Consider the following 70,000-nt stretch of genomic DNA (forward strand, 5'->3'; position numbering starts at 1 on the left):
CAAATGTGACCTCAGAGAGATGAGTCTGTACCTGATGTCTGGGGGGCTTTGATACCAGTGGAGGGATACGTAGCCCACCCTGACAGTCACTCTTTGATGCTTCCTTCATGGGCTTCCCTCTTGTCGAGTCTGACATACACAAGCGAAGGCTGCAGTGGAGGAACTGCATAGAGACGTTATAAACTGGCCGCAGGATGAAACTGAATCTCAAGGGCTGTATAGTGTCCAAATTTGTGGTATTCTTCTCCATCTTTGCTGGTGCTTCCCTCCCTTGTCTCCCACTTTCACCTTTGTCCTTAAGCTCCTCGTTCTCCATCCCCTCTTCCTCATCCTCATCCTCTTCAACTTCAGCCTCCTCTGCAGTTTTTGTTTGTGCAAGAATCAGTGAGGGATCTATGGGACAGCCGTCATTTATGACATGCCAGAAAGGAGAATTTTTGGGGTCAGATAGAGGGGAGACCACACATGACTTCACCTCTGCCACTTCTATGAAGGACCCTTTGGCAGAAATCTGCAGAAGAGGAGAGGATGAAAGAAATTATCTTCTGATATGAGCTGGACCACAGGAATGTAAAAAGGTATGTGGGACATAAAAACCTCAACATAGACTCGTTGGTCCGCAGTGATGACGCAGGGGCCGATCCGCTTCTGCTCGTAGTTGTCAGTGACGAACAGCTTCAAAACAAGAGCAGGCCCGGGTCTGCGTCTGGGTGTCGGGAGGTGGCCCAGTCCTGGATCTAGCACTGGACCCTTGGGAGGCCAGAGGACTGGCTCTCCCTGAGGAGGGTTTGTATCATCATCATCATCATCATCATCATCATCATCATCAGAAGAAGTGTGAGAGGTGCTGGGGACTGCAGCCAAGCAGCTGAACTGTGAGGAGACAGAAGACATTCAATTAAACAGTTAATTACACTTGAATATGCACGGACACATGAGAGCACAGATGACTCACATGTATGCCAAGGGGACTCTTTGTTTTTTTCTCAGTTCCATGGAGTTTCAGCACGGTGCGAGGCTCGTCTCTCCATAATAACACCTGGCCGGACAGCAGGAACACACCATCATTCATTCCAGCAATAAAATTTAAACTGTTCTCTTTTAAATATTTCAAACAGGCAGATATCTGGCATCAAAGATTGTTCCAGTCACATACACACTTTCATGTGTCATTCTTCAGTCACTGGATCTAACATATGGATATCCTGCCTGTGTGTTTTATCTTTTTCTTGAAGTCGTTCACCATCATCCATCTTCCCAATTTTCAGCCTCTCAACCAGTTTTTTTTTTCCAGCCCTCATTTGTCACTTTTCAGTTTAGTGAACCATTATGGTCACGGTGACCCAGGTCACAACTTTTACCGGGGCAGCTTCCACCTACCAAAACTGAAATAGTCCATTAAGCATGAATCGTTTATACCAGTACCTGACAGATTTAATTGGATGTTTTCCTCCTTCCTTATGTCAATGCTTCATTCACTTGGTTCTTTTCTGCTTCAAAACAAGTTGTTTTGTGTGGACTGCGCTAACAGTTATGGCGCCTTCCAGACAAGCTAGTAAAATCTCTAAGAACTGAATCAAATTTTTAAAAAAGATAAAAAGTACATTTAACATTCCGAAATTTAGTGAATGAATTACACTGTAAGCATATGTAACACTGATAGACTAACACTCAGCCAATCAACATTTTCTCACCATCATCCCCAATAATGCACAATATCTGTGAATATAAATGAAAATGAAGGTACTAATTAATTTGACTTAAAAATAATTTAGAAAATGATAATTTTGTGTGAGGTTAAAATGCCCTTTGAATATGTTATTAATTATAATTTATTTTCATATGCTCACAAGGTGTTTTTTGAAACCATTGATTGTCCTTATTACCTTCAGTAAATAACGTATATGTGCTGCACTTTGCAATTGTTTGAGTCGAGAGCGATCCTAACTCAAGTTTGTTTCTGTCCAAATTTTGGCATCTCACTCTGTTTTTGTACTGCACCCCTTTGGTCCGTCCCAGGAGCAAACCTTCCGTCCCACAGGAAATGACTGGGAACACCAACAGGAAATGGCTCCCATTGGACTGAGCCTGGCATGTCGGGTCCCTCAGAGTTACGGCTGCCATGGGCACAGACATGCTCTGAAGAGAGAGAGCCATTTCTAAAAGGAGTGACCATTGAACTGAAAGAACGCATATAAAGATAAATAATGGATAGAATAATTAGTAGTGCTTGAAATAACTATCATGGCTTTAAATAGGATTCATGTATGTTTCACAAGACACTCCAGGAATATAGTTTAGCTCGCATGAGACTGTAGTACAGTTTTGTTGCAGGTTCACGACCATTTTTCACACTGTATGTGTTTTGCAGAGAAAGCCTCGGGTATGCGTGGTCACTCTTCTATTGCCATGAATGGCTCACTTATATACGATTGCATCAGATACTGAGGTATGAAGACCTGCAGGATGTGTTGGTCCACTGTCACGGTGAGGCGTCCGTCCTCACACTGCACTGTGAAACTCTCTGGGCCTCCTCCTCCTTTACCTCCACCGTTCAGCCACTCTCTCAGCCTGTGCTCCTCAGCCCAGTTTGGCTTCACACCTCGAGGAGCCATCGCTGTGGCTACACCTGAAGAGACATGAATATTCCTATCTTCAATAAACATGGATTAGAGGAAATATTATGAATTAACTTCTCATTCCTCAGAGCAATAGTCAACACAGAGGGATAAACAACCAGGGTGGATGACAAAATTCACTCACACAGTGATGGAAACAAGAGACACACAGGGGTCCTGACCTGTCCCGCCCCCAGCCAGCTGGATCACAAAGCGATTGGCTAGGTCAGCCTCAGTGTATGAGGTCACCTCGGTGTAACCACTCTCACCAGCCCAGACAAGAAGGTCCGGTATGGTGGACAGGTCTGAGACCAGTGTGCTGGACAGTGTCAGGTCAGGCTCAGGAGGGAAGGGTGGAGAGACACTGCTGGAGGACTAACGACGAAGAGGGGGGGCAGACACATGTAAACAAGAACATACCCAAGTACAAGCAAGAAAGAAACACAAATCCAGATAAAAATTCAAAGCACGAAAACACATCATTACAGGTTTGCCTTGGGGGACTTTTGTATAAAATAAACAAAGTAAAACAAAAATGCTGTTAAATTCAATTTGGACAAGAAAGTTGAAGCTAACGAGGTGTGAGAAACTGTCTCTGCAGGGCAGGAACAATGTTGCAAGTCTTTTTGCAGAAACAAACATTTTAAAGAAATGGACCATTAATGCCTTTTAAAAACAGTTTTTAACAACTCTTAAAAGTGATTAATAAAAGTGGGTGGAGTTTTATGTCTCAACATACTTGTACATCACTTAAAACAGCAATTTTTAGATTGTGGAAAGCGTCTCTTTGTATTATTCTTACTGTTCATCTTTGTAACATTTAAAGTTACTGAATAAGCTTGAACTGCCAGCAAAAACTGGATGAATGAGGCTTTAACCTGTAGTGTATACAATATGTTTAAATTTTTAAAGATGTCATTTAGGACAATATTATCCTGCTCCAGTCCGTCTTGTTGTTTAATTCCACTTTTCCTCTCCTCACAAGGTCACCATGAGTGGACATGAGTACATGCGGGAGCCATTTTCCCCCAAACTCATAAGCTTCCCCCGACTAACTTGAAGGAAAACATTTGCCATGTTGCTTGTGGGAATGAGTCAAAATGACTTAAAAAAAAAAACCCAAACAGTAACATATCATTGCCAGTATGGCCACATTCTTTGTACAGGCTTGATGGTGGGATCAGTGCATTGGTCTTTTGAAGTGTTAAAAGAGGATACCAGCTGCATCATCCTTTGCTGTGTAAATCTCCAAAACATAGACATCCCACTCCACATGACTGCTGTCTTTCAAGGCATGTAGAGGTGTGGTGCTTACATGAACAATGATATGACCCCGGACGCCACGAGCAATAATGGCCCAGTTGACTGGCACTGAGCTGCTCAGAATGAAAACAACCTCTGTGATCGAATTGTCCACCGGAGGCACCAGAGAGACGATCACTTCCACCTGCAGAGAGCTGACGGACATGGAGCATATTTCATTCCTTCAATCATGTCCGGTGAGACATTTAGTCCCAACGACATCTATGTTCTCACCCACAGAGCCCTGAGCCCACTGAATAGAGCTTGATCACATGAACCTCCGGTCTGTTTCCACTGGCTGCGTAGGTGCAACCATGCACTTCCTGTGGCTGCAGGTCAGATGTCAGGTAGTTGTGAGAGAGAAAGATGGACTGCAGCTCACAAACTGCAGGCAGGGTAAGATCTGCAATACAGAAATGAAAATTTGACATGATCTTTCCCTACAATTTGTCCAAACAAATGACTGAAGACCAACTAAAGGCACACATCCAACAGTGACAAGGTACTCTAATGCTTACTCTTAAATTGGGATTAACCTGACAACAGAAACGTGTGTGTGTGCAACCAATGTTCATCCTCTCTTTGGCATTGTGAAAAAAGTGATATGCCTTTGTGGACACTGTTTACTTGCAATCGGCTCACCCTTTCCCAGTCGGATGTAGGCTCGATTGCCATGCGTTATGTGCATAAGAGAGGACAGGTTGCCATGGTGTTTCAGAGCCCAGCGGTACAACACACGAGGATGGAAAGGAAGCGAATGCACTGGTTGGACATGCAAGTGAAGGGTCTGGGACACTGCAGTGGAGTTCGGGGAAACCTTAAGGGTAAGGGAAACAAAAGATAATTTAAGGGAATCCCATTAAAATAATTCAAGTGAGGACACTCCAGGTTTTATGTTGCAGAAACACTCATACAGCGCATGTGTTTGCATCTAAACATCTCTGTGCACAGTAAAACAAATCTGCTGGGGAAGATTAATTAGCACTGAAGCGCAGAGTCTGACGAACCTGCACCAGCACCGGGAGGTCAGGGGGTAACCTCTCAGCCTCAAGCCGCCAGCTGACGGGCAGCTTGGAGCTGAGCAGCAGATGAATGGCTCTGAGAGGTGACAGGGACACAGACAATGGCTTCAGCAGCACTGTCACCTGTTGACAGAAGAAAAAGTCATGTGGTACAGCGATGATGGCAGCCCCGCCTCTATAACCTCGTAAACAATACGTTCATCATGTAAAACAGTCAGATGGGCAGTTGACTTGTATTGAATCCTCTGTAAAAGTTTTTTAGAGTAAAAAACAAATAATTCTGTGAACGGAATAAATTGACTGTAAAAAAAGTCAGGCTTTATATATGTACTTTAGTAACTATGTAGAACAGCGTTCTACAACAGCGTTGTAATCTTGTTCATGTAGTTTTCTTAGCCCCCTTCCCATTTTTTCCCTCCCTAAGAAACTTCTCTAATTTTCCATTTCCATATGTCTATATCCTATTTTTATTCCAATTTCCAAATGCTTACATGATAATCAGATGAGGTCGGCACGGTGGTGACGCGGTTACCATCGTCGCCTCACAGTAAGAAGGCTCCGGGTTCGAGTCCCAGCTCGAAAATGGATGGATGGATAATCAGATGGCAGAGGTGTCAGTGTGTGATTTTTGTAAAATATTTTAGTTGGGTCACGACAAAGTGGCACAGGTATAAATCCTAAAACCCTGAAATACGTTGGTAATGTTGGAAGTTCCAGTTCTCTCATCTCAAAGTTGATGGGATTTTGGTTTAATGGCTGAAATAAGGTCTGTGGTTCACACTAACCTAAGATATCAGCATAATAAACTCTCAGTAAACACCACAGTTAAGGATGAGTTTGTGAGGCAGTTTTCTGCATAGTGCAGTATTAGCTTTGTATATCTAGTCATTGCATTCATTCTTTAAAAGTCCCCTTTTTCAGACCGAAATTATTTTTTGGCAGTAATGAAAATGAGTGTAAAAGTCACATTGGCGTACGGTCGAGGGAACCCACTGTACGGTGAAGCTAACTTCCCATTGGCCCAAAAAGAAATTGCTACACAATCTGTTTGAAACGCGATGTGAGTTGCAGTCTACAGTTTGCAGCGTTCCTCTGCAAAACAATCCATACGAACGCTAAGGACTAGTGCATGCTGACTCTGAAGGTCCTGGGTCATGTCGACACACACCTTCCGTCAGGAAAGCTCTACAAACGCAGTGTGTATAAGTCTGAGAAACACTACTAAACACCATTGACAACGACGTCAGGTTCAGCATCCAGAGACACTGACAGCACCTGGTCCATTTTCCTACGATGAAGTGAGTGACCCAGAGAGGTTAGTCTTCTTCCATCCTTTTACTCATTTGAGACAGAATTGTGTCCATGTGCATCACCACATTCTGAGCAAGCTAACAACAGCCAGTCATCTTGATATGTTGGCTGGTGGACACCAAGGTGCCTGAACATGGAGGTGAGTTTGTGAGTTGGGGGGGAGTCGGTCTACGGGACGATGAATGGGAAAAGTGAAAATAAATTAAAAGATTTAATCACCATCTCTTTACCTCAACTGCACATGGCTGTTTATTAGATCTGAAAATAGGGGGACAGAAAGTTCCGGTACCCGTGGTGGTCTTCCTTTCTGTCTTAGTCCCTCTGGACCCGGGGATTATTACCTTGTTGTCAGGGCTGTTTGTTACTCTCCCCACCGCAATGACATGAGTCTCCTTGTTGCCACTCTCTCGTGCAGCGCAGCCCAGACCAGCCTCAAACCTCTCCAGCAGAGCTTGGACAGGGTGCAGCGCCCCCGTTGGTTCCATAGAGCATCGCAGCTGTTCACTCTGAGCTGTGGAGCAGCAACAGATGAGGGACAGTGAAGTCTGAATGAAATGAAACCTAAAATTTCAGCAAGGGGAGGTGTAGAGGCGAGCGGGACACCAGTGTTCCTGTGTGTCGAAGAACAAGCAGCGTGAGTGAGGCTGGCAATGCTGCCAGAGGCAACTGGAACTTTTCCCAGAAGAAACTATTTGAAAGATTTCCCTTTCCCTCTGACATTTCAGTTACAGATGTTCAACTTGTGTTCATTTTGCAGAGGAAACTATCAAACCTGATTCTCCACCATCACAGTCGTAATTTGTCTGAGGCTCCTGGGGGTCTTACCTGCCAGTCTCCTCCAGAGCACAAGCAGAGAGAAAACAGTCCATCCGACCCTTGTCAGTAAAGCCATCACGAGTTTCACTTCTGGACAACGTCAATGTGCTGACCCCTCGTGCAACATCTGAGCGAACAGAGTCATCACATCATACAGCTTGCTCCAAACATGATGTATTAGCTTCAGCTCAACAAAAAACACACAAAACAAGAAGTAAAGCAAGATTTGGAAATGCAGTATAATTATCTTAATCAGCTTCATCTTTGGACCGGCATCAAGTATGAGATTAATTGATTAATTAGTCAGTCATGCTGGTTGTTATTACTATTACGCTTTTTCCACAGCATGACCTCATGTATGCTGGCCAGATGTTCAGGGGTTTTGGCCAGTGACAAAGGGGCTTGTAATGTAGTATAAAGGTAACATTAAATTTGAAAAGTGTCTATAGTATCAAACAAGTTTAAAAAAGAGACCAGTTAATATTTGTATTCATGTAATTGGTAGAAAGTTTCATTTTCATACATCAAGTGGAACAAAAAGGACTGCAGAGGTAACTATGAGAAAAAAAGATGAAAAACGGACAGTTCCTCATTTATCACGTGATCTATTCAGAACTGCGAGACAATCTAATACCTCTAGAAGACGCTGAGGTTTCCAAAAGGTCATGCTCACTTAAATGTGTGTCCCTGTATTTAGTATCTCCAGTGTTCGTGGCAGTGTTATCTCATCCTCCTAGATGGATTCATTTGTCAGCTTACATGACACTTTTCGTGAATAAATTCATTTTTCTCTCCTTTCAAAACGTTTTAACTGAACAGAAGTGAACTTGAACTCACCTGCGAGGCTACGCTCCAGCTGCTGCGTCTACCTTCCCCAGGAAAAAGTGTGTGTCCACAACTCTCCTCACGCCCCCCTCATTTCCTTAACACGCTACCACGCAGTCACACACACACTCCAAATTGCGAGCCAGGCAAAAACACTCACCTGCGTCCCACTTCAAAGCCACTTTGCCCAGCTGCAGGGTGCGAGATATTTGTGAGGGGGGATTTGATTTGTGAGTCCGAGCGCGACTATAGAGGGGAAATAGTTGTGAAGACACAATTAAAGGGATGATGGGAGGGACTGGGGGATGGTGTGACATAGTGGAGAGAGAGACGGCGAGGAGAGGAAGAAAAGGCTCAGGGAACGTCTCCAAACATAGATGGCAACAGGAAGGAGGGAAAGAGCGGCGGAGGAGGGAGCAGCGGGGATGGAGGGTGGACCCCAGGAGCATGACTGGCAGCTGAGATCACACACACACACACACACACACACACACACACACACACACACACACACACACACGTAGTGTTCTCTGATGCTTTCATGTAACGTTTTTCATACTTTGATACAAGCAAAAATCCTTTGAAAGCTAAAATTAAAAAGGGAGGGGTTTTCACTGTTTTAATTAGTAAAAACCATAAAGGCTTGCATGATGTTATAATTTTACCCCATCACATTCATTATTATTTTACAAAAGAACAGAAAGGCAATGCTTGTAATGACTTTTCCCTGCTGCTTTTTTAATATAATTATAAGAACTTTTCTCATGATAATGGGTTCATTTATCTTGTAATCTTGAGATAAAGGCTATTTGAAAAAGATATTAAAGCTGCTGTCATGTCGAAGAAAACCTTATCTCAGGAGGACAAGCTAAATATTCCCTATCTCAAGATAACTTTAAAAAGTAATAACAAGTATGGCCTTTCTCAGTTTCCTGTTGACTGTCTTGTTGTTGACACATCTGGGCTCAGACACAAGGTTACACAGGAAGTGGATCCAGGACGAAGCATTTCTGTAAACTGCTTCAGATACAAATTCCACAAATAATAATAATAATAATAATAACAATAATTAAAATTATAATCATCGGGGTCAGCATGGGTCAGCGGTAGAGTGGCCGTCTAGCAACCGCAGAGTTGCTGGTTCTATCCTCACTTTCACCGGTGACCATGTTGAAGTGGCCTTGAGCAAGACACTGAGCCCCTCATTGCTCCTGACGGACTGGTGACCCGTCCAGGGTGAACCCCGCCTCTCGCCCAGTGTCAGCTGGGATAGGCTCCAGCCCCCCTGCAACCCTCAACGCATGAGGGTATAGAAATGGATGGATGGATAACAATAATAACGATAATAATATCGATAATAATCACAATAATAATAATAATAACAGGAACGGTTTAATGATGAACATTTAAGGATGTCAGCTGTGACCCAGCCAGACTCCACATTGATCCTCATTCAAAAGCAACTTGTGCTCCCTGTTACCCAGAGATGGAAAATATTTCAGTGCAACATTTTTTGCCCTCGCATTTTATCTGAAAAATCCATCTGTGCATTTTTGAGTTCTGAGAATTTAATTAGGTGCACTTTTGTGACCCTTGGACAAATTACATGAACTGCTGTCAGTCTTTTTTTTTTTTTTTTTTTAGCCAAATCTCTCTTCAGTTAATGAAACTAACAGTTAACTCTTTTGCTTGTCATCTCATGAGAAATCATGTGACCAAGAAAAACAGCATCAAAAGGAACAGTTTCCAAGTTGAACATGAATATACATTATATATATATATATATATATATATATATATATATATATATATATATATATATATATATATACCTAATATGGAGCCAAGTGGACCCAAACACAGACACCACAGGCAGCAAGAAGTAAAGGAAGCAGGCAAAGACAGGAAGTTCAGCAAATGAAGATTTGGATTTCAAAACAAAATGAAGAAACAGGGAACAATTGAAAAACCCAAATTGAATGGTGCAAATTACAGTCCAAAACTGAGTGCATATTTTTTACAGCATCCGTCTTCTGTCTAACAGCAGTGAAGACACATTGCATGCACCTTCATTATCTATAGACAGAGAAGCGTGATGATTTGCAATTCAGGAATTTGAATTTTTTGACCTATGATCATTATTGCTGTCATGCCAGCATTTACCTGCAGGAAGTGACAGCCCCCTGCAGTTCAGCCAGCTGACAGTATTTGCATGATCTCAAGTTCGAGGTGCATCTTAAACTTTCCTCAAGTTCCTTCTCCCCGAGTTATCTACCCCGCTGAACTCCTGCAATTGTCCACTGACAGTTTTGAGGCAAGGTTATTTCAACAATTTATCCATATTTGAGCAAGTTAGACAACATGTTGAGTGCTAAAGGGCCTTTTTTTCAGATGCAAAATGAACTGGGGATGCATCCCCATAAGACCAGCCCATGGCCTGACTCTGCCTCTGATTGGCTGGTACTTGTTGGATACCTTCGCCTTATGGAGTGAGGTGGGTCAGAGCCAATCAGGGAAAAAGAAGGAACAGTGTCCTTGGAGAATGAGGTGTGATTGTATGATGGTCAAAACATCAAACACTGGTTTATTTTTGACAGAGGATTTTGAGAGGAAACTGAAGACGTTGTTTTCTGCGCTCCACTTTGGGAAATTTGGGATTAGAGAGAACATGTTGATAGAAAAGAGAAGTGGACCCAGAACCAATCCTCGTGGCACCCCTTTTGCAGCTGATCTGAACTCGGCAATAAAACAAAATCTACCTAAGTATTTAAGAACAGTATCTCTGACCACGGTTACCAGATGATCCAGGAGAATAACAAAGGCAACAGCATGTATTCATATTCACAAATTGTATCAGGTTGTATTGAACTGGGGTAGGGTTTAACATTTCAGTTTAAGAAGTTGACAAAAGTTGAATCAGTGTATATTTCTTCTTACTATGTAGTAGTCAATATATGTTGAGTACTCAAGAGATAGAGAGATGTTGTCTTGGCCTGTTTGTTTTGAAATTCCTCTTACAATTCTTGTTTATATTCAAGATTTTTTTAGAGACAAAAAATAATTCATTCATTCACTAAAAAGCTCACAGTGGCTGGAGATCTAAGGTGACAGGACCACTAGTCACATGACTTCATCCACTAGAACTGCAACACGGTGTGAAACCGCGGTGACGCTACTGCCTAGAGAGTGAAGGTGCACGATCATGACTTGATCAAAACTGGTGACAATAAATGGTCAGTGCTTCAGCTTTGGGTTTCACATCTTTACTGAGTCACATTTCCAACACATTTAACCAGCAGGACAGAGGAGAAGACAGAAAGGAGGAAAAAGAAACACAAAAAAAAATCACAAAAATGAACATTTGTAAAAGCCTTTCATCATTGAAAAATAATTGTAGTTAAAAATCTGAGTTGTACTTCAGGACAGTGGGAGGAGGCAATGAAGCAGTGTCCCCTTCGCTTTGACACAATCAACAGGAAGCAGCTATGAGTAGATTTCTCTTTGCTCTGGCTCCACCAAGTGTTCATATACAGGTGCTGCATGACTGACGGATATATTCATGACTCAGGCGGGGATATTGCACACACAGCGAAACACACACTTAGCAGCAACACACGGCAGAGATAAAGGGACAAGACCAGGAGCAGGGAGAAGGGACACAATCTGTCTCTGAGAATTATCATTCGCCACCATCTGATTATTTCGGGCTCTCTGAGCCTCTCTGTGCAATCAACTGAGTCTTCATTTTTATTCTTCACTGTGCTGACAGGACACGCATCAACATCCATCATCTCATTTTACATTGTTACATAATCTGGATTATCTCCGGTTATTATCTCAACTTCCTCCTCCTCTAAAAGCCACTCCAGATTGTCTAGAGGTCAGCAGATCTGTGACACTGAGTACGTGTGAAACACGCGATCATACTCCACTGATCCCTGCTCACACACACACACTCACCCCGGCCAGTCACTCATCTCATCGCAAGCACACTGCTGTCAACCTCCACCTCCCAGTCTTGATTCAGAGTCTGTGGCTGGCAGCAGGCAGCTAACAATCCCTTGACCTCCTGACCCTAGCAGAGGTCTGAGACGTAGTCAAAATCCTTGAAGTAGTCCTGCTCCTTGCGGGAGAGGGTGCGGCGTTCGCGGGGTGGTGTGAGTGCAGGGGGCTCGGCTGTGAACTCAGCATCAAAGTTGCTGACGTCTTCTTTTCCTCCGATGGTGGGGATGAATGGGGGCGGGACCTTCCTCTGGAGGAGAGCCTCCCAATCCATAGCCTAAATCACAATTCCAGAGAGTTTGGTCATATAATCTACTTTCACATCACAAGCAGATTCCTTTATCAACGGGAATGAAGGGAGAAGTTTTACTAACTCTGAAGAAAGGCTGTTTTTTGACATCTTCAGCATCTTTTTCACCAGAGCCCAGACGTCTTTCAGGATTCCTCCTCAGCAGCTAGCGACAAGCCAACACAACACAAATGAACAATACAGCACATACACCAGTAAACAAGTGCCCTTCCATTCTTGAAAATGTGATGCCAACTTTACATGCAAAGGATAAAGCAGGGATCAGGAAGTGAAAGCTGAGTGTCATTCTCACCCGTCTCATGATGCCGATGGCTTCAGTGGAGAGGAAGCGTGGGTAGCGAACTTCATCATTAACAATGCTGTCAAAAACCTCCTCTTCATCGTCACCTGGGAATGGAGACTGTAGGAAGAGATGTTTGAAGTTTCATATTCTCTTACTAATTCATGATTCTTTCAAATATTTATTCCAACCCATCAGACACTAATATGAAGCTGAGATCCTGTATTTGCAAACTACAACTTGACCTCTAGCTTGCATCCCCTGAGCGCCACTGCAGTATTTCTCAGCTTGCTTGAATTCATGCCAAATGTATCATGTTATATTCATTTTTCAGTGTTTCCTCTCACAGCACCAAAGCCTTCTATCCTTCTTTATTTTCATTCTTTCATGTCTCTATCGTGAGTGAAATGAAAGAGGGAAGAAAATTTGATTGCAATTTTTAGATTTAACACGAAAGCAGCAGACTTTATACCAAAGGGTCCCTGCACAGTCACAAATGGGACAGTGGTTAGAAATTCCAGTAAATCTTAATAAGTTTTATATCAGAATCGGACCCAAAAACTGTATCTGTATCTGTAAATTTAATTTTTTTAGCCCCATGTTCCTTGCCTGAGTCTCTTAGTTCAGGTCAACAATTCAGTTCTTTTTTTTTTAGAGCTAGAAATCCTCCTTGCTCCTCCTTACATTAGCTGGAAGGATGTCCAGAATCCAAGCATGCAGAGGCTGCCATCATCCATCTTAGCAATGTTCTGGTATACAATAATAAGAATTTCTCACCTCTCCGACCAGCATCTCATAGACAAGCACCCCAAGTCCCCACCAGTCGACTGCTCTGGTGTACGATGTGTCTGTCAGCACTTCCGGGGCCAAAAACTCAGGGGTCCCACAGAATGTACTGGTCCTGTCCCCATACCCCATCCCTTAGCAGGAGAAAGGTCAAGTTAAGCGAGAACTGGTGAGGGCAGAATCGACATGAAGGTGATAAATAATGGACAGTCACCTTCTTTACAAAGCCCAAAGTCGGCTATCTTCACGAAACCCTCGGTGTCAAGCAGCAAGTTGTCCAGTTTCAGATCCCTGGGAAAGTAAAGGAGCAGGTTTTAAACCAAATAAATGGTTCCATCAATGTGCTGCCTTAAACATCTAACATGGAGACTCACCGATACACAATCTTATGGTCATGAAGGAATTGTAGACCCAAGACCACACATGCTGAGTAGAACCTGTCCAACACATGACGGACAGGCAGATATGAACACACAAACCACATATTCACACTTGTATATCAACGTATCAGAAATGGTGCACATAGACACACAGGACATGGAATTTATCCTTCACACACACGCACGCACACACACACCGAAACTCACACAGCACGAAGCTCAGAAAAGACGTCGGCATGAATGTGCATCATGAGGTCTCCTCCTGCTGTGTACTCCATGACAAAACACACATGTTCTGGCGTCTGGAAACATGCAAACAGGTTGACCAGGAAGGGGTGGTGGGAGCCGTTGACGGTCTCAAAGATCCGCTTCTCACACATCAGACTGGAGACACACACACACACACACACGGAGTATGAGACAGTAATTACTGTGTCAAGTGTAATTACGTGGTGAGGCCAGAGACCTTGGTTGGTTAAGGTCTCGACCACCGTGTCCTCAACGAAGTTACCTTTCTACTTCATCCCGGGCGACTATGTCGCCCTTCTTCAGGGCTTTGATGGCGTACAGGCTGCCGGTCTTTTTATACTCAGACAGCAACACCTGTGCAAAATCCATTATTGAGATTTGAAGAGGAAAACACAAAAAGAAGAAACGTTTTAAAGATAAACTCCATGTGTCACTGATTCTTTTCTCACAGACCAATTATCTATCTATCATCTATCCATCCATCTATCCATCTATCTATCTATCCATCTATCCAATGGGCACTGCATTCGTGTTTATATATTGATGATGCAAGGAGCAGGATTTCATCATGAAATGATAGAGATGCTTCTGTGAAATTAATCTTCAATCTGTAGACATGAATATTTTTGACCAGTTGGGGGCAGTGTATATCTAGCAGAAATGCAGCAGTATGTATTTAAAGTCTTGTGAATGAATCAAAGTCCAATATTTACTCCCCCTCTTGGTTCTGATTTGGTCTCTGCCAACTCCCGAGGGAAACATCTGGCACTTTAAATAAGAGCTAAATGCTCCACTGCAGTTTATCTGAGCCTTTCCACTGCTGCTGAAGCCAAATTGAAGCAGAGCAGTACATTTATGAGCATAAAACCAAAACAACAAGGTAAAGACACTCAAAACAACAACAGCAAAAATTTCTATAAAATGTTGAAATTAAAAAAAGATGAGGTTAGGCTGAAAAAAGAGGACAAACAAGGGGATCTGTTCATCGAATGAGGGAAAATGAAGTATGAATACCTTTCCAAAGTGCCCCCTGCCAAGCACTGCTATCAGCTTGAAGTCCAGCAAGCAAAGAGGACCTCCGCTGGGTCTGGGGGATTATAGCCAGATTATAGACAGTGCATCCATGTTACAGTACAGCAAAAACAACATGTTTTCACTGTCTTGCTTGAATGCAACTCACACACTAACTAATGCTGCAAACACACACATCTTGTTTAATTTCGATAGGATCCATGTTGTGTTGTGCTATGAAAAGAACAAATTCTGCGCAGCGTGTGTGTTGGCGTCCAGCGCTGCAGAGTATTTCTCATTCAAGGGCAACATATGCTGTAATCCACATAAATGATGACTTGGCTTTAATACTGGGAAATAACACACCACCATATTGTGTGCAGGGTGTGTTTCTGTGTCAAGCTGTGTTGACCATATTGTAAAAAGATATGCTAAGGTGTGTGTGTGTGCGTGTTTGTGTGTGTGTGAGAGCGGGGGCGGGGGAGAGAGAGAGATCCTGTGTGTGTACCTGCGCAACGAGTTCTGAGACAAGGATCTGGTTGGCTGCTCGTGAACAGGTACATCCGGTGGAGATGGGGGCTCGATGACTGGTGTTTGTTCCTGCAGAGAATTGAGAAGATGAAGGAAGTGGGAGGGGAGAGAGGAGGGTGAGGATGGCCATAAAATAAAATACGGAGAAATTTAGAAGGAAATACCCAGGAAAGAGAGAGGAATTAGGACAAAGTGATTGCAAACATCTGTAATGACAACCCAGACTGACAAACAGCTCATCGTGCCAGATCCCCTGCTGACCGGCAGCCTCGATCCTCCCCTCTTCACTGCTTCCTTGCTTCTAATTAGTTCTCTAAAACATCAGAGTAATTAATCCCATAATACTTCAACCCCATTGAACACACCATCTGTCACAGGCCCTCTCCCCTCCAACTCTCCCTGTGCCTGCCTAAATCTGTGTCTTGTGCTCTACTCTGTCCTCTAAAATTCTTATTTGCTTCATTGATTTGACCACTGGTAAGTTTACAATGCAAGAGTAGTTGAACAAAATAGGAAAATCTTCACCTCCTTTTCCTCTCTACACTCTCCTGTAAAAAAACCTGGCCTGATTCGATCTCCCCTTCATCCATTTTAGTCTCATTAAACCTGCCTGAGTTTGCAGTGTTTCTGGAATTATTCACAATTTCTCAGCTGCCTCCAGCCCCTCTGTACTGTATGCCTGATTTAGTTTTCAACAACACCGCACTGGTCTGTCATGAGACCATTACTTCCACGTCAAAGACGTGAAACATGACGGCCCAAAGATGCCCACCTTTCCTCCTGTCTGGGTCCCCTCCCATTTACTCACCAGAGAGGGAGAGTCCACCACATCTCTCTTGATCTCAGCTCTGGGGGAGGACTCACTTTCTAGATTCAGCTTTTCGACTGAGATTTCTCTGCAATGCACGCACGCACGCACGCACGCACACACACGCACACACACACACACACACACACACACACACACAGATACACTTATTTGCTGTCTTAAAGGTAGATTCCCTTCTCTAGGAGCTGAAATCCACAGAAACAGAATGACTGCTGGTTAGCTTAGCACAGTGACTTGTAGTGGATGGGAAGTGGAAGTATTCCTCAGTCACAAGTCACCAAACAGGTCAGGTTCTGGCCTTCTGGCCACAAGTAATCCTCCTCATCCACTCTTAAAAGTTAGCCATGATTAGTGGTAGTCACTCTTCTAACAAATATTTTGTTTTGTTTGCTGAATTTTTGCAGTGTTGTGCATCAGTAAACCGGTTCTGGCTATGCGCCTGATGTTAAGCACAACCCTAGATACAACAATGCAGTGAAAGAAAGTTTGAAGGAGAAGTGTTTGATGACTTTTGATGATTTTGAGGCATGCTCACAATGGCTCTTGACGACCATTCGTTGTGCTAAGCTAACCAGCAGTAAGCTGGTGTCCGCGCTCTGGTCCGTGTGTTCAGGCTCTAACCCTGAAGTAAACATAGTGGAGAAAGGTTTGCAGTCTTCTTGTCTTATTTCTGGATTCAACCCTGAGACTTGTATTTATATTCACTGTATCAGGGAAATCAGTAAAAAATCCGATAAAGCATTCAAAACAAACCCATCAAAAACAGTTCACAGCATTGAAGAATGATAGCGTTATGGAGTTAGAAACGCTTCACTTTTCACACCAAACCAGCCAGTGTCCTGCTGAGCGTCAGTGCTTCACACTTCGAGTCCTTCTATGACCGATTCAGTGCCTCAGAAAGGTTAAAGAGTTTCATGATGTAAAATCATTTAAAGCGTTTTCATACCCGCTGCTGTGTTTGAGTGTGTTGCTTGTAAAACTGGGTGTGTATGCAGGTGGGTTGCTTCCACTGGGAATGGCATTCCTCAGCAGGCGGACCCAGGTACTGATGTCCACGTTCATCTGACGAGCGCGCAGGAAGGCTTTACCTGAGACACACACAAACAGAATTACACGGCTGCATAGTGGACCAAAGAGTTACACGTCTTTGTTTTTTGTTTTAGTGACACAGATCTTGAGGGAGGTTAGAATTTATTTTTCTGAAATCCATCAACTGAAATAAATGGAATGAGGCCATTGATTGTTCTTGTCTAAGTGCAGCTGGCTGTGTGTGAGTCGATGAACCTACCGTGCTGTTTAGAGAAGACTTTCTTCTGTCTCTGGAGCCTTCGGCCTCTCTCTATTATGGGGTTGAAAAATGTCACCTGAAGCAAACCAATATGTTAGCACAAGAAATTTAAATAAGCGTAGGTCAGAGGTCAAATACAGACCTGCTGGGTCTCTGTGTTGCAGTTATACATGTGACACTTGCAGAATCACGGAATGTTATTATTATTAATAATATAATATGTTGTGAATAATATTAATAATATTCTTTAGGCATACATTGAGCTATTTTTGCTCCTTCAAACATCAGTCAGTAAAATACCACTTTCATGGTCATAACATGCAGTCGATATTGGCTCCTGCACGTGTGTGTGTGTGTCTGTGTGTGTGTGTGTGTGTGTGTCTGTCTGTCTGTGTGTGTGTGTGTCGGGCACCTCGGCCAGCAGCAGCCCCTGCGGCTCCAGTTCTAGCTGGACTCGATGTCTTTGGTTATCCAGAAACTCCTCCAGCTTCAGGTACTTGAGAGCACACAGGGAGCGGTAATCTCTCCAGTACACAGCGATCTCCATCTCCCTGGACTGATCACAAACACACTGAGATGGTCATCTACAGAGGGGGCTGCTGCTGGTGCACATTAGATTATAGACAACAGCTGTTGTCTATTTGCAGGATTATGTACTGGACAAAACAACAACAACAAAAAACTACAGTATGCACCTGATTTTCACAAAATTTGGGGAGGGGTGTGGAATGGCGGAAGGAAGAACCCTCAAAATTTTGGGGCCGAACATTTCAGAACAGATATTTTCTTTAGAGGAGGAATGTGCAATCTAGGTGTTGCCAGTTTGTAGCTTTATTTTTTTACTGTTCCATATAATTATGATTTGCACCTCAAACCGAATGAAGTTCAGTTACCACTGTCAATACGAATCATGCAGTTTTACATTAATAGCCGTTCTCTAATTACCTCTGACTACACACAAAAGATTCATGGGAAATAACATGTTCTAGCTCATCTAGCTCATGACATCGTTAGCCTCACTGTTTATTATTGACCCTTTTAGCCACATCAGAGCTGTTCCATAACTTTTATTGCAAAATTAACATTTCCCACAGCTACTGCAGATTTTATCAGCCAGTAGGAGACACGTATGATTCAGTTTGGCAGCACTGCAAAACCAGTAGATCCATTTTATTTCTGTAAGTCTATTTGTGTTTTAGCCATTGTGGTTTTCATCAACCACAACCCAAACAATGATCGCCAGATCACAATGTGAAGAGACCCCACAAACATCTGGGGTTAAGTTGAGACCTACTGTTAACATCTGTGCAGCTGTCAATTCTTTTAGTAATCAAGGATGTAATAATTATTCTGGCAATTAATCGAGTAATCAGAGGATAATAAGTATTGCACATTCTGCAATTTTTTCAATTATGTTAGTTTTGCTTTATTTAAGAGCAATGGTACTTTACAAAAGAGAAAAAAGACAAGTCTCTTAAACGGACAAGTATGAAATGCTAATGTAAAAGTACTAAGTAAAGTAACTTTACTTTGACTGTCTTTATACTTTTACTGTTTTTACTTCACTTTTTACTGACGTATAAACAGGGGATTGCTTCACCGACATGCCACCTTTTCTCCTCTTATGAATTGTGTGTCTGCATTTAGAAACCAAACAACACCAATCAGAGAGCCATTTAAGTACAACAAAAGCAATAAAAATGATTTTTCAAAGAAGGGAACAATTACACGCCAGATTTTTAACTGTAATTAGGTATTTTTACATTGTGGTATTAATGCTTTAACTTAAGTAAAGAATATGTGTTTTTTTCTCCATAACCACAGGTCAGTGGTCAGTGTTTCAGTGACTCTCTGTGGCTTAGTTAATAGTGTTTTATTTATGGCGGCCTGCCACATTAAAACACCGGCAACATGACATGATTTTCTATTTTTAGAGATGCACACCTTCCTCCGTCTGTCTGGAAGGTAACTCTTTATTTGCATAAGTCTCATAACTAAAATGATCAAACTTACAGATCGTTCGCGGGTCTAGGATTTCCTTCTAGACACGACCCTCTCTGTCTTTCTGTCTGTCTGTCTGTCTGTCAAACTAATAAACAGCATGATGTTACACTCTGCACAAATAAAGTTTGTGTGTGTGAAACACTGCAGACACTCAGGTTTAGTTTGCGACTCATTTTGGCATTTTTATTTTTTTAATCAGTCCGGGAGGACGACGGCATCCGCAATTGATAGTGATTAGTCTGCACTCCTCTCCTCCCACACCTGTTCGCTCTGCTCTGAGAAGGTCTGACAGTTTCTGACAGAGAGACACAGACTCTCCTGTTTAATGGAAAGGCCTCCTTTTGTAGTTGTTTAATATTATAAGTGCACATGGTTGCTGTCGATGTCATTCACCATCATGGTCGTTACGACGGTTTTAATAAACTCCGTCATTAACAAGTCTCCTCCAGATGCAGATTTCTGCTGTGAAAACTGAATCACAGATGAATTTATACATGGAAAACAAAAACAAAGTTGGGTTTTGAGGCGACTATAAAACATCCTGCTGATGAAGACAGTCAACAGATCAGACACAGACAGGGTAAGAGAAATGACCTCCTCCTCTGTGTGTGTGTGTACTACATGTGCGTGTATGGAGGAACTGCACTGACGCAGACAGGACAGACGCTGCAGCCGTGTGAAGCTTATCAGTACTCTGGTCTTAAATTATTCAGCCATTTAATACCGAATGTCAGTGCCAACCCCTGAGTACAAAACAAAGTACGGTTCAAATTCAAATGAGGCCTTGAGGCAACATTTTTGCCTCGATGAATTTTACTAATCGAATTACTTGAGAAATCGTTTCAGCCCTAGTTCCATGTCACAAACACAGAAGTGATCAGTGTTGTCAAAACAGCATCGGAGTGTCGAATCTTGAGGATGTAAACAATCTTTGGTTATTATAGTCAAAGCAGCATGGAGGAAATTGATGGTGTTTTGTTGTATTTATACTTTTCTGTCTGTTTTCAGCTGAACAAATGGACCCACTGCGCTTTAGTGTTCTCTCCCTTTTTTGTGACAATCTTTGAGTGTCCTCTTTTTCGGTCAGAGAGTGTCAGACAGCTGTAGCATTCAGACTGAAACCTCTTTGGTTTCCTATATTCGTACTCATTTACAGCTGCTTACTCTCTCCAGCTCGACAGTGAAGGTCTGGTCCCAGGCCTGCTCACCGACTGTTCTCCAGACTGTTTGACCCACCACTGTGTTTTCCAGCTTCAGCACTGCACTCACTTCCACTGTAGAAGACACAAAAACAGAGGCACAGCTGATGTCAATTGTTAATTACCAGCAGAGTACACCGTTGACCTGGATAGAGCCCATTATAATACATTTTATGATCTAGGAAACACTCACGGGAGAGTTCATCATTCTTGCTGGGGAACTTAAGGCTCATGCTGCTACTGCTGCGGCTGTATAGACCACTCAGTTTGAAGGAGGAACGTCCATCTCCTGGAGAGTAAGAGGGAAGAACTACCGGTGTCCCTCTGCTCCGCCCTGGGACAGCCTCCAGCAGCCCAACACAGCCCAGAAGACGCACCTGAAGAGTTCCTGGTGGGAAAGAAAAAGAGTCAACTGCTACATGCGTGAAAACTGCTTCATTTGAAAACGATCTTTTGAAGTTTAGCAGATAATAAACTGAAAATGTGCCTGCGTGTACCTGTGAGAGGTGAGGGTTTGCTCAGGGTACTGTACTGGTTATGAACATAAGGAGTGCTGTGGCGGGAGCTAAAAGCAGAGGAGGACGCCAGCACCAGCTCTTCCTTGATGAGGCAGGCCTTGGGATGATCCTCCGGGAGCTCCAGCAGACGCTGCTCCAGAGAGCACCTGAGCAGGTCCAGACGCTGGGACGACTCACTCAGACCACACTGCGCCTGCAAGTCACACAGTTGTTACTGGACCGGACTGTTCCACCTGTCTCCAGCCTTTATGCCAGTTAAGTCAGCGGTTGACTGTAAGTTCATCATGGCCACACTGACATGGTGTCAGTCCTATCATCTACTAACAACTTACTGTATTTGAGTTAGTAAAGGTGTACTGACACACACGTACATCCATGTATGTCTGTCAGACCACTTTTAATATTTTTTAATGAGTTCTTGGTATTGGCGAGTGGTATTCTTAGTTTCTGAGGCTGTAGTTTGTTTGTTAGAACTGGATTGTATTGGGTTTTACTGAGAGGGGTTCTGAATCTATTCTCATCCTAATTCATATAAAAAGCGATGATCAAAATATTAGGAACACCATTCAGCCTATCCCAGTGCAGTTCAACAGCAGAACAAATTCCAAAAGACATGTGGTTAGCTCTCTGACCTCAGCCATGGCCTTCTTGTCCTGGACCTTTCCCGCACCAAGCAGACGCAGCATGTTTTTGGCTCCCTCAGCCATGGCGTGCTCCACGCGGTAGTGATGCCACAGCTCCTCCACACGAAGCTCTACCCCACACAGGTCTGGCTTACCTGGGACACACAGTGAGGTTAAGCCAGCACAAGCCAGAACAACAGGAAGTGCAGCAATAATGAACTGTATATGATGTATGAAAGCGTGCTGCATTGATATATGAGTGTGTAGCAAAGTTAGTTATGTCTGTTGTAAAAAAACGGATGTAACCAGCAAGGTGAAACTCTTTTTTGTCTCAGCAAATACTTCTTTCAGAACTGATCCATCAGATAACAATCGCTAAAAATTGACCTCACTGAATCCCCATCCTATTTAGTGACAGACTCATAGTGAATCCGTGCAACAAGAATGATCATCATATGGCTCCACTCCAACGTGCACATGCTTTGAACTGAGGAGGCAAACCGTAAAACTAACGAGCAGAGAGACAGAGGGACAGAGTATGGGGAGAGTCAGGACAAACAACAGGAGGAGACAGAATTGTGAAACAGCTACAAACAACAACATCTACTTGCCCCCTAAGCAATCAACTTCAGTATAATAGGAGCACTAATATTCTAGCACTCATACTAATCCAGTGTCCAAGCACCCGCCTAACAATCCATCATCAAGAACAGGTGTGTATCCTGAGCAACTGTGCATTGCCTTCACTGTCCATAAATTAGCCAACTAGCCAAACTAGACAAATGTTGAAGCTTAGTCCAATATTTCATGTAGAGTGATGCACTGTGTGGTTGCATTTCAATATTTTTTCTTTGTTTAGTTTATTTTTTGACTTTTTGTTTTTCTGTCCCTGGTTTTTCTCTCTTTGCCTGGACTCTTTACTACCCTCCATCTCACTGTCGTCATCCCTGACTCTGTCCTTTCAGTCTTGCTGCCTTCCTGGCTCCCTGCGTCGGACCTGCCTTGTCTCTAACCTCTGCTAAATGAGGCATGGCTTTTAGTTGTTGGGCAACATCAAGGGGATGCAGGAACATCAATAAGGCTGTAACCTGAGAGAGCCAGAGGTCTGTAATGGACAATGTGAGTGTGTGAGTGTTTGTGTGTGTGCGTGTGTGTGTGTATTTGTTTGCCTGAAAGACCGTACACTGTGAAGTTCTGAAGCAAGAATTGATCCATTACCACCCGCATCATAAAATATGCAGTGTTTATATGTCGAAAGAGTTGACAGGTGGGATGAAAGAAGTACTGAAAGAGAAGTCAGGATGAAGAACAGAAGCATGATGGGTACATTGGTTGTCCTCAGACTGCTCAGTCGCCTGCATGGCCTTTCGGATTTGCATGCGGATGATGTCTATCTTAGTCTTGCTGTCCTGCAGCATCTGCTGAGTCGTCTGGAGAAGCTTCTTGTCCTGAGAAGGGAAAAGAAGAGACGATAAAGGAGGGCAGATTTATTGTGTTTGGATAAGTATGGATAACAATTTCCCTCTGTAGGTGGAAAAAGTAAATCAGAGTGAATGCAGTAAACTGGAGTTAGAACTGAGGGTTGTACCAGTGGAATACCTTGGTAGCTCCGTTGGCATAAATGGGAATCATATTCTCTGCCCCCTGTTTGACCTTCAGCTCAATGTTTAGCTGTCGCTCCAAGGCTGCAATCCGGTGCTGATTGGCGGATGAGCGGCTGACTGAAGTGGGAGACTTTGGAGCATCTAGGCAGGAAAAGTCGGCAGACAGGAAAATGTAAGGTTGCTGAGTACCACAAAAATAAATGATTCAGTCATCACTGTTCTGTAGTCGAGCAGGAAGGTAAGGCCTGCACTGGAAATGTTAGGTTCTTAACCCATTAATCAATGATCTTGCCTACTGTCAAAGTATACAACAAGATTTTGGCTTGATTTCCTGCCATTAATGAAGCCGCGGCTTCTTAGGAAGAAGTTTTCTTCCTGTGCCATCATCAGGGCAAACTTCTGCAGTGGTCATACAGCCCTACTGTAGCTGATCACACCTCAACTCAGAAAACAAGCATTCGAAGTTGTTTGCACATTGCCTTGTGGAACAATACATCAGTGACAAATAAGTTTTATAAATCGGCATCATAATGTTAATAGGACAGAAAGTTCTCAGTTGAAGGTTATGCAGGCGTATTTTCTGAGGGTGGTTGTGAAACTCACTGAGCCTCATGTTGTCAACACTGACGCTCTTAGTAGATCAAAACTTTTAACTGCTTCTGGATGACGAAGACACATACACGAGAGCGTAGTTATAACAGTGTATCTGATGGTGCGTTCATGCACTTCTAGTTTGACAGATGCTGCTCTGATTAGTCCATCCAAAGAAGCAAAGGGGGAGGGCAGGCATCTCTCGCGTCTTCACCCAGACTACAAAACTGATCACAGTGCCCAAAAGCCAGAAAAGCAGGTATGGCAACCCTTTGGCATTGCAGCATCAAGACCAGAATATGCTGGGTTTAATGCTCATGAGAAATTCTACAATGCTGAAATGTTAAACTAGGATAGTAAACATGGTAAAAGTTCTCACAATCTGGTACAAAAAACCATGCTAATGTTGTTGATTCAGACACGATAATTCTCACAGAGGAACAGAAGTTTATGAACCACTTCTCCATGGCTGACATGTACCCTTACTGTCATTGTGACCTTTGACCACGATGTGTGCGTCCAGCTCTTGCAGCTGAGCATGGAGGGACTCCAACTTGCGCTTGGAGCAGCGGAGCTGTGAGTCCACCTGTTGGGCATTTCTCTTGTCTGTTGTTGCCCTACGCAGATTCTCAGCGCCCTCCTTGATCTTCAACTCCTTGCGGATCTCTCTGCGAATCCTCTCACGGTGCTCGTCCAGGCATTGTTGCACACTAGAATCGGAGAAGTCCGAATTTTGGTCCAGACCAAGCTGTTGGAGCACTGACAGCCCACCTGGATCACTCTGAAAAAGAGAATACAGGAATGGGAAATGATTAACAAAAGTGTTAAGTGTAAAGAAAATATTCTGAAACCTGCCAAGCTGAGATGTAGCAGCGCCTTACACGTATGTGTGTGAACAGCTGAGTGCTAACATCAGCTTTCCTACAGATCAACACTAACCAGCTTACGGCAGATTAGAACGGCTCTAATACGGACTCAAATCAAACAGGGCTCATCGGCCTCTGGATGGGACGGAGGCACCAGGAAACACACACTCAGAGTGAACATGCATAGACAAGGTGAGCCATGCAGGTACTTCAGGTAACCTGGATTTAATGGCTCAACCTAACATGCATCAAACACATGCTCACAAATGTTTGCACTGATATAAGTATTGAAAAGAAGAGGGATAGATGAAGAAATATATAGTACATTTTTTTAAATTGTGGCCTTAATAATGAATCAGTGAATTTTCTTGCTGTGGCTCTGATTTGTGCACTCAGTTCATCAAAATATGTATCAAATTTTCTGCACTCACTCAAGTTTTCAATTCCCAAACATGTCTGACTTGTATACAAGATCTTAGTATTTTCTTCTTCAAGTATCCCCAGGACCAACTGTTCTTTTTTATTTTATTTTATTTTATTTTATACAATTACTCTCTCATTTATCATTATGTTGTTTGTTGTTTTGGGAACAAATCACATCCACACACAAAGGTCCTTGACCCAAACTAGAAAGCAGTCAGAGTACCAAACTCCACAAGGAGAGAAATAATGCTAGTAGCTACATCCTGCCAAATCCTGCACCTCCTGAAACATTAAACCTCCTGCTGCAAGGCTAGGCTAGCACCACTGACATGACAGCTCTCTGTCAGATATGGTAATGGATGCTCCAAAGCGACTGATGCTCTCCATCTCCCACAGAAGAACAGTGAGCATCAGACCTGCCCGTAGCTATACTCTACATCTGATTGGCTATTACCCGTTGCCTCTGCATGTGGAGCGAAATGGATCAGGATCAGAACCAAGCAGAGAAAGGGAGGTAGCTTTGTTCCTCCTAAACTTACGCATCTTTCTGAGAGATGGGTAAAAATTCATCAATTCATTGTTTAGATGTGCTCAAGACCTGATCAACAAACTAATGAACAGACAAAACAATCATGTTGTACTTAATGGAAGAACATTACTATATAATGTAATTAATATAATAACTACACACAAACGCACACACACACATATATATATACACACACATATACATATATAAACACACACACATATACACATACATACATACATACATACATACATACATATGTGGGCGGCATGGCTCTGGGTAGAGGTAGAGTGGCCGTCCAGCAACCAAAGGGTCGCTGGTTTGATCCCTGACCCCGGTGACCATGTCAAAGTGTCCTTGAGCAAGATAATGAACCCATAATTGCTCCTGATGGTAGCCTCCACCATCAGTATGTGAGTGTGTGTGAGAATGGGTGAATGAGACGACACTGTAAAGCGCTTTGAGTGCCGCTAAAGGTAGAAAAGCGCTATATAGAATTGAGTCCATTTACCATTTACACACACACACACACACACACACACACACACACACACACACACACACACACACACACACACACACACACACACACACAGCAAGAAGGTTCGGGTTTCGAATCCCGGCTCAGACCAGGGATCTTTCTGTGTGAGTCTCCATGTTCTCCCTGTTCCTGCTGGGTTCTCTCTGGTACTCCAGCTTCCTCCACAGTCCAAAGACATCAAGAGGGACCAGGTTAATCCAGACTCTAAATTGACCGTAGGCGTGGCTGGGAGAGCCAATGGTTGTCTGTCTCTATGTGTTGGCCCCACCATGGACTGGTGACCTGTCCAGGGTGAACCCTGCCTCTCACCTGAAGGCTGCTGGGATAGGCTCCCCTGCCACCCTTAACAGGAATATATATATATATATATATATATATATATATATATATATATATATATATATATATATATAAAGCTTTACATGGAGTGATTCAGGGAATTTGGGTAGGGGAGGGGGTATAGATACCTCCTAGTCTGTTTGCTTAGAAATCGTCCTGTGCCCCCCGTAAAAGTATTCCCAAGTGCCACTTCATTGTCAAATTCCATTTGAATTTGCTGCTCCAAAAGGATATTTCACCCTATCCTTACTGTAATATGTCTGAAGCAGTATTTCTGAAGCTGACCAACTGGCCCAGTTACTCACATAAAAATCAGCAGAAGAGCTCTGGCCCATGAGAAAGTTTCCTGGTGTCACTGCACAACCTACATGTCAAGACAAAAAAGTCTAAAACCACCATCGAGAGCTCTCCGACAACAAACGGACCAAAATGGACGTAATGAGATTTACTATACAAGATTTTGTTAACCCTTCTATTCTTGTTGCCCTGTAAGTAAAATTAGATGTAATCATTCTGGGTGAATGATGAAGCTGTGATTGCTGTTTGATCTCATCAAAATGCAAACACTCGGACATTGAGGCCTGTCCCCTCCCCCTGCCGGAGTACAATGACGGGTGCTCGTGGCCTTTCACTGCAGCATGCAGCCAGCCAGCCAGCCAGCCAGCCAGCCAGCCAGCCAGCCAGCCAGCCAGCCAGCCAGCCAGCTTAGCAGATCTGATTACAACATCTTAGTTTTCTGTGTCCATCCAGCTACAAGCAGGCTGGGGCTTCAGCTCTGTAACATTAAAACTATAATCCATCTGCAACACAATACAACAACAGCCAAGCACAGCCTCCATTGCCAGCCACAGCACATAGCACAGGCCAAGAGGTTGCAGGAGTTTTACATCTGCTTTCATGTAATGTTAGGTCATCGCATAACTCTGGAGCAACGACAAAGTTTCAAGAAGGGGTAGTGGAACGAGGTCACTCAAAGTAATAGCACTGCACATGTGTGTTATTTGTCATTTAAGAGAGGAGGCACATGGGTGAACATGTCATGCTAACACATGTATAAGTCTGAATGTGAGCAGCAGGTGTTGTCACAATCACCACAAAAGAGAAAGAAAAAGCAGTGACACATCATGAAAGACAGGAAGGGAGAGTTTATGCTGTGACGCACTCCTGATCAACACAATACAACTTAATCCCTGGTGTTTTACAACAAAGACCCTCTGGGGCGAAGAGTAAGACAGCTCACACAGTGGGACGGACACACAAACAGCAGAGAGGAACAAAAAATAACAAGTGATTCAGAGTCACAAAGGAGATGCTTTCACAGGAAGTGAACGAGGAAGCTGACAGAAAAGAGAAGGGGCATGACAACGGTTGGACAAGAAGCCATGTTGACCCGCAGAGTTGCCTACCGAAGACTCCGTGTCACTCTGTTCTGTGTGTGCCAGGTAATCAAGGCCTTGTTCCCCTGGACAATCCTCCGCTGCATCCTCACTGGCCATGTTTGGCCTTTGGCTTCGCTCCAGGCCCCCCTCCCTCCCTGCCGCCTCACACACATACACAATCACACACACTCAGCACTAACAGCAGCACAACTCAGACAAGATAGAGAACTATTCCTGCCTCCTCAAAATCCAGGATGTCCTTCCCGCCAGGAATCAAAAGCCAGTCTAAATCCGGAGCGAGAGAACGAGGTAGAGAGGAAGAGAGAACAGAACAGACCTCGCTGTTTCCTGTTCTGCTCTTTGCCAACGAGAGAGAGAGATTGGGGCGTCATGCACTTTGTGACACACACACACACACACACGCACACACACACACACACACACACACAAACACAGACTTGAGTAGTTTTGTAAGTGAGAGAGCTCACAGCCTACTCAGCTTCCTGTAACTCTCTGTCCACAGCTGAGAGATTTGGTGGTCATATTAAATAGCCTATCAAACCAAGAACATATTTACATGAGTATTTGTACACATGTGAAGAGTGCGCACATGCACGTATCTGCTTACATGCATGCAGGTGCACACGGTGAAATGCAGAGGTCACAAAGTCTGTTGAATTAAGACAAAAATAAACCGAACAAAGGGTTTTCCACTGACCTCCTAGAAAAGACTTGACATTTGAGCATTCTCTTTTGTAACAGACTTCAATAAAGTAATAAATATAAATGGTTTCAGGAACCACCCAAACTTACCCCACATGACCGTTAAACTGCAAACGACAAACGATGGATGGAATTCTCTGCTTGACCCCTAAAACTAAACATGAACTAGACAGCACTCAGCCCAGCTCAGACCTCTGCCCAGGAGAACTTTTGGTCCCTGGCACCTCAATCAGCAATGAGTGGGCCCTGTGCACATCGTCGTGTGTAGCTGTTCTGTAGAGCAGGATGTTGGTAAAACCTGATAATGTTTCAATTTTGAATGAAGGAGAAGAGTGATGCATGTACAGCAGTGCAAATCTCACTTCCTGTGTCCACTAGATGGAGCTAGAGAACACCCATTGTACAACTTCATGTGAAAACAACACTGTAAGTTTGATGTAAATCAAATGTTGCTACACCATTCTTACTTCCTGTGACCCAGGGGTGTCCAAACTGGTCCAGTAAAGGGCTGTGTGGCTGCAGGTTTTCATTCCAACCGAGCAAAAGCAACACCTGATTCGACTTAAATCAACTACGCTGTGTCCACACTGCTCATTTGTTGGATCAGGTGTTTATTTTGCTCGGCTGGAATGAAAACCTGCTGCCACACAGCGCTTACTGGACCAGTTTGGACATCCCTGCTGTAACCACTTGGTTGAACTAAAACTATAACTTGAATTCAGCTTGTAGCCAGCATCTATCGCTGGTGAAATTCAACCAATCAGATCAACAAGCTGACAAAGAAGCCAGCAGAATTCAAGAGAAGAGTGAAAATTTAAAAAAGCCTTCAACTGTTTTCTTTGCTCTTCTTTCAACCTCTTCAGGAGTTGCCACCATTGCTTTGACCCAACAGCCTTGCTGTCCCCACACCTAAACCATGACCCTATCCCCTGAAAAGACGCTGATTAGCTGCACCACTGTTCGACTTGTGAGGCCACAAGCACAGAACTTGAAGCCTGGAAAGATGGATTCCGGTGTGATCTCACGGAGCCAAGCACATCACGTCGCATCAACACTTGACAGGAACCCATCACCAAGTTCTTAAGACCAAATAAGAAGAGCAGGAGGAATAAAGTGAACGAAAAACATGTCATTTCATTTTGGTGCTATGACTAAATGGGGTCAACTCAACAACATAACCCTGATAACTTATAATGGAGAAACAAACAGACAAATGCCAACAAAACAATGAGCTCCTCGGTGGAGGTCATTCCCAGCTATGCATGTTGACTGGGAGATGCTAGAGTTTTTCAGTTATACACTCACAGGAACACAAAGGCAAAGAGCTGATGGGTAACATCCTAGCTGACAGGGGGAGAGTACACTGCTCCGCACATCCTCGTCGCTGTTTGACTTCTGTCCACTTCCTGTCAGTGAAAGACACACAGGGTCATGGGATTATCTGACTCAGACACTCAGCAGTGTGGGGTCACAGACCCTGCGAGCCCTCACTGTGAGGCAGATGTCCCTTTCCTGCTTCTGATCTGTGAATTTATGCTTAGGGACAGAGAAGGCAAGAGAATGAGCCCCAAAGCCGATCTGGTTCTTCTTTTTCACCCTTGCTGCCATAGGGGATAAGGAAGTAAAATATCACAAAAACATGAATGACGTGATGGCACTGCATGTGAGCAGGAGGTAGAAAAGTCCTTACCGAGCAGCTCTGGTAATTAACGCATCCTATGCGATGGGGACAGGTGGCTGCACAGATAGCAGCCCCCATGCATCCATATCATCTCTCACCCTTACAAATATGGCAGAGCTGAAATTATTAACTCTGCTGTGATGAAACTGAAAACTGCAAATTTCAAAGCAAAACACAAGCTGCTGCAAAGCCTGTCGCCCCTGACTGTCCTACTCATTATGTCTGTGAAAGAGATAAAACTGTGATGGCCACAATTTCAGGAACTACAATTGCAGCTTAAATACACTGCTCTTAAAGCTGTAGGGTCCTCCCTTAGCCATGTACAGTGCATGCTCTTTCACTGTATTCAACTGTACTCGGAACATGGCACAAACCAACCTTGGACATGGAAAAAAATACGATAGAACTGTCACTGAATTTGGAACTCGAACCCAGCATCTTGGACAGGATCAGCTGAGCTAGTGTTTGCCTTCCTGACATCACGGTAAATTAGGCAGCAGACATGTCTAGCAGGATTAGCTTTACATAAATGTTTTACTTTGTGTCCTTACACAACTTAAAGATGCTACTTCAAGTGTGGTGTGGAATATGAAAGGTCTCCAGTGTAAAGACACGGCATGTGGGCCTTTAAAATTAACAATATGAATGTCACGATACAGTCTGGAATTTTACATGTTAAAACTTGTAAAGATAGCATCTTAAAAGGCTTTTTACCTCATCTTGGCAGTGGATGGGAAATTTTAGCACAAGACACTAAATGCATTTTGTCCGAAATGATACTTGCCTGCAATTAAAGAAGTAGGGTTGCATGTAACGTCGATGGGTGCCATGATTTGATGCAGCACCTTTAAAACTAAACGTTGAAGTCTACAAGAGCCACTGCTGCTCCTAATCACAGCTGACTTTGTCAGAGAGGAAAGGGAGGATTACCTCTGGACCACCCAATATCCTGATCCTGATCTATTTCATGACTTAGATTTGACAGAGTTATGCTAACACTTCCCATCCGCTACCCTTCACTGTGCTAAACTAATGCATAAACAGAGGTTATCTGTCTTGTCTGGCCTGGAACGATGGGAAATAAGTATATTTCCTAAAAAGGTCCTCTTTTTTTTCATGCTGCCTCAGGTCATGCATCGCCTCCGTCACACACACCGCTGCTCTATTGCTGCAAGTGGGTGACAGAACGCCATCCTTTTGATTAAGTTTTAATAGACCATCAGCTCACCTAGTCTAGGCTGTGTCTATAAATAGAGGTTAAGTCCATTTTGTTGGGGTGGAAGCAGTGAGCCATTTGCTATTGCTGACACGTTCATGGCAACACCATCAAAATGCATGCGACGATGTTAATGATGGGGCAGAGGAGCAGACTTAATCATTATAATGACATCCAGCCTGCAAGAATTAATAACGAAAAAGAAATCCTAAGCCAGATAATGCATGGAATTTTTCTGTGCAGGACTACAGCGATTGGGATTTACAGGAAGTCACTAGTAATGAAAATATGTGTATCAAAGTAGATGTGGATTGAAGTGTGTAAGACAAGGTCACTGCAGGAGTTTTAAAGGGTGTGGATGCTGTTTTTCAACATTTAGAATATGAAAGATGCTGCAACTGACATCTGTTGTTGGAAACTATAACAATGTGACTATGAGAGGAGCAAAGGTTATGATTTGCTTTATACAATCCAACGGCCAGATTTTTCTTATAAAAATACTGTTTTTCATCCCTGTGTGTGTGTGTGTGTGTGTGTGTGTGTGTGTGTGAGTGTGTGTGCGTGTGTGTGTGTATGGGGTACACACGTCATAAAAGGAAACTGCATGTGAAAGAGAGAGTGAGACAGAATTTAAGAGAGGAAACTCCTGTTTAAATTCTCGTCACATCCTGATGTCTGCACACAGCCTCATTCAGCAGGCAGGCGACGGGATTTGGGTTAAGAGCGTTGGGTAGGGGGTGGGGGTTGATGTTAGGTGAAGGGGTGGGGGGTGGGGTGGGGGCTGAACAGTGAATTCCAATTAATCTTTCTAAATACACATACACACACACAGACAGCTGCCTGTATGGCCTTGCACCATAGATAGAATAAAGTAAAGGAAAACAAATGAATTATACACTGATGCAGGAAAGGATGGAGCATGAACACTCAAATGTATACACACACACACACACACACACACACGCAACTAATGTACTGTGGCTGGTCGGTAATGAATAAAACAGCACTGTAAAGCAATGTCAGCTGGATGCTGAGAGTAGTAACAGAAGGGAACGCTGCTCCTCATTAAGTCAACACAGCTGATCAGAGGGACGTGGGCATCCAGCAGACTACTGGGTTTCCACCAAGCAAACTGAGCCACGGACTCTTATGTGGGTGACTGGAGAGCAACGGGGTCAAGTAACATGTTGGTCACAGCTCAGTCACGTCATGAGCCCTGCAGGAAAAACTCAGCTGCAGCCTCCCCTCCACTATTTTGATAAAGCTAGAGGATACTTCCGGCCAGGAGAAAGGCATCGCTCAGAAACAGATGGAGTGCAACGTGATTGCTGCCTGATGAGATGCAGAGATACAACAGCACAACGGCAATCCCAGGGATTTCAATCAAAAATCAGCCAAATTCCAAGTGCGTTTACAGACTCCAAATGGAGAACTAAGACGCTGGATTCTAAGCTATTTGATGTGATTTAATGTTAATACACACACACACATATTGATTTATATACAGTCCCTTGCTGACTCAGCTGGGAGAGCTTTGGGAGCAGTTATTAACATATTGAAAGTATGTAATGATCATTGTTATTGTACATACCAAACTCTACGTGTCGCCCCCATATTGAATTAGGCCGCAGGGTTGTGGGGTTTAAAAGAATCCAAAAATATAGACTCAGAATAGAGCAGAATAGAGCTATACGATGTTTTTTGGTGGCTCATAGATTTGCTCCAATTCCAGCAGTTCAGGGAGACGCGGGCTGGGTTCCAGGGTCTGTACAATGAAGATGCAAAATGATCCAATTGTGGAACCGTCTAATCACAATGGCAGAGGAAAGAATAAATAAGAACGGGAGTAAATTATACAGTTCTCCATGGGCAAAAGAGCTTCACTCAATCTTTGAGGAGGTGGATATGCTGTTTATCTATAGGAATAACCTGTGCTGTCATGTTAACTCTATCAAAAACAAGCTTCTACTGAAATGTGAAGAAAAATGGCTTGAAAATGCTCTGTTAAAGCCAAAATTAAGAACATATATGCACATCAAACAGAATTTTAGCCCTGACTTATATGTAACATCTCATTTATCACAAGCCAAAGATTTTGGTCGCACAGTTGAGAGCTGGTATTCTTTCTCTAGCCATTGAGACTGTTTGAATCAAAAATATTCCAGAGTGGGTGAGAATTGTGATTTGGGTGAAGTGGAAAGTGAGTCCCATTTTCTATTGTACTGGACAAATTATGATGATTTAAGAGAGCTACTATTTCATGAAATTGCTCGACTAAACCCTGAGGTGTTCTGGCAGTCAGATGAGAAAAAACGGGAATGGCTGTTTAATTCTGATGTATTTAAGTTTGCTAACTTTATTTCAAGAGCTTGGAAAAGAAGGCGAGGTAGTTTGTTAAATTAGTACTTACTTAGACTTTTTGAGTAATATATGGTAAGCTTCTGACTGTAAATTAGGACGTGTGTGATGATGGAGAAAGATTCTCTTTTTACATGATAGACTTTGTACTCTGGCTCTGACTTGTTGGAATTTATGGTATCGTGTAAGCCCATGCGGCCTGGGCATTCGGTTGTATACAATGACACAATAATAAAAATTCATTCATTCATTCATATATAGTACATAAATATATATTCATATTTATGCATTGTATCTTATGTCTTCTGCTGGTCGGCAATAACTGTTAAGAGTATATGCAAAATAATGATTTTAAGACAGAAGAGACCTGGAATCTTGGCAATAAAGTGGTGACAAACAGATGACACTATAGCAGATAACAGCAAAAAATCCAGTAAGGTGGATGTTTTCTAATAAAAGCTGTTATACGGCATCACGGTCTTCAAAAATTCCCTTTATTTAATTCAATTATGAAAGCAAATCTTTGCCTCGTTCTGTCCTGGACAAAAGCTACAGTGCTACCCGTTATTGTTTCGGCTGTAAAAACAGTGGATAAATTATGTTGAGCATTGCTAAATCCTTAACAAATGACTCGTGTCACTGTAGCAGTTGTAATCCCTTTGTTTGAATGAAAATTGCAGAGTCTAAGATTACACTTTTTTTTTTTAAATCAACATCCAAGTTAGCAGAGGGCTAACTGGTAGTAGTTGCACTGCGCGTGACCTACTGGCTTGACTGTAAAATGGTGGATGATTTGGACTAAGCATCAGGCAAACAAAACACAAGATGACTTGTTTCACGATCAAAATTTGGTCCATTGGGTCTGATAACATTTGGGAAGTCTATAAATGACACAATTAAATTAATTATTCACCCACATTGAAGTTAGCAGGGAGCTAACTAGAACTAGCCAACTCTGTGAATGTCACAGCAGACACAAACACCTTCTAGAGCTTTACCTGACCACAATGAGCTTGATGATCACGGTGTGAACTCATTTGGTGAGGGCCTGAATGTCAAGGATATTGATTTAAATGAAAATATGATTGACTAGAACATCCACCAATTAAGACTTACCGATGAAAACATTAAGCCAAGGTCAGTTGGGACCATACTTGTTGAAGACAATAGTAAATTGTAGAATCTTGAGAAGCTTCTTGACAATTACACTTTACAGAACAACTTCTCTCTGGCTAATTTTAAATGAAAGACCAAAACAGAACAAAACTGCAACAAAATCATACGAATGAGTAAAACAACAATCCCAGCTGAAGTGTAGTCTGGACCTTGGACTGTACGCGTTGCCTGCTAATCCCTACAATCCGTCATATTCCAGTGGAAATTCTGTTTCTAAATCTCCTTTTGCAGTTTTACAGAGCTACAAGGCTGTACTTTATCTGCTGCACATCGTGTGAATATGAGATGATTCTCCCAGTAAACAGGAGACAGACTATAATGGTGAGAGAGTGTGTCTAGTGTGTCTGAGTGCACATCTGTCTGTGTCTGAGAAAGTGTGTGTTCAAGCACTGTCTGCTCCACAGCTGGGAGGAACAGGTCAGCATGAATGGCATCTTTGTGCAAAGGTCGACCTTCTCAAGGGACTTCAGTAAATGGTTGTGTGTTTGTGCTCCCAGCTTTGTCCATTGTGAACTCTGCTGCAACAAACAGTTGCTCTGTTCCTGAGGAGTAACGCAGCTAAAACCCTCAGTGAGCTCTGCGATGCACATATGTAACTTGCTTCTGCCATGATGCATCCATGCATGCATGAAACATTCTGTGGATGCCATCAAATGCAGCAACGGAATAGTTATCTCAAAAAGTGACAGATGAATCTGATGTAGTCAGACCACCGAGGCCCTATGTGGGCCTACTTTAGGCGTTAAGCCGGCACAACCATGTTTACCATATTCATGTATTAGAATGCGAATTCTTGTTATCTAGAGGGCACGCAAGAGTGCACACACCGCCACTAAGGTGAATCTCCAGCCTTTGGCACTTTCATGGTCAGAGCCAAATGAAAGCTGCAAGCAATGATGAGCTGGCGTATGTCAGTATGCTGCTGCTCTGTGGCGTGAGAGGGAGGTGAAACCTGATAATAGCTGGAGTTCGCAGGCAGGAGCAAACCAAAGCTGGCACTACAGCGAAAATATTTCTTCCGTTGTGACTCGTGGAATAGATCTGACCCTGCACTACAGAACACACACACTTACCATATATGATGTTGTTGCACATCACATAAAGACAACACAGTGTAGTTTTTATGTAAATCAAATTATGTTTGTTACATCAGTCTTACTTTCTTTGTGTAGTCACTCGGTGACACGATAAGACAGTGACTGTTATTCATCTGGAAATCACTTCAGCTCAGGACTTTCATCAAATGTGTTAAGTCTGGAGTAGATCTGACCATGTGAAGTGAACTCACAGCAGTTCTGTGCTCTATGGTGAAATATCCAAACTCGCTGCCTCACCATGGTAACACAGAATACTGAAAACTCTTAGTCTTCACAGTAACCAATCAGCAAGTTCCTAAGGGGTTTCTCGCCAAATATGAGATGGATTAGGAGGAGTACGGCTCAGTTACAAAGATGTTTTCATGCTTGGTCTTTGGTCTGATGAGGGCTTGTTTTTTCTTTGAAACCGTAACAAGAGAAGATCCACTGAACAATGAGCTTCCACTATCTATAGGCTGTTTTCAATATGCTTTGTCAAGTGCATTTAGAGATAATATGATAGTTTAAATACAACTTGTGCTCATGTGCATTATCACAAAAGATATTTCACAAAGTAGCAGGCAGAACTTATATTTGGATAATGTTTCCTCCACTTTCATTAAGTCTTTGCACCAAGAACTGTTAGGATCACGGAGCCAATAGCATAAACACACTGATATCATGCTATCTAGGTGTAGTCTTCGACCACAGGAGCTCAGGAGTTGCCAGGTGTTGGACTTAGAGGAGAAACATCTGAGAAAACTAAGGTTTCATCCCTTTATCTGTCTCAAAATACAGACGAACAAACAAAGGAGCAAGACCAGGGTCAGTATTGGTTCTGCATTTCTATGGTGGTGTGCTCTGAAATTCCAAAAGGTGCCAAAAAGCCACACCAAAGTACCCACTTTTCTGCAGGACAGGTATGCTGATTGCAAACAAACAACTGCACCACTGAGCAACTTTAGCCCCTGACAGGTTCATGTCCTTGTTGTTCATGTGAGACAACAACATCACAAAATGGGATTCCTGGGGCTACTCTGTTAGCGTAGCTGAGAGGAAACGCAGGTCACTACAGGCACAGACCAGCACAGAAGGGAAAAAGTTTCCTTGAATTTATACATACATATTTTTCTGAACCCTTCAGTGGACATAACCTGCATATAACTTAAGTTGTTGATCTGCAGCAGTCAACTGGAATTAGGCTTCTGGAGTTCAGAGGTCAAACAATGAGGCTTTACAGTCACATATCTTTACCAGCAGACTGGGAAGGTGGGGAGAAAATAAGGAAATGGTAGAGGAGGGGATAAACATTAAAGATGCAAAGATGTAAAAACTTACACTGTAAAAATTGATTCAGCGCATTAGCCGGGATATTGTTTCATTGTTAGTATGACAATAAATTATTGAGGTTTTAATGATGTCTCAGTATTTTGTGGTGATGTTATAATGAAAAATGTTCAAACACCATCGAACGATGAGTAATTTTTTTCTCTTTTTTTGTTTAAGGTGGCTTTTGTCACTTTTTCTGTATTTTACTACCTCTTCCATCTCTGTCCATCCATCCATCCATTGTCTACCTCTTATCCTGTTAAGGGTGGTGGGGGGTGGAGCCTATCCCAGCTGCCTTCAGGTGAGAGGCGGAGTTCACCCTGGACGGGTCACCAGTCCATGGCAGGGCCAACACATACAGACAGACAACCATTCGCTCTCCCAGCTACGCCTACGGTCAATTTAGAGTCTGGATTAACCTGGTCCCCTCTTGATGTCTTTGGACTGTGGGAGGAACCCACGCAGGCACAGGGAGAACATGCAGACTCCACACAGAAGGACCCAGTGCCCGAGCTGGAGCTCTAACCCAGATCCTTCTTGCTGTGAGGCAACAGGGCTAACCACTGCACCACCGTGCAGCCCTCCATCTGTGTCATTGAATTAAAAAGAATTTGAACTGGATAAGGGTCTATAAATGGCCAATGACCAGAAGAGTTTAGACACTAAAGAAAGATACTGATTTGACATGTAGAATTTCATCTGGCAGAACAGAACAGTGCAATAGCAGAGAAAGGCTTGTAAGCATCTTTGGTCATTCGAAACATGGAGGCAACCATGTTAACATGGCGGTGCCTGTGTTGAGAGTGGCTGCATTGGTTTATGAAAGAGGTCTCTATCACCACTGTCTATCTCTTTTTAACAGAGTCATGCTCATAATTTCCTCCTGCTCTGCATCTCTGAAGTCTTTGCTTGAATAACAATAAAAAAGAATCTTGAATCTTGTCTTTACTGTGAGTTTGGACGACCCGGCCCTTGTCCGCAGCTGTAGAAACTGATCTGATTGGCTGGTCAACGTCAGTGAATCAGCGAACGATAAAAGAAAAGGAAGTGAGCAGAGCTGAAAATCGGTTTTGTCAAGCAGGTGTGTACAAATCTTTCCTCTTGTTTTTCATCTTCATCTCATCTGATTGCTTTTTAATCTCTTAAATCTTCTAAATTTTTTAATGTTTAACAGACTTAACCTTGAGAAGAAGAAGATACACTGCAAAACTCAATGTGAGCAACACGAAAATGGATCTATTAGTATCAAGTTTATGTAATCAGAAATGTTTGTTTTTAATAATTATACAACTGGAAAGTACTGAGAGCTTTTACTTGCAGCTACATGGAAATGTCAAACAGGTACGATTATGTTCACCTTTTTAGACTATTAGCTTGCAAATATTAATTGACTAGAAGGCAGGCGGAGAGCACATACCATCATCAAGGTGAACTTTCAGCTCCTGGCACTTTCATGCTTGGACCCGACATAAAGTTAGAAGCAGTGATGAGTGGGCCCTGGCATCCGTGCATGCATTGCAGTGTTTGGCTGCTCTGAAGAGATAAGGGGAGGGGGGGCTGATAATATTTCTGTTTTATATTAAGGAGCAGACTAAAATGTTCCCTGTAAAGCAGCCTGAACTCTTAACTTTTTCAAGTTAAAACTATATTTCTACAGTTTGAGAGGCAGTGGTGATGGCTAGAGGGCCCACAATATCTTGTAAAGTTAGGGTTTGATTGATAAACAATCCACATGTGATCACAATAGTCTGAGTTTCAGATAGACAGCAACCCTCAAGGACTAGTTTGTCTATGTTATTGTGTTGGAAGGATCCATATTCGGTCGAATCTGTGAGTTCTCTGCAGTCGTCTCCGTATTCAAAGAATATCTCAAACATCCTCCTCATGCTGGCATGAGCTTAGCGAGGATAAAATGAGGGTTAGAGCCAAGCGGCGGTTCAACTTTTCTCACCTTGGAGGTAAATACACACGCAGGATAACAGCAGGTAAGGAGGAGTCATTTTCCAGCAAGGTGTTCAGAAGTGTTGTAAGATGCACTAAACATAGATGTTATATATAGTAACACTGCAAAACCTCTAACCCATCGCTGTCATTTATCATTCCAATCTGGTCGTTTCCCCGATAAAATGAAAATTGCAAAATTAATTGCATTGTACAAAAATGAGAGTCAACACAATGATCCAAATAATAGGCCAATACCCCTACGACCGCAATTTTCCAAAATCTAAGAAAAACTCTTTAATTCCCAAGTTTCTTGGCAAACAGCAAATAATTATTCATGGAGAAAATGGATTTAGAAAAAACCAACCACCTCTATGGCAATAACTGAAACAATAGAAGAAATCTCTAATGCACTGGACCACACACAAAAAAAACAATGCTGTTGGAATTTTACTGATCTTAAAAAAGCTTTTGATACAATCAACCCTACACAACAAACTTAACCTGTATGGTTTTAACACTTAACAGGACTTAACAGGAAGGGTACAACATGTTAAAATGGGACAGGATTCATCAAAAATTCTTGGCATTTCTTGTGGTGTCCTCCAGGGGTCCGTTTCGGGACCAAAACTGCTCAGTGTTTGCATTAATGACATATTTGATGTATCTCAGTTGCTAAAAATTATACTCTTTGCAGATGACACCGACATATTCTTCAGTAGTAATAATAAAAATGAGGAATTAAATAAACTGAGGAAATGGATGGATATTAACAAACTATCATTAAATTTAAATAAAACTCAGGCAATGATGTTTGGAAATTCTAAAAGTAATTCAGAACTACAGATAATGATTGAAGGTGTCCATATTGACACTGTAGAGGAGTTAGAATAGACAGTAAATTATATTGGAAAGCCCACATCAGACACATAAAAACAAAAAACTCCAGCAGCCTTTCAATTGTAAATAAAGTGAAACCACTGTGTTAAAGTGTGGGGAAAGTTACCAATGCACAGTTGATCCATTAGTCACTTTCCAGAAAAGAGCAGTGCAGATCGTTCACAGGGTGGGATTTCTAGGACACACTCACAATCCGTTTATTCGGTTAGTCAAAACTATTGAAAAGCCATGATCTTGTAAATAATAATCTTGTTCAGAGCATTCAACAAATTACTACCAAGTAATATACAACATTTTTTCACAGTTCAGGAGAGAACTCATAATCTGAGAGGATATAGAGATTTTCTATAGCCAAAAGTCAGAAACCACTCGTAAAGGTTTTTGTGTGTGTGTGTGTGTGTGTGTGTGTGTGTATGTGGTGTGACACATTAGAACAGTCTGGATATCCGACACGAGAAATGCCAAAACATCCCCAGAGTTAAACTGTTGTATGAACATATGGTCTGGCCACAGTATAAAGAAAGCGCCTATTATACCATGTTAAATCAATTTCTGTCTTCAAATGTTGATGTGTGCTTGTTGTTCCTCACTAAATCGGTACGTTTTATCCATAACCTTTCTGGTATCGTTGTTCTTACCATCGCTGGTATGTGCTGTTCTTAACTAGTAGTGGTACTGTAGTTTTCTTACCATTATTGGTATAAAGTATTAATAATGTATTGTATCGTAAACTGTCACCCATGGTAATATAATGTATGAATTTTCTCACATCTTTTTGTTATATAATGCAAATACTGTGGAATAATTTATTATAATCTGGTATAGGCCTTTTTGTTCATTATTCTGGTTTCATGATAAAAGACAGGAGAAAGTATTAAAAAAATCTGTGTTAAGTTATTGACGAGAAACAGGGCTGGGTTGAAGTAAATTCTCTACTTCCCACTCTTTTTCGTGTATTTATGAATTAACCTGAATCTCGAACCTGCATGTCTCCGATTCAAAGTATTTGGCTGATATTTGTTGTATGCAGGTTATTTATGTTGTAAAAAAATGCTGTACTGATCAAAAGAAATTAATTCAATCAATGTTACAAGTTTGTCGTCCCTCATGGATGTTCTTACACACTTGAAATGAATCCAAGCGCCTGAAACATGAATGAGTTCCTGTAGGATTTCATCCACGACTATAGTATATCCCCCACTGACTGGGACAACTCCAAACACAAATGTTGCATCAATCATGCACGGATGTCCATAAGAGATTTGACCAGAAAATCACACACACACACACACACACACACGCACGCATTCTGTGGCTTTAGGATCCCTGCCCACTGTCCCTCCCTCTTCTATCAGACAGAAAACAGGTCATCTAACATGCTTTATGGCAGATGCTTTATTTTACTTGCAATATGTTCCCAAGTCACCCACAGCAGTCGGGAGGGGATGGGGGGGGCAGGAAGAGCCCCGCTATGGGGTGGGATGGTTGAGCAGGAACGATGGTAATGGACATGAAAAGCAGATTAAAAATGATTATTGCTGATGGGCCGAGGGGGGATAAGAGGTCCATTTTATAATGCAGACGATTATCCCCCTTTACTGATGCCGTTGATTATAATAGCGTGGCACTCAAACACGAGGCAGGACAAGGAAAAGCATGCCAACTGTGCAAATGTTTACAGCTTTGACTTCTATTCATTACAGTTTAATGGCTAATGAAAAACAGACCACATTAGTACAGGCGATGTGCTTTAAGGTCACAGCCTCATGCGGCGCTGAGCAGAAATATTCATTATATGGTTTATTTGGCTACTTATTTGGTTGGTTTTAAATGTTCCAATTAGTTTTGTACTATGTGGAAGCGATGACAAGATCTTTAATGTGCTTCTCTTTAGAAGCAATGATGGCACCCATGTAGTGCAGCGGCCTAGTTTGTTGCAAACCAAAATAGGGGCAGCTAGTTTGGTTCCCATGTTCCCTTCAGCTTGGTTGGGTCAGACAGCATGTGTCCTGGTCATTGCCGTGGTACCTCCTCTGGACGGCCAGGGCGCATGCTCGGGGGTGGGGGGGGGGGTTGGGAACTGGGAAAATAGCATGATCCTCCAATGCACTATGCCCTGTGAAAGGATGCATCCAAAGCTTCCACATGTGAGGGAGGAGGCATGTGGTAAGCCTGTGGCACTGAGTGGCAGAGGAGGCGCAGCTACGACCATGTCGGGTTGGTAGGGGGAATTGGTCAAAAACACAAAATGGAAAAAAAGAAATACATACCATCCATCGTCATCTTCCGCTTACTCCTACACATTAAGGGTCGCGGGGGGGCTGGAGCCTATCCCAGCATCAACGGGCGAGAGGCGGGGTTCACCCTGGACAGGTCGCCAGTCCATCACAGGGCCAACATATACAAACAGACAACCATTCACACTCACATTCATACCTACGGTCAATTTAGAGTATCAATCAGCCTCGTCCTCAAATTGATGTCTTTGGACAGTGGGAAGAAGCCGGAGTACCAGAGAGAACTCACGCAGACACGGGGAGAACATGCAGACTCCACACAGAAAGATGCTGACCACTGCACCACCGTGCAGCCTCAGAAATACATACATTTTAAGTAAAAAAGTAACATAGGTCATAGCTTGCTATGCTCACCTTGAGCCACGACAAACTGTAATGTGAATGTAGTTTAAGTCTGTGGAGACCAGACACAGATAACATGAGTGTCGTAACTTGTTCAGCCAGTTAGTTGACTCTGGCTGCCTCCTTGAAAATGTAACTGTTTTCAGTCATTGCTCAAAGAGATGACCAAATAATAGGTGGATACGCTGCGCTTTTTAGCACCGTCGTTTATTGACAGACCATATGTAGTCACCGTGTGTTGCTGTGCGACGTCTTGCCAGATCTCATTACAGAGTGTTGCTGAAACAGAGACAGGTAAATTACTTTTCTTCTGTTTTTGCTGAAATGTCACAGGGGTGTCAGAAATATATTCAGCCAGTGACTCTGGGTTACATTCTGCACTCATTTTCAATCTCAGTAGAAACAGACTCAACCTGCTGCTAGTCTTTTATGGGTTGTAGCCCATGAGTCATACACTCATTCCTCATCATGGAGAGATTCGTGAGCCCCTTTTCCACTGGCAAAAAAACCCCACCAATAACAAAAATTAATAAATAAACATGCCAGGAAAAAACGGAAATGTAAATCACAAAGAGAAAGGGGTTGCTGTACTTTTTAAAATGGGTTTACCCAGGTTAAGAAAATACCTACACAATATGTGTGTATTTGCAGTGGGAAAAGGTTTCCTCCTGCATACACAATCCCGCTCCCAATGTAAATTTAAACTTAAGGGAACCTACAGGGGTCCTCAGGATCATTCATTTACTCAAGAAGACCGACTGCTTGCTGGCTTTGGTCTTTTTTTGATGAGGAAAAATGTATGAAATACTTTTTTGAGAAAGAGCAAAAGAGTTCCCCATGAAGGATGCTAAAATAATGCATTACAGCACGATTATCAACGTTCTCAGTTGAAGTCAAAGTCAAATCAGAGAGCAGCAGCCTCACATCTCAGCAGAACTTCCACTTGTGTGTCTCCTACCTGGACTTTCCCTCCAGAGACACTGTATCCTATTTATGTAAGCTTCTTTATACTCCTCGAGTTACACTCTGATAATGTCCAAGGCACTGTTCATGGCGGTTCGATAAAAAAAGGCCAACCTGACAATGGCACCTGGCCACCATTTGTGCCCCAGTATTCCACTGTTCCAACAATTTCGCTGCAGACATTGCAGTGATGACAATGGTTGCAGTTTGGGTTACGTTTTTAAGAGCAACACTTTGGTCTCTCCCTCTCAAACATGCAATAATAGCTGCTCTTCTTTCCTGTCTGTCTCACTTTGGAGGCCCGGGGCTGACAGGACAGACAGGCCTCTGCTGTGGGTGATAGAATGGCAGAGCACCGCTGCTCCCATGAAGCCTCAGATCAGTGCTTCCCTTAAACCCAACACCACCCAACATATAGGCTATCACATGACCTCAGTGCCACATAACTCATCTCAGGTGCCTCAGGTGTAACCACAACCGGGTCACACAGCCCTGGTTTCTCTCTACTTCAGTTTCTCAAATGAATGCGTTCACCTCACTGCTTTCTGCTTTGTTCCCAGTCAGTTACAGAGTTAGCAAGTGCTGCCGTCTGTGGAGAAATTAGGATCTGATATCACCAAAGTAGCACAATGAACAAAATCCATGTGTCTTTTCAGGTTCTGGAAAGGTTAACTAAAACTGGATCATGATTCATAGCTTGCTCACTGTAGGATCTTCCTCCATATTGGAGTCTTTTTGATTTGAAACAGAATACACAGAGGATGAACCACAAAGACAGCAGTATGCTAATCTGCCCATTCACAGACGCAGGGTCAGCAGGTCTCTGTGGGTCCCTAAGGCTGCACAGAGATGAGAAGGGTATCTGTCCTCTCGTCTGACTCTGGGGACGATGGACAATGAGCACATTTCCCCAAAATTTGGCTTGTTACTTAAGGACATTTGTAACATTTGTTTTACCTGATGAATGCCACTAAGACATCCAAACAATGCATGGACGCTGTCATGCTTCAGTCAGTCGTGTAGTTGTACGTTGTCTGGAAGTGAGACGGCTTTCTGAGTGTAATCCTGGACTCAGGCAGGAGGAGCAGTTGTTGGGGGTTATGGCACTATGTGGGGGCCTGAGGGTACCGAGAGAGGGTCCAAGACACAGTGAACTCCTAATCCTATTGTTCATTGTAAATGCAGCTGGAGACACATGATTACGAGTCTGGAACTAGACATCGCTGTGCATTATAACACCTGTGAGACCATCAAGTCCACTCTTACGTCGTCAGGGGCCATTAGAGGAATGGAGCAAGCGCCTTCTATTCTCTTCTCCCTGATCAATAAAAAAGTAATTTCATTGGGAACTAAAGGGGTTGCCTTTGCTAGCAGCTGCTCCTCACATTCACAGAACTCTTACTGATAAAAAAAAAAACGTCGGGAAACTAAGAGAAATAAACAATTCATGAGAGAGGCTGTACAGGTTACTCAAAGTGAATCTTATCGGCTCAGCACAGAGCTCACGTCCGCACCAGGAGGCTTGATTTACTTTCCTTCAAGGCATCTCAAGGAGGGTGTGCACATGTTGAATGGGCCATGAGAAAAAATACAGAGAAGAGCTAATAGTCGTGCTATATTTTACAACCTGTGACAGTGTTTTCAACAGAAGCAGCAGAGGGAGAGAGAACAGATTAGGTTGTTACGGTGATTTTCCTGGGAGCAGCTTTCTAGTCGTGAGTACATCCTTGACGAGACATTCAGTAGGAAAAAATGAGAAAGAGAAGGTCCAATCACCACAAGCCGTGCCTCTGACCACTCCTTCCTGTTCCACTCATTGTCCTCATCACCATCGTGCCCCCTTGATCTCAATCAGCCATGTCTGTTCAATGACCAAGAGAACCGTCCTGGCAGTATTACTGAACACATCAGCCTGGGCAGGATTCACACAATCATCAGTGTGTGATACGGGTCGGTCACATGGCTGTAAACACAGCGGGGCAGGAGATACACCAGAAATGCCTCTCATCCTAGACTTACCAAAGTAAAGGTGCCTGATAGGATTTCAGTTAGAGCCTGATCAAAACATCAGCTCATATTAGCTATAATATTGCTGTGTGCATTGATCAGCCTGAGACATAAATTGCATCCTTCCAAATGACCGTACAGTAAATCAGATGAATAAAACACAGAGGATCTCATAGCGGGCCGCTGCACGACTCCTACCTCGCTGTACCTGTTAAATTAGCAAGGAAAAATAGGGATGGGCTGTTTAAAAACAAACAAAAAACAAACCCAGTATTGTACATACACACGTATCTGAATCTTCCTTACCAGCAAAAGTGATATTATTACAAATTATGATATTGTGAAGAACACAGTAGCAAGTCTGTGTAACACTTCAGATCAGACATTTTAAAGAGACCACTGTGATACAAAAAATAGAAAAAAAAAGTCATGTAAAAGATAAAAGAAAGATAAAACATGGGGATGAGCGGCAATAAAAGACCGATGAGAAGGCTGCTGGTAAAACAGGGTTTTATGCCTGTTGTAAAGACCTCAGTGTGAAATGATCTAGGAGGGTGTGTGTGTGTGTGTGTGTGTGTGTGTGTGTGTGTGTGTGTGGAGGGAGGGGTTTAAAGAGAGCACATGAGATGAGTGGCAGTGTAATATATGAGATAACAATCACATACATCCACTTTACAAACTCCTTACTGAAGGTCACAAGTCACCACGATTAACTTTTGAATTAAAATGCAGACGTGATAACGTTAGACTGGTAAGTTCTTCACTGAAAATGATGTGATGGATGGATGCCCCGTTGGTCCTTGTTGAAACAGAAAACCCCACACTCAGCAGCTGACCGTACATAGGGGATAGAGTCGAGATAAGTAGACTGTAACATGATATTTTACTTTAGCAGCAGGAACTGAAAGCACCTTTATGGGAGCGCAACATTCATTCCACACAATGGTGGTGCAGTGGTCAGCACTGTGGCCTCACTGCAAGAAGGTTCCAGGTTTGAGCCCCAGCTCGGGCACAGGATCGTTCTGTGTGAGTCTCCATGTTCTCCCTGTTCCTGCTGGGTTCTCTCTGGTACTCCAGCTTCCTCCACAGTCCAAAGACATCAAGAGGGACCAGGTTAATCCAGACTCTAAATTGACCGTAGGCGTGGCTGGGAGAGCCAATGGTTGTCTGTCTCTATTTGTTGGCCCTGCATGGACTGGTGACCCGTCCAGGGTGAACCCCGCCTCTCGCCCGAAAGCCGTTGGGATAGGCTCCACCCCCCGCGACCCTTAGCAGGATAAGCGGAAGAAAATGGGTGAATGGATGGATGGATGGATGGAACTGAAAGCACCTCTATGGGAACGCAGCATTCGGAAGAAGCAGGGTTCACTCACAACAACTGATGATTCAATGACTCAGCAGATTCAAGGCATGAACAAAGGACAACTTATATCTCAAGAAACAGTAAATACATGACATTGCCAAACTTGCAAAGTCATTTGAAGTGAATTTATTTCATCAGTGCAGACCGAAGCCGAAGTATTAAAATTGTGCAAAAGAAGGTGCAGTGTCGATACTGCACACGTTCCATCAAGGGCTGCAATGTTCAGCAAAACCACAGTTCAGGTTGCATCGGGGTTTTTGAGTCACGCTTTCAGGAAAGATGTTCAGAGAAAATGAAAGCAAACCCTAGTCCATCACTCTCAGCTGAAATGAATAAATAAGCTAAACTAGAGAGCACTCAGAGAGCACATTCCTCCGCCAGGGCGAACTTTGGGCTCCTGACACTTTGACGCTGGCCCTAATTAAAGCTGTGATTAGGCTGCTGCCCATCGACTGAAATGGTGGTGAAGCCTCATCATACTTGGGTTTTCCAAGGGTGCTGCCATCTCACAGCTAACACGTCCTGGGTTCGATTCCAACAGAGGACGCTCTGGGCGCTGTGTGGCATGTCCTCTCCTCCGTGTCACCGGTGCCCACACCTTGGGTGGGGTCAGCAGAGGGGCCTTTCTGTGTGAAGCTTACACCCCCCACCCCCCTCCCAGGAATTTCCTATACAGGAACCCCTCACAAAAACATGCAACAATCTTGGTCATGATAGCACCTCCTCTGGTCAACTGCCTGATGGGAGGGGAAAAGAATCAGTGGGAATCACGTGATCTCTCAAGCGCTACGTCCTACTGGTGCAAGTCCCCCCTGTCTCATGACAAGAAGCGGTCAGCTGATGGGCCACGTACAGGAGGACACGAGTCCAGTTCGGAGCTCTGGTAAAGACAGGTAGTGCCCAGGATTCGTAGCAAAATTGGCACCGGGGGTTTGAAAAAAAATGGATTAAAAAAGGAACAAAAAGAAATCGTGGCTATTCTGATTTTACATGACGGAACAGATTAATGAGTGATGCAAATATCACTTCCCTCGTTCACTAAGTCGCACTAGAGTATACACATTTACCATAAATTCTGTTGCTGTACATCATGTGAAGACAACACAGTGCGCTTCTGATGTAAATTCAAGTATGTACATATGGCTTACTTCCTTTAACCACTAGGCAGCACCATGTTTTAAATTCAGCTTGAGATATCTTCAGGCCAGGACCCTCATCAAGAGCCTGGGTCAGTTACAACAGTTGTTCTGTATCCAATAAGTCTGCCTCACCATGGTAACGCAGTTCAATGACAAGTCTTCACAGTAACCCATCACAAGGTTCTCAAGGTGTCTCAGGCCAAATTTAAGGTGGTTATGGTCCACTCACTGGGACAGTACATCAAATTGTAAATCAAAAACAAATCAAAAACAAAACCCGTGCCATTTTCTGTTGCCATGACTTCTCTGCCCCAATGTAATGGGTTCTTCCTTGGACCCCCTGCAGCCGTCCATCATGTTTGGTGAAAAATCTGCCACATGACTTTTTCCTCACCCTACAGACAGACCAACACCGAAAACATGACCTCCTTGGCAGAGGCGATCTTTGTCGTCATTTTCACAGCTCTTTCTAGCTGAAGGTGAAGCTGACAAGCTATTTGTGTGTGTGCGCGCTTAGAAGCACAGAATTCACACAACTTAACATGCCGAACCCCAAAAATGGTGGTTAACCTGTGCTGACGGAACCTTGAATGCTACCTGGCAGCGTCCCTGCGACGGGGATCACTAACCCAACACTGAAGGACTGCCTGCTGATGGTGAACTGAGCTGAACCTGAACTCAAAGCTTTAAATTTTTAACGCTTCCCTCCATTGCGTCCTGGGCTGGACTGACGCCAGGGCAGCTGCAACCCAACCCCCCCCATGTTAGACCTACAGCTCTGGCTCCTTCCATGACTCACCCCTGCCTCCACCTCAGGACTATTACTGTGTCACTAACAGCAAATCATTTCATTTAGTTCGGCAAATTGAATCTGTTGCAAGGCAGTAATGGGAGGTAAACCAAACTGAATTTAGCTTTGCAAACATTTCATGTCCTGAATGGCTTTAACCTACTTTTGAGTGCGAAATACAAGGTCACACTAACAACAACAACAACGCACAAAAATACTGTCTGGATGTATTAAACTGCATTTTTAATTGAAGATTGGGCTTAACACTTCAAAAGGCATCCTATAAACTGCAGACTATCACTAAGTTTTATCAATTCACTCCATAAGACTTTCAGCACCACTCGAGGTAAAACTGGTATTTTAGTGGACAAATGACAACACAGCATATCTGCTCTAATACGAACTCATTTAATCTTGTGCTTAATAAATTTCATGAACTAAATGATGCGTTTGTTAGTTTGTAAATGGCCCCCTTTTATAGTCCTGTTGTTTTTCGGTCTTCAGTCTCCGTTAGCTTCCAGCTACAAGTGCGAGGGAAGCATTTCCTCATTTCCAAGATGTCCTATTAAAAAGACTTGTTCAGACTTTAAGATATCTGAACAAATGATGACATTTGGGCTTTAAAATATCACAACAAATGATGACATTTGGGCTTTAAAATATCACAACAAATGATGACATTTGGGCACCATCAAACATGGGCCTGAGATGGCTGATGTTAGGAAAGGGCTTAAACAGTAGGCACCAGCATTTTAGAGCAGAAAGAAGAAATTGCCATATTTTGGAGTTCACATGTATGCATGAATTGAGATCACTTTTTTTGTTCAATCATTTGGTTTAATTCACAAAGCAATTAAATAATGAAATCCTTCTCCCTCGGACGATTCAATCCCCAGCTGTGACTCATGGACTATCTGTTGCACCTCATGTAGATGTTGGCCAGTGTGTACAATGTCAGCGTGCATGCGAGTGTTTGGATGTCTTTGATCACTTTTTTCTTTAAGTCACGGCCTCAAATAAGCCAATAATGAGGTGTTTTGCGGGTCCCCATCACATTTGAAATGTGATTTCTGCATAAATCCTTCTTTATAAGTGTTCAAACTAATAAAATCGGAATTATTTAGATGCAATATTTATTTACTGGACGCTTTCCTTCATATTTCCATCCCAGATCCTTCACGTCCGCACAGATCAACCGCAGTTCAGGTGCAGCATCCAGATGCCTTTGCGATCTAAACGTGTGACGCATACACGATAGTTGGGAAACTCACTTGTAGCTCGTTGTTGTTGGCCATCATGCGCCAGGTGACTTCTATTAACGCCGGCTTCACTTTCCAGCTCAGATCATGGTGGATTTACAGCAGGGCTCCTCCGGTGGCGAAAACAAGCGGTCGCACAGTGAAGAGCGTGTGTTTAATAGTCCTGTGGTGTTGACATCGCGGCGTTGGGAGACAAGACGGGGGAGCAGGTGAGGGGAGAGGAGAGGAGACCATCACCTCCTGTACTCTGGGACTGGGATCTGCATCACAGTGCCGTCTCTCCTGTCTGCTGCGGGGACCTCATCCTCATCCTCAGTGAGGGAAACAGTGCCAGGGAAGCGGATTCGCCGCCACACTCTCCCCCGAGACTGACGCCATCCTCCCTGCCACGGTAGGTGCACTCCTGATCGCCTCTGCGGAGAGTCGACACCCGGACCCGGTGAGCGATGCTGAGCGGGAGGAGGGAATGAACTGGGAGGCAGCGTAAGAGCAAAATTTATGACATCCGGTTGCAGCTTTCAAAATAAAACTAGCATTGTGCAGGAACAAAAGGGATCTAATTTATTGATGTTCTTTTTCATTTTCAAAGAGCCGTTTTCACTATCAATTGACAGAAATAAGAACAACAAAAAATAAATATATTCTGTGGAAAATTGTTATTTAATAATAGATAAATACATCAATAAATGCATAAAGTAATTGAAAAATATTAAGTAGGAAATTTTTTTTCCGCTGTTGCAGATATGTTCATAGAGTACAACAATTTCTTTCAGTTAAGACAGAAAAAATTTGATTTTGTGAGAAATTTAGACATTGCAATCGCTGTTGGTCCCGAGTCAGATTAAGATGTGCAAAAATGTGTTCTTTGACAAAAGGATTGGATTTATTTTTTTCTCTCTATTTCATCTTACAGACTGGAAACAAAGCCAAGGGGCTATTTGTAACTCATTGCTCCTGCACATCTATTGCGTACTTACGGTAAATGTCATTCACCCAAGCTTGCAGTGGCTCCAGTGTTACGATCACACACAATAGGTGTCAGTAGCAAGGAGTTACAAATAGCCATCAGGGTTTGCTTCCTGTTTATCTCACTGTTGGCTTGTGTGTGACAACACATTTATGCAGAAGGAAGTTCCATGAATGAGGCCTAAATGGTGTGAATGGTTTTTTTTTTTTCCATTTATGAGAGAGAATTAAAATAAAGCATTTTATTACTGTACCATGGATTCCCATGGTTTTAGAACATAGGCTGATGCATATTGTATCAGCCAGTACTTCCTTCCAGCTGGCACATTCTATCTGCTAATAGCGGAGTATGTGCAGGAGAGAGCGGGACATCTTGTCACACGCTTCACTCCCTTACACATATCTTTGGATCAGAACTTGATACTGTCCAAAATTGTGTACCATATGAAAGTTCAAAGACTCAAGACTGTATTTTGCATTTGTCAAAAATATTCAAGATAGAGTGAAAAGCAAAACATACAACCATACATAATTGAATATATTCACTTGGTTTCAATAATTGACATAATGAAAAATACCAGATTTGTAACGATCTGTCCAGCCGTCCATCCATTTTCTATAACGCTTTTCCGTTGAGGGTTGTTGGAGGGCTGGAAGATAATTAAAATAAATGTCAAATTTGTTTAACTTTAGAATGTGAAAAATGATAAATTATTACTCTCATGGGACATCAAACCAAGTATGTGCACAAAACTGCTGTTCCACCCTCAAGCTTCACCCTCCGGGGGGGAAATATTAGCAACGTCATCTACCCTGGTGACAAGATGCACTTTTTTGTTTCCAACGTGATGTTCATGCTAGTAAAAATACACCTGTCTCCCCCATAATGTCACTGAGCTCAAGGAAATACTGAAACAAAGTCAATGTGACTTTCAGAAGAGTTTATATGTTGGGAATTATTTGTTTCAGAAAATCCTCAAGAAACGAAACTATTTCAAGGTCAGGCTGAGGAAAAGGTGACAGCAGATTCTTCAGGGTCAAGATGATCACAAAGACATTTGATGTGCTCACTGAAGCTTTTTTTTAAACTAAGTTTTGCACAGAAAATTTGTCCTGAATGTACTTTCACTGAGCTAACCAGGGGTAAGTTACCATGTTGACAGAATGCTTTAACAAACGAGTAACATTAATGAATGGTTTACTGATTTGTGTAACAGCAGAAAAAAGGATTTGAAGTTCATTCATTCCAAAAGCCCAGCATATTAAAACATAGCCTCGGTATCTTTTCTTGTTTCTTCTTGGAAATGGATTTGACAAGTTTGTTGTTTGAGGGATACATTTGTAAGTAGCGATCCTCACTCTCAGGTTGGGAGCCACTATTGAAGACTAGCAGCTCAGCTCGCCCGTCGGCTCTGGCAGTCGTCAGTGTTCGACCCAAGCTCCCTGCTCTGAGATCGCTTCTGGTGACCAGTATTGATGTAAATCATTTAGTGAACAATGGAACATTAACACAATAATAAAAAAAAAAAACGTGTACACAATATTGTCTTTGCAATTCACCGGATCTGTTTCATCAAATACTCAGATAATTTTGACTGCATTAGAAGATGATGTTTAATGATGATCTTAGTGGAAATGATTATCTATTTGTCATCGACTCTCTGGCTGATCAGTCAACAGTTCATACAGCATACACATGCAGCAAGAACTTCTTTGGTTTCAGCTCCTAGGTTCTTGTATGTGTCTATGCAAGCTCATTTTGGAACTTTGGTTATCATATAGGTGGCACGGTGGTGCAGTGGTCAGCACTGTAGCCTCACAGCAAGAAGGTTCCGGGTTCGAGCCCCGGCCGGAGCACGGGGTCTTTCTGTGTGGAGTCTCCATGTTCTCCCTGTTCCTGCTGGGTTCTCTCTGGTACTCCAGCTTCCTCCCACAGTCCAAAGACATCAAGAGGGGTCGAGGCTGATTGATACTCTAAATTGACCGTAGGTGTGACTGTGAGTGTGGATGGTTGTTTGTCTCTATGTGTTGGTCCTGTGATGGACTGGTGACCTGTCCAGGGTGAACCCCACCTCTCACCCGAAGGCTGCTGGGATAGGCTCCACCCCCCACAACCCTTAACAGGATAAGCGGAAGAAAATGGATGGTTATCATATCCACAGATGGAGTGATCTTTTTTGCATTCTGCTTGCTTGGGTTCCATACAAGACAGAAATGAGAACAACCAAGAAGGCAGCAGAGTTTGCACTCACATCAAATATCATTGTTTTTCCCACTCTCTACAAATGTGTCAGTTGCTGCAACTCTCATGTGTCTTGACAGAACATCAAACAATTAATGTCAGCATTTTCACCCCATGGTAAGTGGAGAGACATTTTTAAATTCTGTAGAATCGTCTTAACGGAATAAGCTTTATTTGTTCATACCACAAAGACAAAACTAATTTTGTACATTTTATGTGATTAAATGTTTGTTGTGTCAGCTACTGTATGAATATATTGTTTTTTGTCATTTCCGAGATAAACATGTTCATGAAACTTGTATATGTTTGGTGTTAAACCTACAAGCAGCAATGTGGGGACCCTCGCTCCTCCTCTCACATTCCAGTGTGGCTGCTCTGTGGAGAGGGAGGTGAAACCTGATCATAGTTTTATTTTTACAAGGAGCAGGCGAATGCTGCACTGAGGTGCAAATATCAGGTCCTGCATCCACTAGGTGGTGCTAGAGAAAACATTTCCAAACATTGCAGTAAATCATCTGAAGGCAACATGAAGTCATTTTGATTTAGTTGAAGACAGAAGAAAGGAGGGCCTTCACAGATCTAATGAAGGCGCTGCAGCACCTTGACAGAGATCAGATCTCGGCCCATCAAGCTCTGCAGTCCCCCTGGTTTACGAGGGCCCTCCAGCATAAACCCAGCAACACCTCCACAGAAGAGACCTCAGCAAATGAAGCGGACACCTCTCCAGTCAATGCTGCTGCGCCCATCGAAAAGCCTTACTAGTGGACATGAACCCCCCTGTAGATGAAGAAGGACCTGCTGTTTCCACACACACTGCTTCTCCTGGCTCCACCATCCACACGGCCATGTTGAGCTGCCTCAGGTCAAAGCAATACTGAGGCCTTGTTGTATGGAAGAGTTTGACTTTTTTTTTAAAACATTTTTTTTACTTGTTTGTTATATCATTACAGATAAAACAGAATCTGATAGATATTACTGTGGTTCTTAGGGCCTTTTTTATACTCACTGTGAGGTTGTTGCAGTGCAATTTACATGTATTTTTTTGTGGTCCATATCTTGTGCATATAGTCTTGCAAAAAAAAAAAAGAGAGAGAGCAATTATGTATAGGAGTTTTAAATTGAAAAAGACATTAATAAACAAACAAAAACATCAAAGTAAAATTTCCAGACATCATTATCCTGAAGGGATGTTGAGGCTCAGTTTAATGTGGGGATTTTTTTTCTGTCTTTTTTCAGTTTGTCTATTTTTTTTTTTGCGTTTTCATTTTGTTTTATGAATGTATTCTTACCCAAATTTTTTAACCAATTCATTATTAAGCATTTCTTGAAGAAAGAGATTAAACCAAAATCATCAAATTTTTGTTCCAAGTGCACGTGTCAATGGGCTTTTATTTTGAAAGCAGCCTTCGTTTTCCGTGTTGTCATTGTAACTTAATGCAGCTGTGAATGAACGTCTGCAGCAGCCTAAAGCCCTCCTGCTTCAACCCGTGACCTGTTGATCACATCATGGCCTAGTGGCCCGTGGGACAGGCTAGCCAGACTAGCATCTAAACGCTGACGTGTGGGTTCTCTTGGTTCTCCACAGCATTTTTCTGGATGCTTGCAAGTTCAAAGCCCCCTTTATAACTCAACATGAATTTTTCTGTATATCATCCTTAGCCTCTAGATGGACGTCTAGATTTAGGAAATTAACCTGGCCACCTGAATTTCACCTTGGAAATTAAAAAAAAATTGTGCACAATTCAGTGCATTAAATTTGATGGAATTATATATGATTTATGAATGAATTCTATCAATGGCTTTTCTGTTGACTGGAAACTGAACTGCGAATCCTGGAGTTGATCATATAAAAGCAATTACTCAGCTGAGAGACAGATCTTGGATTGCTGATGTTGGATTTCCTCTATGACAGCTGCTGGTTCAGAGGCTATCAGCTTTATGAGATGATGATTTTAATAGATTGTGTCCCATAAATCAGTGAGGAGAATGTAACATTTCTTTCTAAGAGGCAAGAGAAATTTTTTAGTTGTGTGAATTATCAGACTTTCGCAAAAAAACTGTGACAAGCAGTGAGGGGAAGCCTCACCATCAGCAAAGGAAAACAATGAATATGAAACCTAATGACATATTGGCTGTGTGGCAATTGTCCAGACAAGAGCATTGATCTGCTTCTCTCCTCTGTATCTGCATGATGGAGCTGAGACCCACAGAGCCCAGCTGACTACTAATTAGCTTAGCAAAATGTTATCTGGTGGGTGGGCATGTTAGCATAACACAAAAAGTCATCGAACACAAAACGATCTTTGTCTGAATTAAAATAACCGGGGTTGTACACGAAATTTAGCATGAAATAAAAATTTTGATGATTTTAGAGTGGCTGCACGGTGGAGCAGTGGTCAGCGCTGTCGCCTCACAGCAAGAAGGTTGTGGGTGGAGCCCCAGCTGGAGCGCGGGGTCTTTCTGTGTGAGTCTGCATGTTCTCCCTGTTCCTGTGTGGGTTCTCTCTGGTACTCCAGCTTCCTCCACAGTCCAAAGACATCAAGAGGGACCAGGTTAATCCAGACTCTAAATTGACCGTAGGCGTGGCTGGGAGAGCAAATGGTTGTCTGTCTCTATGTGTTGGCCCTGCATGGACTGGTGACCTGTCCAGGGTGAACCCCGCCTCTCACCTGAAGGCTGCTGGGATAGGCTCCACCCCCCATGACGCTTAACAGGATAAGAGGTAGAAAATGGATGGATGGTTTTAGAATCAAAAAGATAGCCAGAAGTACTTCTCTGGGGGGGGGATGTATTCGCTGATCTGATATGTTGGTGGTGGGCCCATAATTTGCCAATAATGGCAAACATATCCCTCAATAGTGATAGAAAATGTTTTTGCTAAGCTAACTAGCAGTCAGCTAACCCCTGAGGGTAATGCACATGGGTGCAGTAGAAAGAGATTTATCTGCTTGTCTGGCTTTGATAAGGGATTTCCCAGTCCCCATTTTAATAAATATCGCTCTCTCACTCATAGTTGGCTAAAAAATATCTCTGAGATGCTGTCCTCATGTATTTCCTCTCTTCTCCTGACTTCTTCTCTTTTCAAACTCTGCAGCTCAGCTGTTAACAGAACCGAGGCAGACATTTGTCCTGTTCTAGCTGTTCCTCATCGGCGTCCTGTAACATTTAGCATAGACTTTAATGTCCCCCTCCTCACCATCCAAGCTTCTGATGGGCAAAAGCAACCTACATGGGTAGTTGTAGTAAGCTGCATGCCAGCAAGCATACTGGGATCATCTGCAAATGGATCATAGGAAGTTTCCAGAAACAGCAGGAAGAAGATTGCAGCTTTTGTAAATTACACCATAGAAGTGTGGAACACAATGCAAGCAGATCTCAGGGAAGCAGCTCACCACAATTTCAATTTTCATCCGCACTTTATTTGATGTATTTTATGTTTTAATGTTCTTTTAACTTGTTTGAATCGTTCTCTATTGTAGAGAACATTCTGCTGCAATTTTTGTATGAAAGGTGTTGGCGAATAAAGCTTCTTATCCTATTATTGGACCCATATATGGTTAAAAATCACGAACCGGCTGCAGCACCACGAGCACCAACGACAGCTTTCAAGTCACTTTATTTCATCTTCTAGACGGTGATTCTCCACATTTCATAACGAAAAAGATTTGGCACAACAACACCAAACAAAAGTTTGAGCAATATAAAATGTTCACAAAACAAACATGTGGAAAGTTCATACATACGTGTTTTGTATGAAAAGGAAGTGCAAAGCTACACAATAAATATCAATAAAAAGGGAAGTGGAGGCACTCTAGATGAATATAGGTAATTAATATAGGTGCTGACTCATGCATGCAGTATTAGGATTTGTTGTGCTTGCTTGATCAGGATATCGGTTAAAAAACCTATTCAATATAAGAATATATTCCATATCAGCATTGCCTGAGTTCACTGTTTCATTTGATAGCACATGCATAGTACACAAAGTGTTGAATAATTAGAAAACTCCAGCCTCTTCTGTACATGCAGCTTTTAAATATCATAATATCAATTCCCAATCTCATATAAAATTGTGTCATATATTTTTGTAATAGCAGCACAAAGGTAAAGTTTTTTTTTTTGGTGAGTACAATACAAAACACATACAGTAAGTGATTTATTGTAAACTGAACAGTAGGCGTCTCATTCCTTCAGCCAACAGGTGGCGATGTTGCTTTTTTTGACATCTCAGACTGACCTCACCTACCTGCAGACACAAAGAGCTTTTTTTTTCCTGCACAGAAGACATTTAAAATGATAGTTTATAGGATATATTGATATATAAATGTATATTTCCACTATAAATCAGTGTCACATACATACGGTACAAATCACAACACAGGCTAGGAGAAAGCAAATGTGTGTAGAAATGTAATGTTCAAGTGACCACGTAGAGTACAGATACCCCACCCACAGCCATGTGCCCCTCCAGAACGGTGCATTGTCCCATCTCCTCTATTTTGTCTCACCACCATGACATCATTGGTAACCTCGGAGACCTGCTGAATACTGGCTGACCCAGGAAATGAGGCAACAACTTTGGAATTTGAGAGGGATGACAACAGCAGCCGTCTGCCCAGCACCCTCACCCTCATCAGTGCAGCACCCTCCCTCCTTCCCTCCCTTCAAAATGGAACAAGGAGGGCCTTCTTCTCCCTTATGCCTCCTTCTTCCTCCATGACTGATGGCTCGATTAAGTCCATGACATCCTGCTTGTCCACTGAAGTCACAGTAACGTTTACTGACAGGAGATCTGCTAGCTTTTCACACACAATAGGTCGTTTCATTTTCTAGCTTCACTAAAAAAAAAAAAAAAAAAAAAAAAGGATTTTCAGAACTCCACAAAAACTTAAATCTATTCACAGTGTTCCCACTTACCTGCACACAGTAATCAGGTTTAAAAAAAAGTGCAATTAGTCATAGCTCAGTCCCTCAAGTTAGAGGGGACCAGTATCTGGTAAACAGACCGTACAGTGGAGCGCTACCCACCACACAGGACAGTGCATACGGTGGAAAGCAGTGCATTTCAGAGTTCACGCAGTCAAGGATTCTGCCAAAGTGCTTCTGGAAGAGAAACATGCTGGGCGATACGCATGTCTAATACCAGCAATCAATGACATAGTGCATCAACACAGTATTTTTCACATAAAAGGAAAAAATAGAGCTTAAATTCGAGTGGTTTGTGTAGTCATGTGATGACACCACTTGTGATGTGATGGTGATTTTTTCCCCCCTCCTTTGGAGTCCCTTTGTGGCGTTATATTGAGTGATATGTTTTAACAACTATTTCTGGTATAAATCAAAATGTCACAGTGACAACTAAAGGAATAGTTTGACAGTGAGCTAATGTAAGTTTGCTAGCTTACCATGCCACAAACAAAGGGCCGAAGGGCTAAAGTGAGCTTGAAAGGTACTGTGGCTTCTAACCTACCGGCTCCATTTAATGGCGTAACACAAGACAAGTATCAGTAAATAAATATCTGAACAAACAAACAACACTACAGATATGCACTAGATACACAAATCGTATTAAATGTCATGTATATTTAATGTCGTTTCTTCTTTATCATGTACTTTACCCCTATGTTGTTTACTTATATTGTTTGTATATCGTTTTCTCCCCCTTTTCCTTTAACCGTGCAGAGAAATTAGCATTCTTGCTAAGCCTAGCATATTTTCATCTTTTCTTGTCGTGTATTCAAGAGCGATGTTCAATAATGTGCTTTTTGTCCCTTTTAAATATACACACAATGTCAACAACCTTTTTAGTCGAGTTTAGCCATTTGTTAGCAACTTTCATTTCTAAGACATATTAAACAGCTCCAAATTTGCTTGTGTGGTATTTACTGATGTATTCCATCCTGACAAACAAAATGTTAAATTATCTTATGCTTACTGTACGTGAACACATCTAATTTCAAGCAATTAACCCAAAACCCTTTGAATTTGAGATGAGGGAAGTGGGTGTTTAAATGACTTCTGGATTTCAGGACTCATTCCTGCACCACTCTAACTATTTAGATGTGACTTGACAGTTGGCTTCAGTGCTGCGTCTCCACCTCCACCACGGTCCAGTCCCCCGGAGGGGAGCTGCTCTGGCTATCTGGGGAGTAGCTGCTGACTGAGGTGACTGTTGCAGCCGGAGGGCTGAACTGAGGCAGCAGGTTGGGCCACATGCTGCTCTCCAGTTGGTTCAAGGTGCCCCCGGTCCCAACAGGGAGGAGGAGAAGAGGCGGGCAGCTTCTTTCTCCAGACAGCATCAGTGTCTGGTTGATGAGCTGCTGAACCATGTCCACCTTTTTGTTCCATTCCAGCTCCTGAGGAGGGACTGGACGCAGCTGCCTCTGGGAATCCTGTGGCACCCTCCTTCGTAGAACCTGCGTGTTCCTGTTGTGCTCGCCTCTGGCCTCTTCCTCCTCATCACTGGTCTCCATGGCTTCATAGATGGTGCAGAGCCCTGAGGATGGTGACAGCATGACTCCAGTTGGGCTCCTCCTCAGCTGCTGCTGTTGTTGGATCTGTTTCTGCTGCATCCTGTACTGCTGCTCCAACTCCAGCTGCCATTGCAGGACCTGCCGGCGATGGCGGTGCTCCTGCTGCTGCTGTTGCAGCTGCAGTTGAAGGAGCTCCCGCCGTTGCTTCTCGAGCTGCTTCTGCTGCTCCAGCCTGAGCCGCTCCTCCTCCAGCCACTGCCTCTTCTGCCTCTCCTGCTCCTGACGGTGCTGCATCTCTCTCAGCTTTTCCTGGTGCTGCACCAGTCTCCTTAACTGTTCTCCACCTGTGTGACTGTCGGGCTCTATCAAAGGTGGAGCGATATTTGCAAAATGTGCTGCAACAGTTGGATCAATGGGCCTCCTGTTGCCTGGAACCAATGCCAAATAATGGCCATTGGCTATAGGAGCCGAGCTGGTGTGGTTCTGGTTCTGGTTGTCTTCCTGTAAGTGTGTTTGTAGCTTATGATCTTCATCCCCTTCATCTCTCTTCTCATCTCCTGTGAGACAGTCAAGATCACTTGGTGGCTCCATTAGAGATGCATGCATCAAACCGAACAGGTGGCACAAGAACAGGGGCCAGGAGGAAGAGGGTTCAGGAGAGAAGTGACAAGAGGGTGACGGTGCAACTCAAAAACAAAAGTGACATCCACTGCACAGGGACAGTTCACACCTTTGCACTTTTACTACATTCTCATCATTTTAAATTATTGCACGATACATGAGCAGGAAGCAACTTCTTCCTCAGTTATTTGTTCATTGTTAATAAGGCATCAACCTCAACAGAGGAATTAACTAATCCCACACAAACCTGCAGTATGCAGCACCATAAATTGTAGCATCTAAGGCTGTGGATGTGTGAATAAAAAGCTTCATGTGATTTTGATCACAGTAACACCTGCAGGACGCGGATGCATTTGACATGAAATGACACCAACATGACTGCACCAGCTTGAGACCTAACAGAAATGTTTTTATATGTTTGAGTTAGTTATCATGCAGGCCAGAAGTCATATATGTACACAGTACATTACAAACAAGTATTGAGGAGACAGAGGAACACATGAGGTTTTAACATTGACGAAACATGACAAAAGATGGCCACACTGATAAAAAACATACTCTTGGTTACAGCTGTTTGACATACTTGTTTCATGCACATATAAAAGGAAAGCGATTGTGTCTCCAAAACACAAACATGAACAGATAATCTCCAGAATATTTTAATATCTGAAGGAACTAGTTCCAAATTGAGAGGTTTCAGGTACAGGAGGCACATGGGGTGTTTGTGATGTTGACACAAGGCTCTCCAGAGTTTCCATATCAGGGTTTGGAGGAGTAGCACAGGGCAAGTCAGAGGAAGAAGGCATAGATACGAGGGGAAGTGGTCTTCTTGAGCTTCAACATTCAGATGCATTCATGTGGCTAGTATAAGGAAGGAACGGACCAGTACTCATGTGCACGTGTGTGCAGACACAGCTGAGCATCACTTAGTTTTTTTAAAGAATAAAAATCTTGAGGAGAAAAGATGCGTATATCCCACCAGATTGCAGTTAAAAGGTACCCTGTGGAGCTCTTGATCATCACGACCAGGTTTTATATTTTACAAAATCACGTTGCAGCTATTTCATTGATCGGCCTTTGATGGTAGTTTTTATGGCAGAAACAATTTGCCAACAACAGAGGGAGAAGACCAAAAGCTAGCAAACATGAGAGTTGATAAATGTAATACTATCTTGAAAAAAATTAGATGATCACACCAAGAGAAAGGTTGATGGTTTTATAATTCATCTGAAATGTATTTAAATCAAAAAGACATTTTTTTGGAGTGAGACGCTCTTCCTGTAAATGGATGGTGCACCAGCTCGAGGGTGTCAGAGCACAGTGGCGTCACTGCTCGCAGGGTTGATATCAACTAGCACCGATACATACTGCATCGTGTTAAAAACACTGAAGGTAAAAATTCATGAAAGACGTCCAGAGGGAGTTGCCATAGAAACTGGAGCTGACCACACATGATCTGATATAACTGTAAGCTCTGGTGAAGTTTTGTCTTGGAACTCGGACTGGGCCGAACTGAAATATGAACTCAATTGTCTTTTGCTCGGATTCGAAATGACAATAAAATCATTCCAAATGCCTCTTCCCTGGCATCACCTCCCAACTCAAGAATCACTTTTGTGGAGATAAAAAGTAGAATTCCTTTTTTTTTGCAGTTCTCCTCAGAATGAAATGAAATCTTGAGTTGATCTTCAGGAACTTGCTCAGAGATGATAGGCTTGCTACAGAATTCTGAGATACTCAAAACATATTTTAAACTCAAAAGTTATGATCGTCTGAAGGAATTGCTTAAGGTCGAACGAACGGTACATTTATTAAACCCTTCCAAAAAGAATTCAAATACGGTCACCAAACCAATAAGGGTGACATGAGAAGTTGCCATGTCTTGGAGCCTCTTGTGATGTCACATGGCATCATATAAAATGTACAATGACACAAGAGTGAGCACACCTCCATCTAATGTGGCTGCCAGTTCCTCATCCTCGTCAGACGTCATTACCCAAAACACATGTGCCTCTTCAGAATAGGATCACCCAGGCCAAACCGCCTCTAATGGTCACTCAGTTATGACTTCATTTCCTGTTCGGAGAATGTGCTACCTAAGTATATTGATTGTGGCAAATAGTTGTGAAAATCAGAATACCTTATCGATGGAACTGGAATACTCGAGGAACAGAGCTCACGGGGGCGGGGGGGGGATCAAATATCAAAAGAGTGAACCACATGGTTCTGATGGCTGCCATAAAGAAAAGGGAAGAAGAGGCAACAAGACATCATTTTGTTAGTTTGTTCAACTCCACAGGGCAACTTCAACTGAGTGCTAGCTGCCAAGGCTGTGTTCTAAATGTGATGTTCATCAGCAAGTGTTGAATCTCAGAAAGTCGTAGAGGCATTAGCATGCTGGAGAACAGGGAACTGGAGCACCATTTGGATGACCTCTTTGGTTTGACCAAAATTCCATTTTAGACACACCATTGTACAATGTTGCATCACTTCCTGTTTACCAGTTATTCCCATGGTGAAGAATAGGATCTACCATGGGAAACTAATTGTGTAAACACACACACACACTGACTCAAACACGAGGACGGTAGGTTCATGCATGCTGGATCCATAGGAAAAATAAGAAACAGGAACAAAATGCCTTGCAATGATGTTTAATGGAATTTTGAAAGATAGCCTAGTGAGAACCATTCATTTATGAACATGTCTAGAGAAGAATTATTTCAAATTCGTCAGGTAGTACACAGTCTTTGTTAGTTAAACATGCAATATACTGTTGAAATAGTAAACCAAACGCCCACTATGAGTGTAAAGCTCAACTGTGATATCGATGAACAATGCAGGGTCTCATCACAAATAAAAGGCTAGTTGTTAGTCTCTTCTGCAACACAAAGGACCACCCTAACTGAGGCCTGAAGCGTAGCCACTTCAACAAAATACCTGAAACACATACTGTACGTGACTGCACGTTTTATACCTTAACAACCTATGCAAAAAACGTAACCTCTTGAAGCACACATTACAAACTTCACCTTCACCAACTGCAATCTAAGACTCCCTTACCTACGTCGACACATCTGTAAGGGCAAAACAGCCGTGTTAATATCTAGCCTTTATTCTGATAGCAAAAAAGTCTTGAAACAAGAACATAAACCTTTGAAATGGAGCTATCACTATGGTGCTGCTGAACATGGAGTGTGTGTACACAAGGTAGGGAGGAAAAGGGTGGAATTCAAATCAATGTAGCAAAAAAAAGAAAACAGAAGAGGCAAACCCAGCTAAAAAGCCCGGCTTCAAATCATGTCGTCTCCCAATTAAGCCTCAACTCATTCCACTCACTCCTTCCAGTCTCATCGAGGCCGACTCAAGACGGGACTTGCATAGCCTCACTTTGAATGTGTGCCAATGCCACATCTCAGTCAGCAGTGTTTGTTCGGCCTGGGAGAAGATCATGATGATGTATCTAGAGTCTGTCTCGAGTTTGTGGAAAGACTAGTTTGGAGACTGTGTTACTCAAAGCCTGGCTTTTACAGGTGAGCCTGCCCTTATTTTTAGCTACATGGATGGAATACTCCCTAGGTTTGAACAGAAAAACAAACAAATACAAAAAAAAAAAATCATTGACATTTAATTGGTAAAAACAGTAGGATAAATACACAATGAGTCCATTTCATTCCATCTGTTTTTTGTTTTTTTTTGTTCTTTTTCAGTTTAAGATCTCAGTCACGTTGGAGTAATCAGTCAATACCCCATCAGGGGCTACCGAATATGCAGTGTTACTTTAAAAAAAAACAACAACATTCTACTAGAAAATGGTAGTAGCTAGTGTACATAAAGGAGTCTAAGCCATACACTCAGAACCATAACAGTATGAAAGAGGGAGGCTTCATTTAAAAATTGCTACAGTCATTTTTTTCCCCATCTTCTTTGTTCATTTTTTAAAATCTTTTCCTACAATCTTGCTCTCCTTTTTTTCTTCTAAGCCATCTAACCCAACTGGAGAGTAAACGAACAATAGGTAAAGGGGGAGGGTTGCAGGGAAAAGGTGCATTCCGGGGTAATAGGAGGGACTTATACATTACCTGCCAGAAAACTATCAGTCTTATCACATATGGTTGAGTAGTAAGGTGGCTGGTTGTCACTGCTGTTTCCAGATTCTTGGGCCCCAAGGTGGTGACTTGCCTTCATCGGATCAACCTCCTCCAGGTGGTCAGCTGCAAACTTTCCCCCCAGCATGTACGGGTGATCACCTTGACTGGGCTGTTTGTCTCCTGACAGACCCATTGGCATCAGATCCACTGGTCTACCAAGCAGATCCTCTGCCTGAGCAGCAGCGGCAGCAGCAGCTGATGGCAGGGTCAGCTCCTTGATGAGGGAGGGGTCCTTGGCCTCCTCTGGCAGCTGTTCCTCATTCTCCAAGGAGAAGATCCCTGGGCTCTTTCCACAGCTCTCAGCCATAGAGTGTGCATTTGAGTTGGATGTGGTGCAGTCAAAGCCATACGATGCCACAGAGTTGGCTGACTGAGGAGTGGCCCCACCTCCATCCTCTTCGCCCTCTCCAGCAACTGTGTCTGCTGCCTCCTCATCCTCCTCAAGAGCAGGCAAGTTGCATGTGGGAGGAGGGCTTTCAAATCCAGCACTTTCACCCATCGTCATTGGTGCATCAGGATCATTTATCTGCATTTCACCCTCTGTGTCACTGGCCTCGTCTCCAGATGTGGAAGGGGAAGATGGGGCCGATGCTGGAGCGGTTGGTGGTCCTGTTCCCAGGACCTCATCAGCTGGGAGGGTTTCAGCTTCCTCCTCTTCTCCGTCACCTTTCTCCAAGTGAATACCTAAGTCCTGCTCCATGTCAGGCTGGACTGAAGCAGGCACTGGAGTCTGCTGTTTGTCAGAACGGGATTCCACCCCAGAGCTGCTGTCATAGTCACGGAGTTCCTCTGGTGTGCTTGTCTCACTGCTGCTGTGGACAGCTAGAGCTGTACCACTCAGAGTACTGGACTGGGACATGCCAATAACTGGTGGAGCGAGTAGAGCCTGAGTCTCCTCAGGGGCGGAGCTCTTCATCTCAAATATAGACTGATGGTGTTGGTGATCTTGCTCTGATGAAGGAGCCAAGGAAGGAGCACTGCAGTCCAAACCGGCCTGAGCAGGAGACTGGGTGGGGGTTTCAGATTCAGCTGCACCATGGTCAGAGATGGGGCTAGGGGAGGAGATGGAGTGCAGAGAACCTGGCTGAATCCAAGGATCAGAGAAGGGGTTGTTAGTTTGGCCCCAGGAAGAAGCAGGAGGGATGCAAGGTGGAGGACCTGCCTGATCGAGGTTGTCCAGTCTCTCTTCGTCATGATAGTAATCTTCATCTGCATTCCCACAGCTTTCTGTCACTCCTTCACTGTGCATTTCTACATCATCATCCTCCTCTTCTTCTTCATATTGCTCCTGCTTCTGGAAAACCTTCTGAGGCTCTTCTGCTCTCTCTGAGCTCAAGTCCATTTCATCCACACGTTCATCCTCTTCATCCTCATCCTCATCTTCTTCGTTGGCCAGGGTTTCCACATTGGGAGAACCCATGAGATTCCCATCACCCTCAGAGCCTCGGAGGCTTGAGTCAATCAGTGCATCGGAACTCTGGGTGCCTTCCAATATTGCAGTGTGCTGAGTGCTGCTGATGTCAGAAACCCCTTGTTGCCGGCTACTGGTGCAGCTGCTAACATCCTCCGAGTCCATTCCAGACAACAGGTCATCACCGTGCCAGCCAGCAGAACCACCAAAAGCAGCGGATCGGATTTGAAACTCCTCAGAAGGCTGAGATGTGCTCATGTCAGTGATCATGGATGATGGCTGATGGCCTAGTCTCCTCTGTTCTTCATCTTCGTCTTCCTCATCCTCATCATCATCCTCATTGATCTCCTCATCAGCCTTTTCCACTGCTACCTCCTTCTCACGAGGGGAGGGCAGATCACTGGAGATGAAATCATCTGTGGGTGAGGCACTCAACAGGTGGGGTTGTGCCATCATCTCGGAAGCTTGTGTTGATGGAACTGTGGGGGTCGACATGAACAGATTCTCATCTCCCTCCTCTTCTGCATCCTGTGCCTCATTCTGCTCAGAGCTCTGAGAACCAATGACAGATGATTCCAGGGACTGGTTCCTATCCCAAGGATCAGGCTGGATATGCATGTCTAGAAGAGAAGATGCATTCTCTGGCTCTTTGACAGGAGAAACAGGGCCTGGTGGGGAACAGGGAGGAGACATGACAGTAGTTCCCAGGAAGTCACTGGCAGATTTGAAAATGTCAGACTGCTCTGATGGCAGAGACTGTAGTTGATCAGGGAGCTCAGCAGATTTCTCATGAAAATAGTCTGGGCTTGGTTCAGCAGATTCCAGTGTTGGTTCTCTTATGGGTTCAGGTGTTGGATCTCGTACAGGTTCTGGTGTTGGTTCTCTTATGGGTTCGGGTGTTGTTTCTTGCACTGAGCCTGCAACTGGTGCAGAGAGCAGTTCTGGTGTAAACTCAGATATTTTTTCTTGTACTGCTGCACAAGTTGATTCCATCTGGCTTGACATTATTGTATCTGAAGAGATTGCCTCCAAAGTAGGTTCAGCAGGAGGTTCTGGTTTGTCCGGCCCAACAATGGTAGCTGCAGCAGTAGCGATAGCTGCAGCAGCTGCTACGGCAGCAGCAATTTCTTTTCCATCTTCAGTACCTGTTGTAGCTTTGGGGCCACGTTTCACAGGAGTTGGGGTGCTGCTACCCACAGTTTTCTTGGGGCTAGAATTCTTGTTCGCAGCCGTCTTGGAGCCAGGGGTCTTGGAAACATCCTTGGAAGGTGTCGACTTACTCTCTTGTGTTTTAGAGCGGTTAGGTGTCTTTGTGTCTGCAGCCTTGGTAGTGGAAGACTTTTTGGCAGTCACATCTGTTTTTGAAGCGGATTTGGGTGACTTTGCTGCAGAGGAAGGTCGGGTAAGCGGAGAGTCGGCAGGCTTTTTGGCTGCTGCTGTGGTTGGTTTGGTAGCATCTACGGAAAACAAACAGATAACCAATTTTACAATGAAACTACATAACAGCATATTGAACAGATAAATATAAAGGTTTATCTAAGTTTCATGTCGTGATATGGTATCAAAAATATATTGTGGGATATGATTTTAATTAGAAACATCACATTTATGGGTGATATAATAAAATTGCTTGAGTGTTATGCTAACGGCAATATTATTACCAAAGCAAAGAAGGTTATCCTGAAACCCGCATCTGTTGTTTTGGAAAAACACATTCAGTTCTACAGACTAAATTGACTAAATTCTGGGCCCGATCTGGATCACTAGGAATATCTAGGGATCTTTTTCTTTATCTATAACATTATAGGGCATTCTCGATAGTTTCACTATTTTGCTTTCAATCTGGAATAAACATTTTTTTTAGAATTTAGTGCAGAGTCTTGATGGCGACAATTGCAGTGAGAGTTTACATGTTATAGAAGAGTGCATTGTTGATCTTGGTGGAGGTCTCTTGTTTCTGGGTGCCTTTCAGGGTTGTACCTTTTTTTACAGGGGTCACGTTTCTGGATGTTTGTGATACTGGAGTTTTGCCACCAGAGGGTGTAGTGGAGGTTGTTTTGGACACAGAGGAGGTTTTAGGAGTGGCAGGTTTGGCTGAAGCTGGAGAGCCCTTGGCTGTACTGGAAGTGGGTGGCCGGGATGAGCCTGTGGATGTGGTCGCTGTACCAGTTGGGGGCCTGACGAACACAACAAAGAAAAGGGAGAGGAATAGTAACATAATAAGGCACATACATCTGGAGCACAGGCACAGCTAAACTTCTCCAGGTGTTTTCTAAGTCTGTTTTTGTAGATCCCAGAGATGTAGAGTATGTGTATGACGTATTAAGTTTATCAGGATCAGCTACATCAGACACAATGGTAACAACAGGCCCAGGCTTGGCTCACACTCCCATGACTCCATAAAAAACATCCCTGAGGAAATATAAAGTGGAGCAGTTCAGGGGGTGAATCACAATATGCGCCAGAGGTGTCCCGACCCAGGTTAACCCTCATCCTGACCTCCTTTCGGAAGCCTTTTCCCATGAGGGAAATGACTCTTGGGCAGTATGCATCAGTGTGCCTGCTCTGGCATCCAGAATGGCCCCTAAGTTGGCTTCTACATCAGATTTGAGCTAAGTAACCTACATGTAGTAGTCCTGACAAGGCTGTAGTGTGCTAACTGCGTGTTTCTAAATAAAGAATTGAGTTAGAAATGGCAGAAAGAGAACAGGCAACGGGAGGGAGGTAGAGGAGGAGTGAAGAGGGTTGGGACCGAGTTAAACATTAATACTGACAGGAGAACAGAAATAACTTCTCCACCTCCCCAAGCTAGAACCATGAGCTGTGTTAAAAGCAGTGGTGTGTGCTATTCGCAATCTGGCAAGTGTAACAGAAGATGGTTTGGAACGATTTAAGCCTTGGATGAACAGGTGGTAACAAAACAGGGGTGTGGTTGAATCAGTTCATACAAGATTTTACAATTGATCCACCCCATTGATGATTTGCTTTGGGGGATTAAAAAGAGAGTTGTTGATACTGAGGTTGTCAGATCATGTCAGGTCGTGCAGTTCTATCACTGAAAACTCTCTCCGGCATTTTAAAACAAATAAAGACTAATGTGCATGATTGACATTTATGTTCTAAACCTCAGTTCACACCATCATTGCTCTCTACAGAATTCAGCTTCTGACTCCACCAGACAGCAGCATTTTTAACAGAGTGATATGAATAAGATGAAGACTGAGCAAAATGAATCGCTAACCCTTGTGCAATATTTGTCAAAAGTTAAAGTGGGTCAACGACCATTCTACATTCAGTATTGTGGTGTTGGAGGGAGGTTCTCCCAACACATCAGATCCTACAGACTTAAGAAAATGTTGTTTGATATGGATCATTATTATTTTAATGAGATTTTCATCAT

At 43.1% G+C, this 70,000-nt stretch overlaps 3 protein-coding genes across 13 annotated transcripts in view; all 3 read right to left on the minus strand.

Annotated features, from left to right (window-relative positions):
- engl (endoglin, like) overlaps positions 1-8,242 on the minus strand; it is a 20,885-nt gene extending 12,643 nt beyond the window's left edge. For 4 of the 6 annotated variants that reach the window (XR_015110241.1, XR_015110243.1, XR_015110242.1 and 1 more), the window contains exons 1-13: positions 8,055-8,240; positions 7,079-7,196; positions 6,595-6,764; positions 4,928-5,065; positions 4,563-4,737; positions 4,155-4,323; positions 3,934-4,075; positions 2,801-2,993; positions 2,460-2,629; positions 1,984-2,139; positions 956-1,039; positions 598-873; positions 32-511 (exon numbers count right to left, since the gene is read on the minus strand). Coding sequence is in view for 3 of the 6 variants with exons in the window: in XM_086186289.1 (XP_086042415.1) it covers positions 32-511; positions 598-873; positions 956-1,039; positions 1,984-2,139; positions 2,460-2,629; positions 2,801-2,993; positions 3,934-4,075; positions 4,155-4,323; positions 4,563-4,737; positions 4,928-5,065; positions 6,595-6,764; positions 7,079-7,145 (2,220 nt within the window). In the remaining 3 variants the exon portion in view is untranslated. Of the gene's footprint in view, positions 1-31; positions 512-597; positions 874-955; positions 1,040-1,983; positions 2,140-2,459; positions 2,630-2,800; positions 2,994-3,933; positions 4,076-4,154; positions 4,324-4,562; positions 4,738-4,927; positions 5,066-6,594; positions 6,765-7,078; positions 7,197-7,906; positions 8,027-8,054 lie in introns of those variants that run through there. The other 2 variants (XM_086186292.1, XM_086186291.1) reach the window with 2 other exon arrangements.
- Positions 8,243-9,996: 1,754 nt separating this feature from the next.
- pkn1b (protein kinase N1b) lies at positions 9,997-51,202 on the minus strand. Of its 5 annotated transcripts, none has more exons than XM_086186285.1 (22): positions 28,204-28,385; positions 24,586-24,880; positions 23,504-23,649; positions 23,190-23,352; positions 21,914-22,059; positions 21,261-21,474; positions 20,957-21,151; positions 20,729-20,838; positions 17,973-18,116; positions 17,561-17,636; positions 17,219-17,360; positions 16,252-16,339; positions 15,421-15,512; positions 14,916-14,988; positions 14,164-14,255; positions 13,860-14,036; positions 13,647-13,709; positions 13,487-13,563; positions 13,264-13,406; positions 12,499-12,606; positions 12,271-12,351; positions 9,997-12,173 (listed from the first exon to the last, which is right to left on the minus strand). In XM_086186285.1, the coding sequence occupies exons 1-22, from the start codon at positions 28,291-28,293 to the stop codon at positions 11,970-11,972; spliced, it is 2,919 nt and encodes a 972-aa protein (XP_086042411.1). In that variant the 5' UTR covers positions 28,294-28,385; the 3' UTR covers positions 9,997-11,969. The 5 variants fall into 5 exon arrangements, with proteins under 5 accessions (XP_086042411.1, XP_086042413.1, XP_086042410.1 ...); XM_086186287.1 differs by lacking the exon at positions 28,204-28,385 and adding an exon at positions 35,271-35,450 and having other exon boundaries at positions 9,998-12,173; positions 24,580-24,880; XM_086186284.1 differs by having other exon boundaries at positions 9,998-12,173; positions 24,580-24,880; positions 28,204-28,384.
- A 6,434-nt stretch (positions 51,203-57,636) lies between these two features.
- The window catches only part of prr36b (proline rich 36b), a 44,876-nt gene continuing 32,512 nt past the window's right edge, over positions 57,637-70,000 (minus strand). The window contains exons 4-6 of one of the 2 annotated variants that reach the window (XM_086184393.1): positions 68,581-68,777; positions 65,121-68,057; positions 57,637-60,974 (exon numbers count right to left, since the gene is read on the minus strand). In XM_086184393.1, coding sequence (XP_086040519.1) covers positions 60,025-60,974; positions 65,121-68,057; positions 68,581-68,777 — 4,084 coding nt within the window. In that variant the 3' untranslated portion in view covers positions 57,637-60,024. Of the gene's footprint in view, positions 60,975-61,097; positions 68,058-68,580; positions 68,778-70,000 lie in introns of those variants that run through there. The other variant, XM_086184392.1, reaches the window with a different exon arrangement.

This window comes from Aulostomus chinensis, chromosome 18, assembly GCF_037954235.1.
Source record: "Aulostomus chinensis isolate RoL2024-O1b breed Wild chromosome 18, RoL_Achi_v1.0, whole genome shotgun sequence".
Classification (NCBI taxonomy): domain Eukaryota; kingdom Metazoa; phylum Chordata; class Actinopteri; order Syngnathiformes; family Aulostomidae; genus Aulostomus; species Aulostomus chinensis.

What these genes read in the sequence shown, in the direction of transcription:
- pkn1b (XM_086186284.1), bottom strand. Translation starts at nt 28,293, where the DNA reads ATGGCCAGTGAGGATGCAGCGGAGGATTGTCCAGGGGAACAAGGCCTT. An exon ending in AGAGTGACACGGAGTCTTCG is followed by an intron (nt 24,881 to 28,203) that starts GTAGGCAACTCT and finishes TCTCTTTTTCAG; the next exon opens with AGTGATCCAGGTGGGCTGTC. An exon ending in GCAGGGGGCACTTTGGAAAG is followed by an intron (nt 14,256 to 14,915) that starts GTATTCATACTT and finishes GATTTTGCACAG; the next exon opens with GTGTTGCTGTCTGAGTATAA.